We start from the raw sequence: 60,948 nt of genomic DNA on the forward strand, positions 1-60,948 counted from the left end.
GTCAGAGCTTATACAATATTGTGTTTACTCTGGCGGGTGTTTGCCTCAGGATTTATTTACATCCAACGCTACGTGACTATGAAATTCAGCTCTTGACAAGCAGATCATAAGCGAGAGGAAGATCCTCGCGGGAGTGTTATTAAGAAATGTAAAATAAATAATAAAGCGCAGAGAGCTGAGGGTTGATCTGTATGGATTTCCTGATTTAGTCTCCACTCACAGATGAAGGGGTTTAGTGCTGCAACTGTGGGTATCTTCCTGCTGAGGCTGCCTGGTATGCTTCACTGTGATAAACCTTTGTTTGCTCGCTGCCAAAGCAACACATACAGAAGAGAGAAAGAAAGAGTGAGGGAACGAGAGAGAGAAACTAATGAAAGAAAATCCAGGCGTTGAGATTGTAGGTGAGATCACACTTGGCTGCAAATAAGCTACGACTTGGTCCAAGCAGAGAGCGAAAGCGATAAAGGGAATAACATCCAGGTAAACATGCAGCAGCACAGGATTAAAAAAAAAAGGGGAGAGAAAGAAAAAACACACACACGCACACACACACACAAGTGCCTTGACTCCTGGGAGAGAGAAGCCATAATGAAATAAGCATCTGAAAGAGAGCAGGTGTTGGAGGCTTGACAGACTTCAGCTGCATAACAAGTAGTGCATTTACTCTCCCCTGCCTTTGTCAATCAAAACAACCAATCCTGTGAATAAATGCTGCCTTAGAAAAAAAAAAAGAGAGACCCCCAAGTGGAATCATGTCTGAATCAGCCTTTACATACTCTGACTCTCTCTTTCACAGACGCACGCACACACGCTCGCACGCATACACACAAACACACAAACACAGAGATGTGGTGGGTTCACCCATCACCGGTGTCAAAGTTGGGCTCAGGTAGAGGAAAAGTGCCTCTGGTTCTGAATTTCAAGCAGCAGGGCTGAGTGTCTGGGCTCTAGAAAAGCCAATAAGACATCAAGAATGCACCTGAGCTAAATCAATTTATTCTCAGCAGAAACACAAAGTAACACAACTCCCTTTTGTTTTCCCTCTCCTTCTTTGGATGGCTGTGCATGGCAGACAGAGAGGACAGCAGTTTCCACCAAGAGAGACACTCAGGAGAAAGCTCTACCTACAGCCCATTTCTACACACACACAGGCTTTGCAGCCACAGCCCGGGGATCAGCACCATGGACAGCGCTGCCCGGTTACAGTGTGTTGGCAGTAGGGGGCAGCAGGAGCTGGTCTGGAGTCTGCAGCAGCAGGATGACCAGGATCAGGCCAAAGAGCGGGATCTTAGCAGGATGCTGAGGTCGACAGTTCAGCTAATCCTGCTGCCCTGGGCAGAAAACGGAATAGGTTTATGTGTAAACTCTAAAATTGCAAGTGGAAACCCAAGAGGGACGGAGAGAAATCCCACTGAGCTGATGCAGCCTTTACACAGTCTGTCAGTCTCCGTTTAACATGGACCACGTCTGACGAGTGGGAGTGTACTGGTAGAGTCACCTTTGGTCTTTAAATCTCTCCACAAGAACATGAACACATGCTCAGGGAGAATTAAAGGTGAATTTTCCTACAATTGGAGTGGACGGTAACAAAATATTTTCACTTCTACTTGAGTGTCTGTACTTTACTGCTTTTAGCAATGTATAACTTTGACATTTAAAGACAAATGTCATACTTTTGATTCAACTACATCAAAATTAATTTTATTTTATTTTGAAAACTTTGATTAAGAACCAATCACAGCCAGCTAATAAATAGAGTTTTATGTTAACAGGCCAGTGCAAATGTGGAAATACAATGTGCTGCACTTTTGTATTATACAGATTTTTTTGTGTAAATATATATTAAATACAACAGCACTTAAAATCAAATAAATATTTGACTGAAGTCATGCTTGACCTGCAGGATCTATACATCACAAATACATTACTCTCTTTCTTTCTACCATTAGTTTAGATTTTGTAAATGTTTTGTCAGCATTCTGCCTGTATGGTAGCCTTGACTGACATTAGATGTCAAATAAATGTGTTTCGGAAATACAAGGAAGTGAAAGTATTAAGTACAACACGAGCAGAAATAATCAGACAGACAACAAACTCCTACTTATGTGAAGCACTGAAGTAAAAGTACTTACCTTCAACCAGCGATGAGGCCTTCTTTAATTCTGCCGTCTGTCAGGAGCTAAAAACTGGAAGAATCTCTGCCCAGGGGCCCATCATCTCATAATCTGTCTGCACATGGTGTATTCAAAGAGTAGTTTGAATTTCTTAAAAATTTCAACGGGTGAGCGCTGGTTGACAAAGAGCGCTGCATTCAAAGTGTCTTGGAAAATAACAAATCACATGAAAAGAGAGGATGTGACAGCATTTTGCGACATAAAAATTGCTATTTGTGTGGATATGTTAAAGTTGATCTTCAAATATGACTGGTATGTAAAACATGAGAGCAGGGTTTTGAAAGCTGTTGTCAGGAATAAGAACATCAGGGCTGCAGAAAAGGATCTTCATTGTTCATCTGTCCACATCTTTCTCACTTGATTTCCATCTTGTCAAAAAAATGGAGGGTATGGTTGAACATGGTGACGTCTCTAAATTCCAGTTATGAGTTCAAGGTGTTTTCACTTCACCATTACACAGGACAATGCTGGAACCAGAACATCTGTACCACTTACTGTCAGGCTGGCTGTTTTCCTTGAGGAACTGGTCGGTGTCACAGAGATACTCTGAGTAAAAACGTGTTGTGTGTTTTGACAGGGTTGGAATGACCCATTTTATTGTGGGCAGTTGAGATACATGGGTGTAAATATCAACAAAGGAAGTTAATGGTTGACGTCTGTACATTACATTCTAACAAAGAAAGTGATGGTCTCACAGTCAATTCAATGAACGCTCCAGATACTTTAACCGAGACAGGCTGCGAGTACCTTTATATTACTCATTCATCTGTGTAAAGACAGTTCATAGAAAATATAAAGCAACTCATGACTAAAAGTTTAATTGGTTAACACTTTAAATCACACCTCTATCTATGTCTACGTAATTTTAATACAGCCATACAATACAAGTATACAAGGTTATTTTGTGGTTAGAGAAAAATACAACCAAAGAGGGTATGGAAATGCAAACATACAGCTGTTTTTAAACTTCTCATACATGTGAAACAGGTCACACAAGGCTGAGGCCTTTAGTAGGTACGATCTCATAATGCAAGAGGAAAAACAAAATTATCATTTTACTAAACATAGCCCGAGTCAAGTGTACAATATGCACACTTGAGGAAAATAAAAGCTATGCGAGAAAATAAAAATACTAATACATTGCTGCTTCTCTGCTCACTGTGGTAAAAATAAGTCTCTGATGTGTCCATGGGTTCCATCTTCTGGCAGCTGAGCGCCACTGGAGAAACAAAGGGACCGTGTTGGCCGGGGCTTTGGGGAATAGTCACTTGTTTTCTTCATCCAATATGACAGCAGAAGAAAGGGGACGCAGGAAAAACTAGCTGAATTTCAGTGTTTTTAAAGTCTTTTTATCTGTCAGATTTTTTCATATAAATCAGTAAGTCTCAAGCCTTTCATTCCGTCTTCAAAAGAGGTTTCACGTGTGCCGCTAGAATGCTCTTTCTCTTCTGTGTGTGTGGCTCGACGCTGGTGGACGGGATCTCATTGGTTGTTTTTGGCTTTGGCGTGTGTGAGAATGTGAGACTTAAGGTTGGTTGACTGGGCGAACTTCTTATTGCAGCCGTCGAATGGGCAGACGTAGGGCCGGTCTCCAGTGTGGATCCGCACGTGTGTGCGCAGGTTGAAGTCCAGAGAAAACCTTTTCCCGCAGCCTTCGAAGGTACACTGACAGAAACGAGAAGAGCAGCGAGTTAATTTCCGACTTCGTTAAACCTCTCCTCTAATCCGCCACAAACTACATTAGCTTTGTGCAGTTGTGGGTTACACTGAAAGCAGGTGTAGTTTTCAGCTCTGTGGCGAAGCCGGCCACTGATGCCATCAAAGTGGAGGCTGACATTAGCAGATCTGTCTTGCGCTGTATCTATTTTGGAAAGTTTACACTCCCGCGACGGCAGCCAACGCTACCCAAAATAACATCATGTCTGCCAAACACATCAGTTAGTGCTGATCCAAAAGCCTGTTTCTTCTCATGTTAAAAGTGAAAAGTGCTCCTGGGAAATTTTATCTACTGAACTAAGCAGCCAAAGGGGGGTTACATTTGAGCCCAATCACAGTCTGATCCAATGTTTTCATTATCCCGTCTCCAAGCTGAGGAATGACTAGTTCTGCACTAGTTTCAATAGTTTCTCCTTTGCCCATGTGGATATAAAACCACAGCACTGTCATTCCAAAATACAAGTCAGATAAAAAATGACAAACAGCCGAGGGCAGTGTTTTACAATGAGCTGGGCTACAGCTATCAAACTCACTTCAACAGCTAAAGTTGACAGTAGTCTATTAACAATGAGTTTGCCAGCCAGTTTATTTACCTCTGGCCTATTATTTTATTTTTTTAAATGACTGTGAGTTTTGATGATAAATCTGTTGATGATTTAGCTGTAGATTAGTACATCTAGTGTGGCAGAGCAGAAAGCTCGACAGCCATGACAACTGTAATTAAGGGGATTTTGGTCTCAGTGATATATTCCTGTCAAACACCAGCCAAAGTATTTCATCTTAACTGACACGCGTCAGGGATTACAGACCGCAAATTCAAATAATGAGACAATTCTGGGCTGTCGTCTCAAACTTTTTGAGTTCATGCACAGTGTTGAAATGTAACAGCCAGTGATTTGTCTTCCGTGGACAAAGTTTCACTGTAGATGTTTTTTTTTGCATTCGGTTCTTGGTGGGAGTTCGTGTTGAACCCTACAAGTGAGCAATTACTTATTATCCCATTCCCCTTAGCTCAAATTTGACTTCAAAGTGTGATGAGCTTATGTGCTTAAAATATAAAAATAGTGCAAGTGTAGCTGTGCGTAAGGGGAGTGGGACGTGAGTCCAGATGCCAACCTGGAAGGGTTTCTCCCCCGTGTGAACGAGTTGGTGACGTTTGAGTTTGGAGCTCTCGACGAAGGCCTTGCCGCACTCGGCGCAGACGTGCACGCGGGGCCCGTGAGTGTGGAGATGCTTCCTCATGGCTGAGTTATCCCTGAACATCTTTGTGCAGCCCTGGGGACCCAAGAAGTGCAGCACAAGAGTTAACAAACAGCAAAAGCAGAGCAAATAATGTAATGTTTGCAGCAGGCGTTGTGAACTCTCAAGTCGTTTACTGAAGGTTTTTTTTTTGTTTCTGTGTTTGAAAATCTAAATGTCAAGTGTCCTCATTATGTTGCATCACTCTAACCTTTAATCAGGTTTAAATCCTGAGGAAGTCGAGCTGCTTTAATTCTTCCCTCAAGTGGTAATGTACTGTTAACAGCTGCACACTCACACAGCCCACAGCTCATGGAGGAAAAAACCTTTTACATTACATTTAGATAAAGGCCGATTCTTACAGTGAGAACATGAAATCAATAGACTCAAGTGCTTTTGTTCCTGCTTAATAACCTCTTTTTAATTTTCAATTACACAGACAATTAACCCTATCAGGAAATCAACCAGGGACACGGTTCCTTTGGGGACAGTGTCATCAGACTCACTTTATGAGGGCAGGCTATCGTCCGGGGAGCATCGTCCTCTTTGACTTTTCTGGGCTTCATTCTGTTTTGGAAGAAGAAAAAAGAAAAAAAGGACATGGTTGGTGGGTTTAACAAACAAAAAAGACACATTGCTCAAGGCCATCCCTTCGACACAGCTGCACATTGCAACTGCTGCTCCAATATTAATGTTGGTTTACTTGGTTAATCAATAACTGGTGTCAGTGAGAGTCGCTGCTTAACATCTCACCACCGGACGATACGTTTACAGTTTACAGAGAAAAGATTCTACTTCTCATTCAACTGTCCTGAGCTTACACAGACATTAAATACTCCAACAATTAGTGGTTCAATGTGCAACGGTTCTAGCCAGTACTGCTGTCTTTAAGTCTCTCAAGTTTAATATTTAATGGTTTCAGTCAAAGATTTGAACAAATATCAGTCAGCTTTGCTTTTATAAGACCACTCATACCAGCATTTCCTGACGTAATTAGATGAAAAATCAATGATGAAAATGACTGAAAGTTGCTAAACCAGCATGTGTGGGCAGCAAAACATTTTGTGATTTAGTTATTCATATTTTTTGTTATGATGAATTACAATGGAACAATAGTTTGCCTGAGAGAAATCTGGCAATGCAATATCTGATTACTGAGCCATGTTTGTGTGTGTCTATTTCCATCTGGTTTTATTTACAGCACAACTTCTCTTTTTTTTCAGGAACAAGAGTGTTTACATCTGGGAACAGGTGATGCAGGGGCACAAACACACACTCACCTGGCAAATTCTGCCAGCTGTTTGGGGTCTGACAGGTCGATCCCAGGGATACCACCAGGGGGCAACTTCTTCCCTGTCATGTACTCGGAGTAGTCTGGAGGGGAGTTCTCCCCAACGATTTGCTCTTCCACCACCGACTCATGGTCAATGTCTTTATTGTCATCTAGAAACACATTACAGAGACTGAACCGATAACAAAGTGGTATTTCCCTAGCTACAAGCCTGAGGGAGCTGAAAACATCTGCAGCTGCATCTCCTCCAGTTCTATTTAGAGGCACATTATTGTTGCATAATTACTTTAGAGTAAAATGAAGACAAAGATGACCTGATTTCCACACGTCAACTTCCAAATATTTCATTGTATAACTAACAATGGTGCAGATTTACTATGCACTTGATGTTTATATTTATTCACCAAATCTGGTGCAAATCAAACCTGGTTAAATGTCACCTGTATCCTGTTTCATATTTAATATGATGCATTCTAAAGCGCTTTGAATTACCTTAGTGCATGAGCAGGTGCTACATAAATAAACTCAAATGAGATAACAACTTAAGTGCAATGCATGAAAATGACATTTAAAAAAAACTTAAATATGTCTACAACACATATATTACTTAATTTGGTTTTACTTTTGCACTAATAATAAATTCGTGTATTGAGATGACCCCCATACTGTACCACCCAGCAGAGAGCACTAAAAATAGCTACAGATCGTTACTGTGTCCTCTCAAATCCAAAAATGAACTGGTGTATCACCAGTAAGGAGGCTAACCAGCTTCTCCCACTGAGGTTGTGAAATAAAAGCAACCTGAAAACACATAAGCTCTGCGTTTCCTTAATAAACCCTCTTATAGTAATGATGGATTACCCCCCTGGGCAACAGTCCTGTGTGTGTACACAGTCAGCGGCTGCACACTGTACAGGGGCAGCTAGCGTACTGCGGACTCAGTGCTGCCTGGTTAACTACCACCAACAGCAGCCGCTGCAGCTAACTGCTAAACCGTCCACTGGCTTGAAACACAACCCGCCTAAAAATATTTCACGCAAATTAAACTTCCACTCACTCCACACGGTTTATCCAGTGCTACATAAGCTGCGGTTACGGCGGTGAGTGCGCCACCGACTGCGCTGCGGCCTGCACATATCCTGAAACCCAACTGTCTGTCTCTCTCCCCCGAGCACCGCCGCCATCTCTGCCTGGCCGCGACTATCGCCATTTTTTCGGGGCCGCCGCCATACTTACTATTCTCGGGGAATATGGCGGCGCCCAGCAACACCTAAAACATGGCCTCCCTTCAAAACAAAAACATCTCGATGTGATAGAGTGGGGTTTTGCATCGAAAACTTGCACTATTTGTCGCTTTTCACGGCGGTGCGACGGAACACTCCAGGAACTAGTCTGGTGCAGTAGGACAACGCCCTGGCAACGAGGCCTCATGCAACGGCTAACAACGGAGCTGACAGACAGACACTGCTGGGCTAGCGTTACTTACCCGATGCCCACATTGTAACAGAAAACTCCCCCTCCAGTGTCTTTATTTGCACCTGCTTCTGTTCCCATTTTCTTCCGCCAGCCTCCGCACCGCTTAAGTAGCTCTTTTTGCCCGCTTTCTTCCCTCCGGTGCCGCCTCCCCGTTTCACCCGACCCACTGAGCTCTTCCCAGCCACAGTCACCAAAGTCTGCTCAATGTACTCGTCCTCCACCCCCGGAGCCGGTACCGGGATGAGGATCTGGTCCTCGAACCCGCCGCCGCCGTCCGTGTGCAGGTCCGAGTCATCCCCGCCGACCACCTCCTCTCGGGTCTGGACCAGGATCACCTCCTGGTGGTGGTGGATCGAGCTGGGGTCGTCCGTGACCAGCGGCTGTAGCGCGATCATGGGCTGCCCGTCGTCGTCGTCGTCATCCCCGCCGACCACCGTGGTCTCGATAGTCTCCACCGGTATCGTTTCCACCTCTATCTCGTGGAGCTCCACGATCTCGGCCGGCATCTCCGAGCCGTCTGTCTCAATGTACAGCGTATCTCCGGATGCCATGTTGAATTCCGCCAGCTTGCCTCTCTCATTCACGCCGTGTTGTGCTCCTGTTGGGACCCGACAAACAGACTCACACACCCCCTGCTCAGCTCCTGCCTCTGTCTGTTCTCCCTCTTCTTCGATAACAACTCTTCGCTCCGGCCCACGCCAGTTCTCGTCGCCACTATGGTCTCTCATACGGAAGCATCGCGAGATTTGGGCAAACCTGGCTATCACAGTGTTTGTAGTGGCATTTTAGGGCTATGCTTTGGGATTGGGATGAAACTTTACAAATATGAAATTTAGTTGTTTTAGTCTTAAAAACACGTATCTGGGATTTAACGGGTAGGATAGTATGATAACAGAACAGTGTGTTGTCTATTTGGAATTAGAGTGTGAGAAAAAACACAATTTGTAAAAAAAATAAAAAAAATAAAAACAATAATTAAACAATAATTTTGTCCATAATACTCCACAATAGGCTACAGCAATCACATCTGACCAGTGTCCAAAATGACTTTACTGAAAAGGCTAAAACTGCTCGAAAACCAAAGTCTTGGAAAATGAAAAGGCAAAGTTTTGACACTCTTGCTATTATTTTAATTGTATTAATGTATATTGATCTTAATGATTGATTTTACTGGTCGTGATCAGTTGTTTGTCCACTGTATACCTACTTGAAATCTACTATAACAGTTTTCACCAAAGATATTTTTCCAGCTTTTACTATGAGTAATGTGTCATATGACTTCAACATGTGACATATTAAAGGAAACGGCAGACATGAAGTTTTCACCAAAGGCGCCTAAATACCCACGGCCATGTCCTGTCATGAGGGACATTACACATGAGGGATCTATTGACTGTGAAAACTGTAGCATACGAAACTGATCTCACACTCACTAATCCTCTTGAAGACCCCTCATGCCCTGAATGCACATTATACTCCCCCAAAGCCCATTAACTAAATTTGTTTTTTCCACATTTTATTTCTTGTTTGCTGGAGTGTAGTAGCCTACTCATTTTGTCTTCATTTAGCTGAGTCTTACACTGGTAGAAATGCTGCTGTACACACCAGCTAGTGATGTATGGGTTCTTTCATTGCAGACTGATGGCACCTGCCATGACATCACTGATAAGGGTTTGACAGCAGTCTTCTTCTGCTGTCCTATATTCTCTAAACTGTGCAATTGTCACAGTAGTTTCACTGTTCATCAAAACACATTTCAGTCAACATTTCTATCTATCTATCTATCTATCTATCTATCTATCTATCTATCTATCTATCTATCTATCTATCTATCTATCTATCTATCTATCTATCTATCTATCTATCTATTCCCTGCACACATCACATTCTCAGTTTTCATATCAAACCGTAAAACTCATTTTGGTTTGTTTTCAGGAACATACCTCACACCTGCGCCTGAATCTATTAGGTATTATGAGCATTTAATAAAGTATTTGCAGAAAGAATTTGACCTAATGGATATTCAGTAAATAAACTAATACATAGATAGAAACTGTAATATACAAATGGGTTTTTGGCATTCTCCTCCAACAAATATTCTTTCTACAGCATCCGCGCTGTGCGCTACACTGTGATAACACAATAAGGTTGCACACTGCACAGAGACAACTCACATGTTTCACACTTCTCTGTGTACAGGCTGTAATTCATGGCACCTTCTCAATAAAAACAGGCTTTTGTGCTTAAAAAAATGTAACTGAAAAGAGAAATTGCATTGAGACAAAAGCACCAGACAGTCATCATAATAGCACCAAGCAAACACAAAAGGAAGGAAATGGCCTCATTTATCCAAGACATTGTTCACAGTTTTATTTGAATTCATTTTAAACTTAGTGCGTTTCTTTTTCTTTTTGTCAAACCAGGAAGCACTTTGTCATAAAAGAAGAGAATAAAATGAACAATACTTCACCATATCCTTGCAGCCAATAAACATTTTATTAACAACATGATCACAAATACTCTGGTGTATTATTTAATTTTTTTTTCTTTTTTCGTTTATACGATTGCAATATCCAAAGAAGTTTATTCCACCCTTGGTTTCAGGTCTGAGCCTGTTTTTTTCTGCCATGGTTCCACACATAGCTGTGTTGGCGAAAAGGATAAAAAACCTTTAAAAAAAAAAAAAAGATCCATGTCAAATGATGAGAAAAAAATGTGGATGTGCTCGCATGTGTATCTAAAAGGAAACCAAACAAAAACAACCAATATAAAATACAAAAGTCTGACATAAAATAATGTGCAATAATAATTACCAACATTATCCTTACTATCATATTCTCATTATCATTTCCTCATTATTACCATTGTACTCACTACACTACTACTATTCATATTAACATTACATTGACAATCATAAAAATGATAGTAATAATAATGAAAACGATAGTAATGATAAAAAAAACAAAAAAACGTTTAAAACAAACATGTGAACAAATAAATTCATAACAATTTCATCCGTTTTCCTTCAGGCTGAGGACAGAGGGGCAAACTGGGCGAACAAAGGGGAAACAGGAAATGTTAAGAAATCAGAGTAATCAGTGCGAGAGAGAGTGTGCCCCATTCACATCTTAGTCTCCAAACAAACAAATCAAATGTTACACAGACATGTCTTAGGTGTTAGATCAACGTCGCTTCAACACCACAGCTGAACAGGATGAGTAGATGTCACAGTTTGGGCCTCCGGTCCTGACCTCTCCTCCTCCTCCTCCTCCTCCTCCTCCTCCTCAGGGCCACAGCAGCTGCTGCAGGGGCGATGGTTCGAAAAGGTGGTTCATGTCGAGGAGTGGCTCTGAGAGATTATGTCGTGCTAACTCGACTGAGTTCATGTCTAATGGCTGTAAGGAGAGAAGACATAGGAACAGATTTATTACACAGGTTCAACTGGAACAAACACAGATCAATAGTTTAGTCAAAAATAGTCAAAAGAATAGTAAAGTTTAACATATTTCAACTCGTCATTTAATGATCATACAAATAATCCAAGCAAGGGATTCATATTGTTGTTATCTTAATGAGTAAATACACCAAGTAACAACTGACAGGTGCACTTGAATCAATTATCAGTATTCTATCATGTTAAATTCAATCAAATCAATAAAATAAGTGCTACATTTTAATAATATTTAAAGCTACAGTAATAATTATTTTGTCATCTATTATCATTTATTGTTATGATATTCTTTCAATATATGTGTTACGGCCTATAATATTTTCCAGATCATGTAAAAGACCCCCCCCCCCAAAATGACAGAAACTACAAGGACAAATTCTGTCATAAACTGTGTTCATCTGATAATGATATGCTAATAATATCTGTTTGTTGTTCATATCTGTGAATGTTAATGTATCATCTATGTAAACATGCTTTTGTTGCTTGTCTCTGTCTTTTAGGTTTGAAATGATGAAATGACAACTTTGACTTCTCTGGGATTCTAGTGCAGCCTAGTGGTCACAACTCCACATAGCTACCCAACACTCACCGTGCTGCTGGATGGAAATCTAATTAAACATTCATTAGTGTAAATTAGGAGAGAGAATGCATTCCTAAATGTTGACTGATTACACCACTTTAGTGTTTCAGAAGACAATTAAACATACCATCGATGATTTCATCCTTCACTTTGTGCAATTCACGGAACACCTCTTCCAAGATTTCCTGGTGGAGCGAAAACAAATAAATAACATATGTGTTCGGAACGCATCACACATTTCTTCATTCACTGTGGAAAAATACAGTTTCTTCCAATCCAAATTAGATTAGAGAGATAATTAATTTGGATAAAAAACAGAAGAAGGTTAAATGCACAAAAGCCTCATCCAAATTTCCACTGATGGATTTTTCCTTTTTTATTATTTATTTATTTTTTTACCTGCTTCATTCTATCGAGGTCTAATGAGTCTGTGTCGCTGCCGCTCCCAACAGGTCGTACCCTGCATGATAAAAACATTCTCCATCAGATTCACTGCTGTGGTTCTGCTTCACAGACACATCCAAGCAGCTGTGGTGCCACCGGCTCTCACCTTGAAACCATTGACCTGTCTGCAGAGTTAGCTCGGTCCCACGGCTTCTTTGCACCGTCTAGAGGAGCACAGTTAGACGTATTTACTGACAAACTCACTGGGACTGACTGTGTTTACATACACACTTATTTACATCAGAGGTGGTTTGTGTTTGTGACTCCGCTGCTGGTAGAGAAATTGGTGTCTAGATTTAAACACCAATGTGGAGGACTCACTGAACAACCTTCATCTTTAATGATACTTTCATTACACTGTACCAGCCCTGCATTATCATCCCTGTACTGCAACAATTAAACTCAAATAATACACAATGCACATTTAGTACAGTAGGCTACAGTGCAGAAAACAGTACTGGCTGCTGTTGAACATAAAAATATATTCTCTTCTATTGTAACTTTTCTGTGTCTGTATATAGATTTTTTTAATTTTTATTTTTAAATGTTTTAATAGAAGATGTCCACACCACCTACAGTTTATTACACAAAACACTTTACATATACTGTCCTTAGTTTCCCCACCTGTTGCGTTCTGTCCACCCCGGGTGCTGGGTGACGGAGAATTTGGGTCGTCCTGAGGAGAGACACAGGAATCAATAAGCATCAAAAATCGTTACTGATATTATCATCTTCACCATGAAAACTGTCCTTTGAGGCCTGTTTTCATTACTTTTAATACAATTCAAATTGAGATGCAACAAAATAGCCATAATCATTATGTTACTCATCCGACATCATTAAGATCTCTACCACAATCATCTTCCTTATCACTGCTGTGAATGAGTCAATAAGCACAGGACTCATTAACTGCAAAAACTGTCACTGTTTTCCATTCACTCACATTTTGGCTGTCGTCTGGCTTCTCTGACGCTGCTTTCCTTCTGAGGGAAAGAAGAAGCCACGAGTCAGAACAAGGCGTTTACTCTAAATCCATCAGTAGCGGTGACAATAAAATGGATTATCACAAATGAATTCTGGATTTCACATTGATTCAATGACCAATGGTTGTCTAAATGTGGCTGCAGGGTAATGATTTAAACTGATTTTGTGGTTTTCTCATCTCTCTGCTCTGACCTTCGTGCCAACAGAGCGTTCATCTCCTCCATCAGTCCTCCTCCGCTCCCCCCACTTGTCCGGTTGGCATCGTTTTTGGCGCTCGAAGAGCTGCTGTCCTCGGGCTGCAGAGAGGAGAGTCCACAGCTATTTGTTACTCTCTGATACGTACAAATAGAAAACTTCTCAAGTATGTCAGTCAGGTCTGGTAGAAATAATCCACTTATATCCTGAGTGACTTGGGGCGTTTTCATCAAAACATCAAAGCCACACAGAGATAAATCGCTGCCTCACTCTTTGAACGCGGCGCAGTTTGGCTCCAGCGATCATAGCGGCGAGTCCCGTCTGTGCGGGGGGCTCATCCCCGTGACTCCCTCCACCCATGGGTAGCGGCGGCGGGAGAGGAGGCTGGGGTGCCCCCGCTGAAGGTGGTGGAGGTCCTGGCGGCGGTGGAGGGGGAGGAGGGCCGCCCATGTTCATCGGGGGAGGTACTACTGGTGGGGCCACAGAGAGCACAGCAGGGTGGCCTTGGAAAGGAGAACCTGGAGGGAAAAAGGTTTATATGCAGGAGGATTTGGTGTCAGATGCACTTAGATGATGACTGTCAAGGAGAAAACGGTCTCTCTATATCAACTTCATTTGACCTGCACCCTTCTTGAGTACCTGAGTTGGAGGACCGTCGCTCCCGCTCCATGTGCGCCTGCATCTGCTGCTGCTCCATCATCTGCCTAAAGGGACAGGAAGGAAACACAGCTGCTCACTTAATAATATCACAAATGCCACAGTTTATCTGTGATCCTGTCATTTTATTGGCCTGAATGAACTGTTCTCACAGAGGCAGCTGGAGAAAAGTCTTCACTATGGGAAACTTCAAAACATCAGCAGGCAAAAAGTGTGGTCATTTCAAAAGATTTCAACCCAGTAATCAACAGAGCCACTGTGCACCAGCCGTGACAAAGACAATGTTTGGAAAAATGTTAAAAATCTTGTGGTCAGTCAGGCTATGGGCAATTTTAGACACATTTAGGCAAGAGACAAAATAGGAAGACAACAAGGAAATCAGCATTTCAATGTCTATGTTACATTATCTGAGGCTTGAACTCACAACCTCCAACACTAACAACCAGCTCCCAACTCATGGAGCTAGTTGGCTAGAGATCAGACCTGGTTTTGGCTTCACAAATGGACTAAGCCAGTCACCAGGGTGACAGCAGATGTCAAAGCAGATTTCAAAAATTATCAAAATGTCAAGAATTCTGTTATCAAGACAACAATCTGATAATACATAAATTGCATCTAGACAGCATGGAAATATTGGTGATTTGTTTTTAATGGTAAGTGTTTTGCTTCATAAGAGAAAATCTGATGATTAGAAATGCCACTCTTACATTGATTGCAGTTGTTCACATGAGAGGAAAATTCAAAATTCAGCTTTTGAGATTGAGATGAACATTCTGATATTTGCCCAACTTCATCAACCGCGACTCAAAAATATTGTAAATTCTTTCAGGAAGATTGAAAATGTATTTAGCAAGAATTGGCTGGTAGATGTTTACAGTCAAACATTTCCATGCACCTGTAGGCTCAATTTATCAAAAAGGAGGGTGGTAATTTTTTGGAGGACAATCTGAAGATGCAGTGCAGAAAATTTGGTGTCAAGTGAGCAAACATTGATTGTGGGAGGAGAAAGGTTAAATAAGTTTTACACAAATTTGGCTTGGGACTGGACCTTTGTGCAAAGTTTGGTGATTTTTCATGTATGGGAAGAAGACGAAGAAGAAGTGTTTCGTATATTTTCTCTTCCCGCTGAAAGAAATGTGTAATTCTTTGAAACTTTGCTAAAGTTGCTGCTTTTTAATGATGACTTCAGTTTCCATGGCATCATCATTTTGAGCTCCATTGCATCTGCATTGTGGCAGGTGGGACGAGTTTCTCTCTTTGAGTCACCGTACCGCGGCAGCTTTGATTTGTGTAGTTTGTAGATTTCACAAGAGAGTCGACACAACGTTTGCTGCCTTTTGCTGCCACAGCACGAAATAAACGACTTTCTCCTCCTCCTCTGTCCGAGCACGCTCTCTCCCCTTCATCTCCGTCCATCCCCTCTCTCCCTCCACCCTCGCTGCTCCCATCGACCCGTCCTGGTCCTCCCTCGTGTCTCTGTCTTTTGATGTGAGAACCATATGTATGTCACGGCTCAGGAGAGAGAGAGAGAGAGAGAGAGAAAGAGGAGGCAGCTCATGGGGAGGAAGTGGAATTTTCCAGCTGTGTGTTGAAGTGCTGAGCCAGCAACCTCCCCGACGTGACAGCAGCGCACGCAGCAGGAGCAGAGCTGCTGAGCAACACCGCCTCACTGCTGCTGGAGAGAGCTCAGTCAAATTAATTTGCCTCCGCTGACACACACACACACACACACGCGCGCGTGTACACACGAACCCGAAAACCCACACACATAAGCAGACAATCTCCCCTCACAATCACAGCTGTAATCCTTTGTGCCAGAGGTACAGTTTAGCAGACATGGGATCAGATAGAGCTGTAACTCCCATTATATTTGTTCTCTTAATCCCTGGCATTTGGTATTTGGATGAAGCAAAGCTGCACTGAAATTTAAAAACAGTTTAAAAACAGCAACAAAGACCTAGTTGTGCGTGAGTTTGTCTCTGAGGAAGGAAAAGGAACAGTGGCCACAGTGGAAGAAATGCAGGCCACTTTTAGTAAGCCACGGAAATTTCCTCGAGCTCCATTTTTAAATACCACTCATTCATTTTTTGGGGGGGGATTTGTCAGTCTGCCGCTATGATTCAGAAAAAAAAAAAACACATTCTTGCGCTTGAGCTGATTTTAAAGCTCGCTGTGTTTCACTGACCCGTGGGACGGAGGGTGCTCATGGGAGGAGAGGGATGAAAAAGAAATCATAGTAAAGTCAGTGAGGGCAGATGTTTGCTGATGTTAGGTATTACAGTTCATATTCACCGTGTTTGACAGGTTGTCAGACACATGGAAGAGCACTCTCTGCCCTAATCCTCACCACACTACTCGTTCACACCGAGTTCACCTGAAGTTCATCCACTGGTTTGGAAATACTTCAGTTAAAATGTCCTGAACAAGCCATCACACCTGAGCTGCAAAGCAAACTGGCTCAGCAGTCAACCTTTTGGAAGCAGACAGTAAATGTCACTAGTGGGAAGCTCTAAATATAGCAGGCATTTCCTTTATCTTTTTATAAAACTCAGTCTTTGGAGTGTCACTCTGAGCGTGCTCCAGGAAAAGCTGCTGTCTCCACCTGCTTCTTGTTATGGGTGATGGGATCCTGCAGGACGCACGACTTTCTGCCGCAGTGGGAACAAAGCCAAACAGAGCAAAAAGGACAACGAGTGGTAGTGCCGGTCCATATCTCCTGGATGTGTTAAATTAGCAGCCGTTTCCTAACAGCGCTGTGTTTACAGCTTGTTTCTGCTGCCGTGGAGCAGGAGGAAGTTAATACAGGTTTAATGATGCAGAGAGATACTTAAGTTAGACTCCAGTTCTTTAAAGGCTTTAAAAGAAAAAAAGAAAACAAAACAGTAGAGCAGTATGTTCTCAGATAACAGACTTTACCTCGCTCTCTGAGCTTCTATCTCGTCTGAAGTGGGTCCATTCTGGACTTGGCGCTGGACAGCTGGACCTAGAGATACGGATGAAAGCAGAGAAACGACACAGAGATAAAGTGAAGCTGGCCTCAGTAAATCCATTACAAGCTTTGAAATGTTAATTGAAATTAGTGCCAGTCAAGACAATTAACCAGCAAATGACGGGGAATTAAACAGCGGTTGATCATTATGTCCTCCTTCTACTGTAATGAGTGATGTGGAATGAAAAGCATATTAATCCCTCACTCTAGGTAAATGAACATAAACTCATTCATCCACTGTCACTGTCACAGGAGAAGCAGAGTATAATTCAGTGCTGCACTCTGCTCCTCTGTTTATCCCCTGTTACCCACAATGCTCTGCTACAGAGACGTGATGCTCCATGTTGATTCTCAACACTATGTGAAAACAAGATACCCATCTCACACAAATGCACAAGCTGTGTCGTGTGTATCTGTCTCCTCTGATGTGTTAAATTCACCTAAATGACAAACTGAGCACAAACAAACACACACACAAACAGAAATGGGCCAGAGGCTCATGAGTGTAACTGAGTGATAAAACCACTTTCTGACACTCAGCTTGTGGGAAAGTAAAAACAGAGCAGGTGAATGAGTCTGTTTGAGCTTCTCTCAGCAAGCAGACACAACTGGAAACAGAGCAAATTCTCTCAGCTGCACATGTAAAATCCACACACTGAAGTGACTGTAACATCTCTTTGTGGGGTCGAAGGTCACAGGCAGAAAGGTTTGTGTGTGTTTTTTCAGCATGCCTTTCAGACAGAGTTTGATGTTTCTGAAAATACACAAATAACCCAGACAGCATCGTCCTTCCTGGTTCCACCAAAACCAGTGAGGACAGTTTTGTGTGAAAAAGACATGAAGTCAGTTTATTGATGCAGAGAAATCACAGGAGAGGAGGCTCATGATAAAAGGGATGTGTCTGTCTCTAGTGTCTCGTCCTCCCGCTTATGCTCTGATACAATGCATTTGCGATGTAATCTGTTTAACATCACATGTGACATTCAGATGGAGAGCCTGATAGGGGACGTAATTAATTAAAGACACGACGAGGACAAGAGAACGCCAGCTCAGGGAGTTCAATCAAATCTGAGTGAATCAACGATTGTTTTCACATCACTGAACACACCTGGGACAATATCCATCTTCACTGTTCCTCCTCAGACAGACTTTACAAGGAAGGTTCAGAATTTACACTCACATTTGTGTCTTGGCATCGGCCTTTTTTGGGAACTGAAAAATGTGATGAAGTCCTAAATCTTCCTTAGGCCATGGGAACAAAGACTTTTATTTTCTTAATGGAGTTGTTGTCAAAGAGTGTAAAATGTCTGCCCTCCTCTCTGATGAAACATTCCCTTACATTACAGTTTTACAGCTCCACACACTCAGGTCCCGTTCAGGGTCAATAGTCGCTGCTGATACGCTGCCCCCGTCTCTAATGGAGGTGACCCTCCAGCCAACTGATGCTGCTAATGGCCGCCATTGATCAAGTAACAGAGAGCCAAAAATAACACAGAAGATCTGACTCATGCCTACTATCAGACTCTTACACACACATTCACAGTAGCATGATGTTTCACCACACGCATGCAGACAAATTACAACTTTGGTTCAATATTAACTGGCCAAATATTGATTATTTAATTGTTTACAGGCCTGTTTGTTTCGCCAATAGCACTTTAAGTGTAGGAATGAGATCGGACAAAGTTGCATGTTCATGTTTACTATAATGGTTACTGATCTTTTTGTTTCAAAGGAGATAGTACTCATTAATGGTAGTTTTCTATACAAAACTTAATTATTATTATGTATTTTACTTTTTTCCCCCTAATTTTTCAACTGTAGCAGTTTTTTACATGTCACAATTAATATATAATAATAAAGAATTCAGTGTATGAAATGCGTTATATAATAATAAACACTATATTTGTCAGCCTGTCCTAATAGGGACCTGGTACCTACAAAACAGACCTTCAATCCCACAGAGTCTGTCTGTCTGTACTAATTTGTAACTACGTCAAAATTTAAAAGTAACAGTGTATTTTTATTGGCAGAGACCAATAACTGTTTGATGTCACAGGATGTGAGAGGGATTTTGACTCAGAAATGTCCCTTTAATCACAGTTTAAATCAATATGAAGCATTATAGACTGTGGAGTGACTGTCAGCCATTAAAGAAGAGAGGTGTAATTTAAATTTAAAATATGTCCATGTAAACTCAAGTTGGTTCAGTAACTTTGAAAAATGACTGCCCGAAAAGGACAGTGGACAGACCACAGTGCTGTAAGAAGTGTGTGGAGTAAAATTAAGTCACACACATGGTAGGAATAGCCACAGCAACTCTTACACACACCGAAACAAATGTAAAATAATAATACGGTAGTCATGCAGAGAGGTCCAGACACACACACACAAACTACCTACATGACATGCTGAAGAAGAGGTAGCGGCCGTAGCAGACACAGAGACACTGACAGACCCACTCCCTGCTGAACATCTCTCACCTTCGGTCCCCCTTCCTCTCCCTCCTCTTCCTCCCATCCATCACCTCCCACTCTACCTGCCCTCTCCCCTCCTCCCCTCCTCCCCTCCTCCCCTCCTCCACCCAGCCATAGTATCAACTGTCATCTTCATGTAATCTAAACCTGGAGGCAGCAGCAGCGCAGCGAGCAGCTCCGCTTAATGTTTCAGAAGGTCGGGTTTGTCTGGAGGCGGAGCAGCCTCGTGCCTCTCACACACACTAATATCACGGCAGCATGAGACACATGTATCACACTGAGCCTCGGACATGTGGACCGTCCAGTCAACTGTCGTATTAAAACAACTGACGGACAGACAAGGTCACGAACTCTCATCTTTATCAAATTTTTATCAAAAGGTTTTTCTTGATTTTACTGAATAGTGTATTTATTTGATTTACATTTTTATGTTGTTTTGTTATTGTTTTATACCTTTAATTTCTCAACTGTAAAGCGCAGTGTAAAACGCTACATGAATAAAGTTTATTATCATTATTATCAATTTAAGCATTGATTATTCTTATTCTGAATGAATCAAGAGATTTTTATTTGTACTCCTCCAGGCTCTAAGTCATCATAACAACATCCCCACATTTCCATGACAACAATGCTATGCTGCAATTGACAGTGACATGATCGAAAACTCCAGAACGGCTACTAAATGGACATATTTGTGTCAAATATTGACGTTTGTATGTGAATACTATAATAATCATTATTACAGTTGAGTAAAAGATCAGTTGTTACTGAAACACAAAATACAGGTCTTTCAATATCTTACTCAGCATCATCAGCTGCCAGTATGCCACCAATTTTCCCATTACTTAATACGAATTAATATGAAATAGAAAACACAGATTAATGCTGGATATGAGGCACCTTTTCTATATCAACATGATTTAAAAAAACAACAACAACCTGGAAACCAAATGTTTTTGTCTCTGTCTTCTGATCAGACATGAATCTGCTTAGTGTTTCAACAGTGGAGCAAAATGTACGAGGTCACCACCACCACATTAATAGCCCATTATTTCTACCACAATCTCAGGATCACCACACGCGTACAAATTACAACTTTGGTTCAATATAAGTGGCCAAATATTGATTATTTAATTGTTTACAGGCCTATTTGTTTCACCAATAGCACTTTAAGTGTAGGAATGAGATCGGACAAAGTTGCATTTATGTTCACTATAATGGTTACTGGGCTTCAAAGGAAATACTCATATTACGTAATGGTAGTTTTCTATACAAAACTTAATAAGTTATGTGTCTTTTACTTTTTTTTTCTTTTTCTTTTTTTTTTAACTGTAGCAGTTTTGTCCACATGTAACAGTTAATATATAATAATAAAGAATTCAGTGTATGAAATGCGTTATATAATAATAAACACAATGTTTGACAGCTGATTTTAGTCCTAATAGGGATCTGTTACCTACAAAGCATCCCACAGAGCATATAAAGTGTATAATGTATGTTGTCTGTCTGTCTGTAACTAATTTGTAACTAAGTCAAAATGTAAAAATAATAGTGTATTTTTATTAGCGGAGACCAATAAAACTGTTTGATGTCTATTACTATGGACACGGATGTCAATCTCAGGCTCACACTGAGGACAGAGGTCGGGTTGTGACCTCCTCACCACTAGAGGGTGTTGTCACACTTGCTTGTTAGAGAGCAGGGAGACACACATCCTGATCTTTGCTTTACACAGGTGTCAAAACAAACAACACACAACACACAACACGGCTCTGCTGAAACTTCAGTCTTTGCCATGTGGAGGAATGAAAATACCAAAACAACACATCCAACCATCTCAATCACATACACAGACACACACGTTGAAGCTGTGAAAGCTGCTCTGCCTGTGTGTTCTTCTGTGGGTGTGTGTCACTGTGTAAATACTGCTATGTGCACATATTGTATCTGTTCTTGCAGCTGGAGTCACGAGCCGCCGACACGGAGGCGATCAGTCTGTCAAGTGTGTGTATCCCTCTCTTGTGTGTTTGTGCACTTGTGTTTGGCTGCTGTCACTCGAGCCTCTTTGTTCCCCGTCCCGTGTTATTAGGCAGATGAAAAGATCTGCTCTCTAGCGCGGCACCCGGGGGAGATCTTCTCAATGACTCATTCTAATTAAGAGGCTGGAGGGGGACTGCAGGGGGAGACACACTGCTGCTGCTGCTGCTGCTGAAGTAATGGCTGGCAAGCCTGGATACTCACTCTGTCTCAGACTCTATCACCCCAATTTAGATTTACTCTGTCTCTCTCTTTTGGAAACACAGATATGCACACACACACACCCAGCTAGAGAGGATAAAACTGCAGTATCATCATTCGTAGTTACACACTAAATTTTCAAGTTCAGCAGTAGATTAAAGAATCTTAGATGTGATTGGTTGCAACTGTGATAACAAATATCACTCTTTTGCAGAGCTGTAGGTGAGCGTCTCTATTAGTCATTATTTTGTGAGCGTGCTGTGTCAGGACTTATACTCCAAAGTGCCCAGTAGAGGGGACGAGGTGTCAAGATGAAGCTGATCTATAGTGTAAGACTCTGAGTCTAGTTGATCAGAGATGACAGAGAGGTGGCAGGAAAAGAAGGAGTCAAATCCAACACAGATTCTAAAAAAAAAAAACCTTTTCAATTTGTATTCAAAACGCAGGATTTAGATTTTACAGATTTATGGTCTCAAAAAAGAAGAAGTGATTTCCCACTCAAAATCAGTCAGCTTGTCCTTTACATGCTCAGTTTGAACACCTGCACACTACAAGAAAATACACCGTCTGTGTATGATTAGCTGCAACTCTTCCTAGCTACGTTACTGAAATAGGTCATCGTGTTCAAACAGGTATTTAGCAGGCAGCTGGAGCTGCTCCTCTACCTCTCATCAGTTTCACTGGTGATTCTGGAGTGTGTTGGGGCCCGAGGCAAAAAACATTATGTAATACATAATCTGACAAGGATGGAAAATGTAGAAAATCTTGTGTTTTTTAAAATCCAAATGCTCATACAAACATAAAGAAGAAAAGCATGAATGAATAACTAATAACTTCAGTGCTTTCATATTGTACATAACCTACATTAGAGGGCCCTTTTTTTCAAATTTATTTTTCTTTACATTTAAAGAGTATCTATGCAGGATTTTTACCTTAACTATTTTTACCTTAATCAAAGAGCTTTGGAGTAATTGTGATGGTTTAATAAATGACATGTTACAGGGAGAATGGAGGCTCTGCCTTCCACGTAGAGTCTCTTGACTGAAAAATAACTTGCAAGACACAAACAGTCCCATAACCTGTAATCTCTTGTTTACGACAGATTAAATTACACAAATATACACGTTGTAACATCATATAAGATATATAATGTTATCTACAGCTCTATTAATTGATTTCTCTCTGGCATCAATGTGCACAAATGCACATGACCAAGAGGAGGGTTAACAAAGCTGTGGAAAAGTGAGCGGACTGGAGCTCTTTAAGGAAACTCTACCACCTCAGTTGTTTTACAGCTAAAGAAAAGACTTGATCAGTGAGAGATGATACAAAATACATTTATTTCGTTCTGACATGAGGGAGCTGGGAAACTCTTGGCTACACTTGGCTACACTATGCGACAAGATGTCTGACAGAGCACCAGCCGTCTAAATGATCACACATCCATCAGTGTCCTGCTGCACTCCAAGTTTTTACTGCATTATTGATTAGCACCATATTAATATTTGGCTACATTTATCACTCACCACCATCTTTTATAGTCATTTGTTGCCATCTCAGAGAAATTTCTACCAGTTCTCCTGTCTCTAATATGACCTTGATGAGAATGATGATGACAAGCACTTAATCTGCTACATGAAGCCTCACAAACTGTGCGTGCCGTGTTTAGTGAAGTCTGCTTTTTGAGTTGACAGGAGCAGATCTGATACTCCACCAGGGAGTTATGATGGAGCTACGGGTCAGGAAGGTAATGAGGAGCAACAAGTGTGTGAGTGTGTCTCCTAAAATAAGGAAATTGTCCATAATTGGCTTCCTGTGTAGTTTCCCATATGTGTTGATTTGTGCAGGAAATATGTGAGAAGCCCTGAGGGAGGACGTACCTCCATCCTGAGCGCTGAGGACGTTGAGAGCGAAGAGCATAGCGTTGGAGAAGGTGGTGGCCTCCTCCTTGCTGGCGAAGTTGAGGCCATAGACCTGCCGGGCGTCCCGCCACTGGTGGAAGGTCGGCGTGGCCTGGTTGTACTTGAGACCCTTCACTATGGAGTAGTTGATAACCACCTATGAGGGAGGAAGATAAACATCCATTCTTCGATGAATAGGAAACATGATCAATATTCTCTGATTTTCTTAAAGCAGAAGTAAATGATCCGGTCATTTTGGCTAACTTCTTGTCAGCCGATGGAGTTAGCAGTCCCCGCCCTCGTCCCTACGTCACCACATTCACGCGCATCCCTTGGTTGCACACACAGAGAGGACCGCCCCTTTATGCTGTTCTCTCTCCTCATTGGATAAAGGTTGTAGGATACAAGGAAAGTTTTCTCCTCGGCTTACAGCAGAGCAGAGTGACTGACAGACCCGTGTTTCAGACCAAACACTCTATAGAAGTGATTGCTGTCGGAAGATATAACTATTTAAGACTTATATTAACACAAACATTCCGCTTACTACTGCTTTAAAATGTCACAGAATTAATCACACTGTGTTTATAAAAATTTAAAGATTTAGGTTTTCATAAGTTCCACTGTAAAAATGAAAAACAAAGCATTTCTATAGCAGCAGTCATGGACAGAACACTTGTTAAAAAACCTCTGATACAACAAGAACTATTATATGTATAAAACACTGTTGTGAAAAATACACTGTTACTCATACACGGACAACCTTTTGACCAACCTTTTGAATTACTGATATCCTATAGAAACATTTATGATGTGTATATGTGTATTTTCTTCTTTTTTTTTTTATTCTTTCTGGGACTTTGGAAGTGAATGACTTCATGGATTTTCTTTTGGTGAAGATGTTGTAATGCTTTTCATTTTCTCTGTTGGATTTAATGTGGACCCCAGGAAGAATAGTCTTCATCTCAATGAAGACAATGAAGACAATAAAGACAATGAAGACTTTTCCAAAGATCCAAAATAAACAATAACCAATTAACAATAGATATAAAATAGATACTTTCTTTTATACTTTATGAGGATAATGTGTATACTATGTGTCCAAAAGTCACAATAACTTATCATTTTTTTCTCAGGTAATTGGTAGGTCATTTGTATCTAGAGTGGAGACAGTAGTAAATAAAATACAAATACAATACAATATAAATAGTTACTGAATGCAAATACATTAAATAAATGTTGCATAAATATTCCAGACAATAAACAGTGTCTGCAATGGGATTTGGTTCCATGAGGATATGCAAACAGACACTCCATTGATTTGAGGGTTTAATGTTGTTCTTGTATTTTCAATCATCTTTATTGTCGTCAGTTTAATTCTGTGTTTGATTGTTATTGTGTCTGACGAACCCAATTTCCCTGTGTCTCATCTCTACACACACAAACACACATGATTGAGATGCCGCTTTAGGAGACTGACAGACGGCAAGAAAAATCCAGTCACAGCGGAGAAGGATTAGTGCTACTAAAGACCTTTAATGAAACACACACACACACACACACACACACACACACACACACACACACACACACACACACACACACACACACACACACACACACACACACACACACACACACACACACACACACACACACAGTACACACACACACACAGGCTTGTTTCTCTATCCCTGTGGACAACACTCATTGACATAACAGATTTCCCAGCCCCTTATCTTAACCTTAGCCGTCCAAACTAAATGCCTAACTCCAACTCTAACGCTCACCAGAACTTAATCATGACCCAAAAGAATCAAGTCTTTATACTTAACAAAGCATAATGACATGATGAAAGTTCACAGTCTGCGCAACTTTTTGGTGTGATGCCAAGAACCACACAGAGTCTTTTAACAGCAGCCAGCAGCTGTACAAGTAACTGTTCTACAACCACCATGTTTTCTTCTATGCAGCGATTTGTGACATCACATCTTCACTTTTTCTGACACCAGAGCACATGTGTGTGTACAGTAACTGTGTATATCACCTCTACCTGCTGGTCCTGCAGTTTGACGCCCACCACTCTGAACGTGTTGTTGGCAGTGTTGTGGTAGATGTTGATGCGGCTGAATCCCTGCTGTCCAGGCTTGATGGGCACCCACTTCTTACTGGTGTCATCGTAGACCATGACCGAGGCCCGAGCCTGGCAGATACTCTGCTCACTGGGGGTGAAACACAGAGGCAGAGAGAGCACAGAGACAGTGGGAGTTAATCGCGGATATACTGACATACTGCATAATGCAACAATTTAAAATGTAGCGTGTTTCTAAAGTTACGGACTGACCAGTCTGACAGACGCTATAATCCAGGACTGTATGAAAAGGAAAGTGCATCTGTGCCTCTAATAGAATTATCTGATAGTGACTTTAGCTTCAAAATGTCCTTTAATAATAAAACAGGATGTTAATTATTTGTTTATTTAAGGATGTAAGTGACATAATTGCAGTGAACAGGGCAACAACTCAGTCTTCTAATCCTATGTTACACTAATAATCTAATCCAAATGTAATCAAGAGCTTGTTCAGCATCTGTTTATGTTCTTAATGAGAGGCGATCGCAATGCAGTGTGTGTGTGTATGACCTCCAGTGTTGGGTCTGCCTGCTTGCCAGTCTGACTTAATAATCACAGCCCATGTGCACGAGAGCGTGCACACACATACACACAGTAAACAGCATTGCCCATTACATTAGGAGGAGTTGTTTCGTGACCTTTACCGTGTGTTTTCCAGACAAAAAACACATTCAGACTCTGCAGAGTGAAGGGGGGAGAAAAATCAAGGAACAAGTACACAAGGGATGAGGAGGAAAAACACAGGGGAGGAAAAGAGAAACAGTTTTGACTTGCAAATGAGAATAACAAGAAGAGTCCCATCTGTGTCTTTGCCTCTTTGCCAAGCTAAAATTAGTGGATCAAACCCTGAGGCCAAATGAAAGAGCTGCGTCAGAGAAGGAGAGAAAAGAGAGCAAGAGGGAAAATTCCTGGCTTTTTTAGATGCAGCATAACATACGGTGAGCAAGAGATGGTAGTGCTTCAAACTGATATTTGAAGGATACTGTTAAAAATAATAGTTTGACATTTTGATGATAGGGACGCACAGTGATGGACCTGCTGAGATGCAATAATGCATAACTTTTTTTTAAAAGTCATATATTGAATGACAATGACCTCCCAGCCAGGTTCACTGTGTCCTCTGGAAACATTTGTAACGTGTGCTGCTTATGAGCAAATGTTTATGATGTGTGTATTACCTAAAGAAGAATTTAATTGCATGTTTCATTGTGTTGCTGTTGTCAAATTCAACTCGCTGTGTTTTGTCTATTTGTATGTTTTCTTAAGCTGAGCACTCAGAGCCACAATGTTACTCTCAGGTCTTGTGACAAGTAGTAATTGATTTCTAAGCCATGGAATTTGGTCCAAACGTTCATGTTTCCTTCATTATTTCATTCATTTATTTTTTTCACACAAGTCATGAATAGAAGTATAATGGATCAACATGTGACAATGCAATAAGCTCCACAAGCTTGTGAGAGAGCCTCAGTCACAGAGGGATCAGTTGTAATAATTCCCATTAACCCTTAACTTTATTAATCCATTCAAATGTTAGCATGCTGACAAGCCAAAAGAACACAGTAAACACCATGACTGCTAAAAAAAAAAAAAAAGAAAAAAAAAATCAGCATATTGTTGTGATTGTGAGTAGGCATGCTGATGTTAGTGCTCAGCTGAAACCACCATTCTAAATATAGTAGAGCTACTGGCTGCACACCTGTCATCTTGTTCTTTATGTTTTGTACAGAAAAGCAAACACATTGGTGTTAAGTAAATAGGCTATTGTAACTGAATTATAACAGGGCAGCCTTTTCTGCCAGCTTCCATTTTTTTCCCTATCTGCTAAGCTAGGCTAATCGCTCTCAGGCTCCAGATACAGACATGTCAGTTTAACCAATCTATTTATTTAACTCCTGCCAAGAAAGCGATTAAGCCAATTTTTCCAAAATGACATATTGTTCTAAGAGGCTGGGAGATTTTAATACACTGATATTAAGATATTTTGTCATTCTGCTGGCAGAAAAATGACCTCATCCTGGGATAGAAATGACCTAAACATGCCTTGGTGAGGGAGAGAATGAGGAACATACAAGGCATGTGACTGTGCCTTACACACAGCACCGAATAGCAACATATTCATCCCTTCTGAACATAAGTAGCTATTATCAAAAAAGGAGCAGCAGGCTAACATGAGGATAAAGAAAATAACATTAGCTTGTCTAGGAAAGCAGCGGGAACTTGTAGGAGCAGGATCCATTTAAATAACACAACAAATGCATTTTTAAGCCAAAGGAATTATAACTTTTTTTCAGGTCATGTCGGACACGTTATCCTCCATTACTGGATTTGACGTTGTGCACACATTTGAAATCAGCTCAGCAGCACCAGCAGGGCAACTGTGTTTAATTTATTTTCTTTAACTTGTCAACTCTGTTAATTTTTAAAAAGGAATTCTTGGCAACTCGCTGAAAATGGCATCGAAGGCCCAGAAGCATGAATAAATGAGGTTCTTGTGCTAAAAGAGACTTGGGCAGGAAAAACGGAGGAGACAGGGAGAAGGAGATGAAGAGGTGGGGACGGAGAGAGAGAGAAGCTGTGAAGGAGCTGAGGCGACAAGAAAACAAGTTTTCTGATTGACAGTTATAGGACACACACAATAAAACACTCTTACATGCATTACATGCACGTGTACACAAATGCAGGAACCTATACTGGTGCAGATTGGCCCATGCTGCACTCGTTGAAAAATTAACAATTGCTCTGCAGTGCATGAATAAATCAGATGCCTCTGAATATACCTTGACAGCACACACTCATGCACAGGACATATGCAAGCACAGGACACACACACAGACGCACCCACACACACATTTTAAATGCCATCCTCCTTGGTCTGCTCATGACCAGCCGGTGCCACAGTAAATTCAAGATGACAGGGGCAGAGACAGAGAAATCTCTTCTGAGAGCTGCTCAGGAATCCTCTCCTCCACTCACTTCCAGAGAAATAAATGGTCCAATCACAGAGCAGGATGACTGATGCAGGGAACTCATGTACAAGTGTTTGCCCCTGCCCCTCTATTCTGACTGGACTCTGACACATCACAGCATAACCTTACAGACAATAATGACCGCACCCATAAGAACGACTGTATGCACGAGAAATGAGTGGTGGGTGCAGTTCTTCTCTCCAGTGCAGAAAACAATATTGTCTCAAACTATCAAACTCACTAGAGTGTCCTGTACAGCCTGAAAAATAACATTATATACTGTCGCTATCAGTGGGTTTCACATTTGCTTTCCAGCATTAAACATGTTGAGTTAATAGGTTAGTGTGTCTGTCTAAAGTCAGATTAATGAGGATTTGTAATGATAAACATATGAATTATTCATCCACTCTGCTGAATGTTCTGCAGGGTTAAAAAAAATAATTATCGGATCCTTTAAAAATACACACACACAAAGCAACATGGGCTCATTAAGTTGTTGTCTTCTGGGTCAGAGATCATCTCAGGGTTAATGGGATGCTGTTTCATCCAAACTCCTCCATCATTTTCTGTGTTTTTTCACTCATGCACAAAATCAAAACAAAATCTTTTACATATCCCCAAAGTCTGCACGGCGCACGTCGGAGCAGTCATCTCTTCATTACACCTCCTTCATCGCTCATAAGGATGAGTGAGTCTGCTCACACCTGGACCAGTCACATTCACTCAGGATAATCAGCTGTGTCAAAGCGTTCAGTTCCCCTCTCTATTTCTGGTGCCAAACTTCCTGTCTGCATGCACTAAATTTACCCTGCTGGCTTCAACTCCTCTGATCTGGGATGAACGGCGCAACCACAACAAGCCGTTACCAGACAGGGATGCACACAGGTGGAGATAAAACTCAAGCGCAAAGAGGAGATAGAAGTGTGGTTTGAAATATACACATAAGAAAACCCCTGAAGCATGGAGCATAATTAGCACTTTGATCCTCTCCTTTGCTGATGAATTGCCAAAAACAGAGAAATGTGGAATTTAAATTTAGCACAATAAACTGTTTGGTAATGGCATTTTGCAAAACAGTACAGCTGAATATAATAATAATAATACTAATAATCATTATTCTCCACGATGAGACCATTTAAAGGCTCAGAAAACCTTTGCAGGTGTTTGGAGTTAATCAGCTGATTGTGACGACATTGGGTTACAATAGTGAACTTTTTCACTATATTCTGATTCTTTGAGATATTGAATTTGGGGTTTTTATCAAATGTAAGCCATAATCATTACAATTAAAAGAAATAAAGACATGAAATATTTCAGTCTGTGTGTAATGAATCTATATAATATATTATTTTCACTATTTGAATTGAACTATTGAAATAAATAAACTTTTCCATGATGAACCTGTATGGTCACATTCCTTTATTCTATTGCTGTTGTGTCAACTGGTTCTGCAATCACAAGTTTTTTTTTTTAATGATGTCTATTAGATTTTCATTGGAAATGTGAGTGGATGGACTTTGACTTGTGTGTGTTTCTCTGAATAAACTCCAGCCAGAAGGTCAGTTCAGTATCAGTCAGTGCGAGCCTTTGTTAAGTGAGTGTTACATAGAAAAGTGCCTGAGCATCGCTCTGTTGTCTCTCTGTGTGTGGACACACTCCTGTCAGTGTGTGTGGCTGTGAGTCTCCTCACATGTCAATCCTTTAACTGTGTTACACACTCTCGGACTAATCTGTGCTGTCAGAGGGTCTCATGTACGTCTCAGTCTCCGTCCACGCGGCAGCAGGCTGCAGCTCCTACACCACCCTGCAGATATCACAACATCAAAGCTATTGTGCTGCTCCACTTTCCGGGGCCTCCATGCTCAAGGCAGCGGTGCGCTAACAACAAAGAAGACTGCCTGAAATAGAAACACACGCACACACACATTGCCGTATGCAAATCTCTTGGTATATTCACTGTATAGAGTCATATCTGAACGGAAAGGTCACCAAAACATAGGTGACCCATGATCACAAGCAATTAGCTTGAAAAAGCTGACCAGTTGATGCTACGGTGGAGAAAAAGATTTTGCACAGGGAACATCAGTTCTACTGCAACTGGTCTTACAGTAAAGTCTGTGAATTCACCTTTAACTGTAAAACCTGAAAGTCAAAGTTGTGTTTCTGCAAAACCCTGTTGAAATTAGATCATGCAGCCAGGACCATACACTGGCATTTCACTAACAATCAAACTGTGTTATGCATTTTAGTTGGACGGACTTCATCTTCATGAAGGACAAAGGAGACACACTGGTGCCTGTGACGGATCTGTTGACACAGTGAACCCACTGAAACCAGCAGTGTTTGGCTTGTTATCTCTTGCCAGCGTTCATCATCATGATGAAACAGAAACATAAACAGGAACTTAAACTGTCAACACAAACGGAAAATAATCTTTGGTTTGACAGTGCTGCAGTAAGTAAAGACAACATAAGCACATAAGCACAAAAAACTGAGACAAAATGATGCAGAGACATACAAGTAAAATGTTTTTCGATTTCTACAGCAAATCCCTGAGGAAATGTGGAACTCACTTAAAGAAAGTGAAGATCACCTACAGTTTTTCACATTTCTGTTTTATTTGAGGCAGTAGAGAGATGCAGTTATGGAGTGTGGTTATAAAGCAGACAATGTAATTGTTCCCTAACAGGTTACAGAGAACTGAAGCAATCACAGAGAGACTTGTGTTAAATGATTTGCAGCTCAGAAGGCTGAACAAGGCTTAAATCACAAAGAGACATAAAAGATGCATAACATACTGCTATATACTCAACGTCAGCTTCTTCAGTTTATGATGACACACGCAATGTATTATCTTTTTCAAAACAAACTGACTGGATAATGTCCATATGGAAAAGTTCCAGTGGGCAGCAGTGACAAGGAGATCAAACGTCCTAAACTGATCTGATAGATTAGTTTGACCAGTGATGCTGCTGAATCCAGAACACGAGGTTAATGCACAACAAGCCTCCTGATGGCAACAGGCAAACAGCCTGAATCAAAGCTTCTGTCAGAAACGACACGCTGTCAGGACAAATATATTGTGACTTGACACAGCAATACAGTAATTACACCATGAGGCCAGTAGATAAAGGGCATTAGGCCATTATAGGCTTGTTATGGGCTTGAAAAGCATTCTTTTCAGCTGACAAACACATTTGAACATAACACCTCTTACACACACCTTCCACACGTGGAAGCATGCATGACAGAACTTGATGTGAAATGGTGCAAGTGCATCTCAGCTGACTGTCATGTTGCTCAGTCCTCTCTCATTCACCCTGCCACTCAAATACAAATAACATCTGTGTTTGCAAACACAAAATATGGGAGTTAGATACAAGGTGGAGAAACTGACTCATATACAAGACATTTCATTTGCAAACTAAATATTAGATTCTTCTCTGAGATTTGTTGCTTCTCATTTCCAAAAACAACAGTCTAGTCAGTACATGCAGTACACTTGCAGCACTGATCTTGAGGAAAACAATCAGCTTCATTATGCAGTAAGATTTGGTTTAAACAGTCCCAGTTAATATAGCTGAGTGCAGACTGAGTCTGACTCCTGTTAATTCCCATCCCTCCTTTCCACCTCAACAGCTTGAGGAGATTTTAGTCCATACTCTCCCTCCAGGTGAATGACAAGACAGAAAATCAATTTGGGACTTAACAATATTCTGCTGAGAGTTTTTTTTTTTTTTTTGTATCTGCGGTTCAGTAGTAATGAAAGAGGAGGACTGCGGATCACATAAAGTGTCTTTGTGTCCCGCCGCCAGCTGCTTAGAGGGAACAGCCAAATCCTAGGAGTTCTCTGGCAGAACAATCGTCATCACAAACTGTTTGTCTTTTTGTCAAACTGCTGTACAAAATGCTCTGTGTTCCTAGACAGGAGGAGATGATGGAGAATCCTCTGCCTGCAAACTGCTCAAAAACTTCTTGTATATGCACACAAGTAGGGCCTATGTCTGTATGTGTGTGAGTGAGTGTGTGCATTTCTGTGCATGTGAGCATCATCTGCACGAAACATCAAAGCTGCATAAAGCAGAAAAGAGCAGCTGACACCTTAAACATTTATAAGCTTGCCAGGGCAGAGCTACAGTACATTAGCAGTGAGACTGAGCCTGAGCTAAACTGCAGCTTTCATAGAAAATGGGATAAATTGAGCTAAATCGCAGCTGCAATCCAACCACAGGGGCCAGTTGGCGCGATGAGGAGCCACTTTGGTTAAATGACATAAATTTCAACTTCCATCTGAGTCTCTAAACACTCGTCTACTGTCAATCAGAACTTGAGGAAAGATACTTGATTGGTGAGAGAAAGAGTTTGTCCCAGTTGCTGCTGCAGTCAACTGTGTTTGCTCTGCAAAAAGTAGAGTACAGGGAGCGTGTCCTCCTGAAACTTTGTAAAATGATCAAAACAATTTGACATGCAAATGTATTCTCGCATGGAAAATTCAAGGACAAGGAGACTCATCTAGAAGCAGCACTTAGTAGCACGGCCTTAAAAAATAGTTTTAAAGAAAGCAAATAAGTTAGTATTTCCTAAGGTTTTTGTAGAAACCTTCAGGCAAAATCACTGTCTTGTATTATCATAAAAACTTTTACAAATGTGTTTTGGACAAATTTGTTTGATCTAGTTAAATGTAACATTAATGTATCTAACATCAGCTAATGAGCTAATAAGCCACCTAAACCAAAATGCTAAGGAGGAAATGAATAACACAGCAGAAGAAAACAGAGAGAAAGACAAACAGAAACAAACTTCCTCCAGCTCCACTCGTTCAGCGATCAGTCAGGCCTCATCATACACCAGATGACTAGCAAATATTTTGTTAAGATATGTGGATTTTGATGTGTCACTATTTGATATGACATTAAAAGTATGTATCTGAAATAAAAACTAATCATAATGTCTGTGTACAGTGGGTGAAAATATTATCATCTTCAGTAGAAGCTGTAAATTAAATTCTAGTTCGACCCTCTGTCCTTTGCATCCATTTATTTGTATAAGAGGGGAGTTGAAGTAGCATTACACTGTGTGTGTTGCATGTTTCTGTCCCATGGTATAAATCACAGAGTGTTTATGTGTGGAAGCGTGTTTATGCGTGTATCTGTGAAAAATGGTCTAGAAGAAAGTAAACTGCCAGGCTGGTTTGCAGGACAGTTACATAAGCAGCTTGCTCACTTGCGTATTTGAGGTTTTGGTGGTGAACGGGGAGGAGGTTGGGGAAAAAAAGATGAAGTGGGGAGACTAGAAAGAGAGAGAAGAGTCAGAGGAGAGGAAAAATGGGCCTGCACTGACAGCAGACTTTCAACAGCCTGCCGGCTCTAATACAAACAGTTATAAAACAACCCAAACTGCTCAGCTTGCAAAGGAAGCGTCTAAAAATAACCCTCCCTGGCTGAATTAGGTTACAAGTTTGTGTGGAAATCATCGTCACTCCGTTGTGTGCTTGCGTAAATGTCATAGTTAAGACAATTTTGTGACTCAACGGAGAGGATGGGGAAGCTGAACCGTGACTCAGTAATAGTATTATTGTTAAATATGACACTGCATATTAGAACCAAAATAGAGCAGCGGTTTTAAAACTTCATCTCTGTGGACCCAGAGTTTTAAATCATCTCTCTCTGGCCCAATTTTTGCAGGCCATTGTTGCAAGCTAATCTAGCAAACTGTGCACCGCTTTAGACCACTGGCACAGTTAGGGACATTTCCTGTCAATATATACTGCAGCCAGAAAATAGCAACATAGAGGAACATGCCAGTGTCTTTGAATGTTTCAGCCCATGAGTCACAGATTGCATGTATTTCTGGTTTAAGCTACGCTAGAGGCAAAGCAATGTGTCTGCCATGTTGGTCTAGGCTAAATATCCCAACTACAAAGATGAATTGCCATAAAATGTGGTTCAGGCATCCAAATCTAATGACTTTGGGAATCTCCATATTTTCTCCTAGTGCCACCACAAGAGTGAGATATCTACTCATTTTGATGATCCCCTCACATTTCCTGGAGCTCCACTGGCAGGTCAAATTTTACATTTATTCTGTGAATTATCTTGATTTATGATGGGTTGGAACAAAACCACCATGAGTGACTGGGGTATGAAGTAACATATTTTGGCAGCTATGGACAGATTTACATAAAATTCGATGCATTCAGGAATTCCCTCAAGGATAAATTCTGATGAGGCCCTTCAGAAGGCTCTTCCTCATCCCCCCAACATCCGAGGACATTGGGAGATGGAGAAAGCTGTGGCGTGCTTGATAAAATAAGGAAAACACTGTTATGTCACCATTACAAATAAAGACCTTGAATCCTTCTGCAGAAAATGTGTGTGTAATCCTGTATTCATTTCCACATTTTTTCTTGATACACCGCTATGTGATGTGAAGTCTGCTACGAGGGTAATTCACAACCATGCTAATCAGACAGTGTGTGTCTGAGCGTGTGTGTGCATGCACTTGAGTATACTCAACTTCTGTGTATTTGAATGCACGCCAGAGCCTGGAGACCCCGAAGAGAAGACACATGCACGCACACACACATACACACACCTAGACTCTTATGCCGACTGCTGAGACCACGCAAGAGCACGCTAATCTGTTGGCATGACAACTGGAGTGGAATATTTGCTTGGCCTAGAAATATGGCTGTGAAGAAAAGATGAATGAGCAGCGAGATATAAATAAAAAACAGCAACATTAGCCGACAGACAGTCTGCTCTTTAATTACAGACCCCACTGTCTCTGCAGCATCACTACACAATGTCCTGTCTCATCCTCTGATCGTCAAATCGCCGTCTCAACCATGCTTTTGTGTGGGTGTATGCATCCACATGAGTGTGTGAAAGTCAGTGTATGTAATGCTATGAAATATCATGCTAATGTCCTAACGGCTGTCGCATCGCCTCCAAGGCAGACACTACAGCTCTGCAGACCATAAAGGATATTTATAACTTCTTGCTGTATCTAATGTACATGTTGGCTTGCTTTGGGGGTTTTCACTTTCTTGCCACACTACACTACACTAATAACGCCTTAAACATCTCTGACAGTCCATAGAGGTCATAGGGGGAAAAAAAGTCACATTCTGGTCTCATAAAACACGTCTGAATTTATGGTTTAATTCCAGCTGAAAGCCTGTGGACGGAGTGCAAAGACGAGGTTTCTTTTACTGCTGCTCCACATGATCGCATAAAGCATTTAAGAGTTTCCTCAACTCTGAGCGCTAATGCCGGGACTCTGAAAAAGCAGCAGCGGTGGGGAAATCTTGCTGGGGAGGGCTGAATCCAGGGGTTTTAATGTGAGGTCAGGTGCTCCGAACTTTTATGTTTGCCCCAAAACCTGCATGCATTATTAAGAGAGACGGATGAGAAAATCTTGGCTGTTGAGTTAAAAACGGTGTGTTTGAACTGGAGGTTGGAAGGAGGATGTCATTTTTGATTGTGGTTTCAGGCTACATGTATTAAATCTAAAAACTCCTGAAGGCCTGCTGTCACATCAGTAAAACAGCTGGTGCAAAAGGTCTAGACGAGAGTTGGTGAGCCTACTTTGAACTGTTGTCTCTCATCCTCTCGACTTATCCCCCCCCATCACTAGTAGAGAGCGACAGGCAGAACAATAGAAATTAAAGAGAGGACTGTCTGTCTGGTCTGACCTCACTTGGCTCATATCAGAGAGGCAGAAGAGAGAGTGGAAAATAACTGGAAGCCTCAGTGGTGGAGGATTTAGACTTGGGATGGTCCTTTATGTCTCTGCAAAGACGGACAAATCCTCTGACATAACATAAGCATCGGCTGAGACAACACATGGTCCATGGATCCCTGATGAGTCGACTGCAGCATTAAACAAACACATTAATCCGTGGTGAACTGAGTGCAACCTGGCACACAACCTGAGGTTTTGATAAGGTGCAGGCAGATCACATCAATATCCTGCAAGTGTGTGAGAGGAATTTGACATTTTGGAAGACAGGCAGATGAGTTAGATGAGAGGATCTCCCCCACTCCTGTCTGTTCATTAAATATGAAGCTGTAGTCAGCACAGCAGCCGATTAGTTTAAAGACTGAAAAACAAGCAGTCGGCCTATTAATTAGGGAGCATGACATGTTCTGGTAGATAGATGGCTGTTTACCAGTTTCCTGTTTTTTATGATAAACTACCCTTACTCTTACACACTATTAACTTGGTTGCAGCAGTAAGCTTTTTCTACCAAAAATGTGAGCAAGTTTTACAATTTTATTTGTGGATTTTTTTAAAACCCACAAATAAAACCCAAGTGACCCCTTTCCACCACTAGTGCAGCCTTTCTGTTAGTCTGTTGTGCAGAGTGGTAAAACAGATCGGTAACATCTCATCCCTGTGTTGGGGCTTCTGTACAAGTGCCAGGGTTTCCATGTGAGATGTTTCGATTGGCAATTGTGTTTTTAAAACTTATGTAACCTACTCTCAGGGCAGCGGTGCTGGTTTAGCAGCATCCTGAGCAGCTGTTTACACAGGATGTTATAGAGCATAGAAGGGGTTGAATTGCTGTTGTTATGCTAAAGCTGATAAATACATGAATCGACTCGGTGTGGATGCCAATAACACACTTTTCCATTGACAACGAAAGCCCACTGTTAACTCGTCCTAGTGTTTGTTTGTTTTTTGACCCGTGAAACTCAAGAAAGCAAATAAGCATTTCCCAAGATGTTCCCAACTATTCCTTTAGAAACATATAAATGGTTTTAAATCCAGCAAGACAAGCCAGACATTCCTGTCTAGTTGGCTCTTTATGGGAATCTTGATCTTGGCTTAATGAGCATCCACAGGAATGTTTAATACTGAGTCTAGAGCCTCTGGCCATCCTCGTCTACCTCCAACAGGAGCTGAGTGCTACTGTAATCATATTAGAGGAATCAAACTTTGTTGACCTCCACTGGTGAGTGAGTGCGTGTGCATGTAGGGAGGTCGGTCATTCTGCCAGTCAGACCAGGAGACAGAATCAAATGGTTGGGCAAAGACACTCAGACCCCATGCTGAGCGGAGGAGGGAGAGAGAGTGAGGGACAGAAGACATAGGAGAGGAGAAAAAGAAATGAAGACAGAAGGAGCAGAGAGATACAGACGATATGTGAGTACAGTGAAGAGTGGGGGTGGGTTTTAAAAATGCATGCATCTCCATTTGGTAGACGGGGAAAAATTTTCCCAGCTGAGAGAAGACAGTAGGTGAGAGCATAGCTGGAGCATTAACACTCAGGAAACACATTTCTGGTCCATGGAGGAAGAAAGCGAAGAATGAAAGTTGTGGGGAGGAGAAAAAACGAGAAAGGAAGCTGCGTGGATGCCCCGAGGCTGCACTCTCTCTCCCCCATGGTGCCATTTAACTGCTGCTACTTACTGTGGAGCCTCACACACAAACACACACAACGCAGACATGTTTACATGTGATCCATTTTTACAGTTGAGCGTTTGCTGAGGGCCATTAGGTTAAGTGTTCTCTATTGCAGGCCTCGTAGTCTGCATCACACACTCGCAAGCGTCTGTAATTGGCGGACTCGCATTCCTCCTCTGAAAAATACACGATGCGAACGCGAACATGCCGTCATCCTCTCCGTGCCACAGATCATCAGTCAGTGGATTGCATGACCCGGAATGTTTCACAAATTTCCAGTAGTGCTTTCTTGTGTTTGACATTCAAGTGCAGTGGACACCATCTCTAATCTGTCAGACCACACAGCACAGAGGGAATAAAACAGACATGTGGTCTCCTCCGGGAATCCTGAAAAACAGAAAGTCCCCCCGCCCCCCGCCCCATCAACCCAAGACATAATCCTCAAGCAATAACTTACATTACAGCGGCTCTTGGATTTAAGTCAAAGGCTTTCAAGGTGAATGAAGTGACTGAGCTGAAGGGAGAATCCAGTACAACTGAAATCCTTTTTTTTTTGTGGGGGGGGGGGGTCAGAAAATCCAAATATATCTTGATTTAATCTGACACTTGGAAAAGAGCAGCCATCCTCTATCCACATCTCTGCTTTCATGATGAATCATATCTGGTTGTTGGCATAAGCCATGTTGAGATATGTTGATGTAAAACGACCTGTTCTCCGAGCTGACCATGTTCTCCAGGCTGAACAACAGAGCAGGACGTTCACACAGGTGTCATTGATAAACATTAACCAGTACATTCCAGCTAGGTGAGCTACTTCCACTGTCCTGGCTGTTTGGACCCACTCGTTGTCATGACTGAGCCGTCGTTAGCTTAATTTGTTTCACCTGTGCATCTCCTTCTCTGACAAATATACACAGTCACCGTCCTCCAAGGCATTCACCAAAAATATGATCTGACACCACTTTTGGCGGGGAAGTTGTTGGTGCTATTCTAACTGTGTCTGTCAGTGCTGTTACATATAAAATCTTCCAGTGCTTTTGCTGCGTTCATTACAACTCGGAGGTCGGAATTCCCAGCTCAGAAATTTCCGACTTCCGACATAATTGCGTTCACGCTGCAGGAACTCGGAAGAAAAAAAAAACATGGATACCTGAAGGAAGTTTGGCGTATTGTGGCTCATAGCTGAATACAGCAGTAAATTGTGTTTATTTTGGAGGAGAGGAGACGCTGCAGATGAGTGCACATATAATGTTACAGCCTTGATAACAGTTAAACGTTATTTCCCTCATATAAGAGGACCACAATTTCACACCATACAACAATCACAGCTTAATATAAACATATTTCATATAGGCTACTGCAATAATACACAAAAATATGCATTCAAACCTCAACAAATAACTTAAAATGTCTAAATTCTAACCGTTTAAGACGAGGGCTGCCATGTTTTGATGTTTTCGTGACGTCAAGTCGGAAAGTCGGAGCTCTGATATGATACCCGAGTCTCCGACCTGTAATTTCCGAGTTTGACGCCGTTCAATTCATTTTTTACAACTCGGAGCTCATTTTTTTCCGACTTCCGAGTTGTCTTGAACGCAGCATTTGGTTGAGGTTAGATTGCTAGGTTAAACTAAAAAAAAAAAACATTAGGTTTGAGAAAACTCACAGTGATGATTAAATAAAACCAAATACGGCTGCCAATAGGAAATGGAAAACAAAGCGCTTGCTTCAATTTAATACTACACTGACCCAAAAATCTACCCTGACCTCTAAGTACTGTACTGTGATTTTGCAGCTCCAAAACAGTGTGATAATACTGCCTTGGTAACTGTATTGGTAACGGAGGTCCTGTAAAAGAAATACTACTGTAAGAGAAAGACATTTTGCATATGATGCGCATCAGCAGTGACAAGTTAAAAATGTTCATGTTCTGAAATATTTGCAACATTGTATCTGTTGTTGCTACACTGTACACACAATTCATATTCACAGCGTCACGTCTTTCCTTATACGTCATCACTCAGGGTGGGTAAACAACTGTATAACTGCCCTGGCTGCAAGCCATACAAACGTCAAGAGTCTGATAAACTGCTTTCCTTTAATTGCTTCCCGGTTGATACAGATTTAAGGAAGGCATGGGTTGTTAACCTCTGAAGGGACATCAGGCCATATTTCAAAGTAAAACAACATTTGGGTTTAACTGATTTGAATTAATTAGCTGCAACTGCTAACATTAACTGTAACGTTATGTGACGGCGTTGAATCTTCCCACCCCAAGGGCCGACGTAAGCAAAGATGGCGGCGCTGTGAATGTTGACTTGCATACGTGTTCATTAGCTTAATGGCATCATTTTTGCTTGTAAATTAATAACTTTTTTGACAATTGCCCAATGTTGAAATGACCAAAATCTCACTTGTCTGTTGTTATGTGAGATCCAGTGGTAGACCACACCTGAAGGTAGCTAGTAATGGTAGCCTAGCCTATATTATTGCAAATGTTAGCATTGGTTAAAAATGGCTCAAAACAACAAGAGATGTGTGTTTTTATTATTTGGCAACAGGATTTTGTAATCGTTTTTCTCTCTGTTTGAGATAGACTCTAGCATTTGAATAATTTTAGGAATTTTTATAGTTTTAGATTTTGCCAGTAAAAACAAGACACATGCCCAACAAATCAGGCTGCTACATTCACTAACAAGCAGCTAAAAAACGACACAGACCATTAAAGTGAAATTATGACCTGCTTTAAAAACTTTTTGACACAGTCTCAAACACAACACTAGACTGAGCTGGTTGTGGAGGCGCTGAAGCAACAGGCCTGTTTCTCTTCCTGTCTGTTTGTTCTTATGGATCTCTGTGCATACATGTACTGTATGTGAATGTGTGCACTCGTGTGTTGGCCTGAGCTGGTTGTCATGGTTATCTGGCTATACTGTGGCTGAGTGAGTCTACCTCGGTCACCATGGAGCCTAGGCTCTCTCCAATATCTCAGCATCCCTCACAAAGGTTTTTCCAAGGCGTGTGCCACGCCAAAAACATGCTCAAACACATTCTCTCTTTTTATTTTCCACACAATCACAATTTTCTCCTCCAATTCCACATCCATCCATCTCACTGTTCCCTCCTCACATTTACAATTCACTCTCTTCTCCTTTTGCTTAGCTTTGCTTTTCTCACCATCCCCCCTCTCTCCCCTGATCTCGTATTTTCTCTCCCTCTCATCGCATTTCCCTCCTCTCCTTCTCTGTCTCTCTTGGTTTTCTCCCATCTCTCCTCCCCTCCCTCCCTCTTACTCCAGCTGTAATAAACCTTATTAATAATATGGATTATGCTGCTGTGTAGCTGTATCCATTTCCTGTTCACAGTGTGCTGAACTAACTTTTAGGAAAAATATGAAAAGTCATTAGTGCGTGCGTAAACGGATAAAGCTGCTGGTTTGTTTGTGTGTAATAAAGTCTCTCTCTCGCCTGTTGTTCGTTTTGATTGCATAAAATCTGATTTGTGGAAATTCAATATTGCTTAAGGGTTTGAATTGGTTTTGTAGAAACACATCACACTTTAAACCTCTTTAATCTTTATGAATGCATGCAGGATTTGTGTGTATGTGCGTGTCGCCCTTACGCGTCTCTCTAGCTCTAGCAAAGATGTGGGGAGGTGTGAGGCTCGGTCGGAAATGTGTGAGACTGTAGTTTTTTGCTTTTTTTCCCATTAAAGCTGCAGTCGACACACGCACATCAAAAGCTGATATTTGCTGACATTTCCTGATGTTTTGCTGATGCTGTAATTTCACAGATAGCCACGGAGGTAAAGCTGCAGTGGATCGAACCTCTTTAATTGTTTATTAGCCTTTAAACACAGTGGAAATAAAGCTTCTGGCCAAAAACGTAAAGACTAATCTGAGTTAAAGAGAGCAGCCATGACACGTATGGGATCACATTAGAGTTTAAAAAGGTGGTAAATTAAGTCATGCCCCTGGGTGGCTCGAATGAAGTAACCAACATAGCAGGTCTGTGTCTCTTTTCTCAGGTTTTGCATCACGGATAATTGAAAAATTAGTTGTATTAGTTAGTTAGTTGCCCTCTTTCCGTCGTTGATGTTGCCCTGCTGTGAACCGACTCAGACTCCCGTGGAGCCATCGGGGAGCTCGGCCAGGCCGTGATAGTGACACGCTGTAGCCCCATAAAGTCGCTCCAGCCCGGAGCAGCGGCCAAACTGAAAGCTGCTTAGTGTGGCAAAACTCTGGCTGAGTCCTTTAAAGCTGCACTAATCAGAGCTGTTAGAGGAGGAATCGGCAAATGTATCGCACACCAGATTACAAGGAAATCACACAGCTGTGGACGGATGCATGGCGATGGATGCAAGACATATGGAAGAAATAATAACATTCATGTGAGAAGACAAAACATTTTCTTGCGCGGATGTCACACAGCATCAGGTTCGACTTCTTTACACGCCTGAATGCAACAGCTCCATTCTGCACAATTACACCTCAACAAGACAAAGAGCAGGGAAGCTGTTGCATGTCTGAGCATGCGTCTTAGAGCGCTCTGCAACCATGACGGCAGGCGTCGGCTGTGGATTCAACAAGACGTCCTGGGCACTTTTTTGATTGGAGAGGAAGAGTGGCAGAAAAAAGAAAGCGAGCGAGACGCAAACACAGAGAACAAAAGAGCCACAGAGGCGGCCAACAAGAGGGCTACAGCGGCCACAGGGCCCTGGATGGCAAATATCACACAACCGCGGCACTGTTACCCCCTCCGTCCAAACTTGGCAAGGTCCTTCTTCGGCCATCAATGCCCTCTGATTCTCCCAGGAGCCTAACACTTTTTTTCTGCACAGCTAGCTCTACACATTAGCATGCAGCCCCATCCCCCTGCAAGGGCAACCAGCCGCTCACAGCAGCACTCATCATACACAGAAACGTTTCATATGCAGCAGCAGCTGGGGATCTGTTGGGCAATCATGATGCTCTAGCTACAGTACATTCTGGGTGGATCTCAAAGGCACCTGACAGTGACAAAAGCAAATGGAGACACAAGAGCTGGATGGCTCCATCATTCAGGGGTGAGTGATGGATGTCTTATCCATTAGTGGATCCAATATAAACACCTTTCCCCACCCTTGGAGTCTTACCTGACTTTGAACTCAGTGAGCTGTGGCTGCGCCCCTGGTTCAGCACAGTAGATCTGGGGGAAGTAAAATCGGTGCGACTGGAGGTTGATGTCCATGGTGTCCACACAACGCGGCGGACGCACAGGTCAGCCCTTGCCCCTCCACTCAAAATCAAATGGAACAAATGTCCGCGTTTGTTGCGTTAGTTGCTTTCTTCTTCTCCTTTGTCTTCCTCTCCGTCGGGCCGATGATCTCACCAAAGGTCGGAGTTCAACATCCGAAGCATCCCATCGGCACCTTCTCCCCAAACGGTCGCAGGGCTTGCAGAGCGTTACCGCCAGGAAGGCATCCCCCTCCTCTTCATCTCCTCCGTGCACTGAACATTCAATCACCTCTGCTGCCCGGCACCAAACAGGCACACTAACCTATTTCCCCACTAGCAGCCACTGTGCAGTCAGCAGCTGTGAGCACAGGAACAAAGATGACTCCAGTAAAAGATGCTGCCTCCTAAAGAATCAGGAGAAATGACAATAATCCTGGTTTTTCAAGCACCAATTCATCCTTTAGGTAGAAGAGGAGTGAAATTAGTTGAAAATTGCAAAAAAGAAATTGAACTGTGGGGGAAAGAGAGGCTTAAAAAATGAGAGAGTATCCCTCAGCCACACACACAGAGGAGACTGAATGTGAGATACAAGTCCTTTGGTTTTTACGCTTCAGAGGCAGAGGAAGGGGGGAAAGAGAGAGAGATGGAGATAGAGAGAGATTCCCGTTGCTGTGAGGCGTTGCCCTCGCACTGCCTCTCCTCTCTGTGTCTCATTGGATTACCTCCTCCCTCTCCATCCCCCTCTCTTCCCTCCTCCTCCCTGCATCCCTCCCTCCCCTCCCCTCCCCTCCCAGCTGTGACAAGAGCGCTGGGCCGCCAGCCCCGGAGGCTGCTGGTGCTGCCCCTCCTCCTCCTCCTCCATCCTCCCTGCTCACTCCTCAACCCCCCCTGCTCTCCTCACCGGGCTGCGGGATTGGCTGAGGCGGGAATGCGTAAGCCCCACATGGAGAGAGGGAGGAGAGGCGAGGAGGAGGAGCAACAGATTTTTAATTCATCTGATGGTTCCCGTCTTTTCTCACATATGATTTGAGGTGGCATGCCAGGCTGGGGTGGAGCTCCGGATGCCACACACACACACACACACACACACACACACACACACACACACACACACACACACACACACAGACTAGCACATACACACACTGATCTGACAGCTTATACTGGATGTTCATTAACAGGAAGGGACGCAGGTGGAGGAGAGAAGGCAACACAGCCTTCTGTTGATACTTGGTAATGTGGTTCAATTGCCTGTGAACATGATGAATATAAACCACACATGTACTGTATCTCTAAAGATGCATTTGCATGGCTGTAAAACTGAATTAAATCAAATGCATCAGTGTGACATGAGTCTGCCGACAAAAAGCAACCAAAATCTGAGTGTGTAACGCCAACATTTGCCCCCTCTGATATTTCCCTGCTCCATTTATGCAGATGCATGTAGATTAAATATGATATAAGCAGTAGTGTGTGGCCATAACACTAATCTTCTGTCTAGGTTCCACATCACAGCAGTCTGCCAGAGCCAGTAACCAATAAATCCTTCCCATATTTACTGTACATCCTCCAACATCCCAGGAAAATATCCCACCCGTGGCCTCTTTCTAGTACACTTCGCCCCGCTCACAACACCCACATCTGCCCTGCTGCGTTTTGCCAGCAGGCAATTTGATTGATTGGACTAACTATAGAAGTGTTGGGTGACATGGTTTGCCCTGTAATCGGTGTGGACGGCAGGGGACATGGCGATTTGACAGCAGTTCAGGGCGGTTTACTTGCCTGCCGACAACAACGTTTAGTCACAAGTATTATTTTGTGCCAATAAAATTTTATCCTTGTTCGTCTCACATCCGTGCAAAATTAGTTCTCATATTTGTCAGACCCCGTAAAAACATATTTACTTCAAGTTGGTAATGGCTGCTTGCATTAAGTTGCATCATGTCGTCTCCTCACAGGAAAACGGCTTCAGTTCAGCTCCACACACACACGTCTGCACAGATCCAGAGTCACACCCACTATATTCAGTTTGCCCTAACAGAGGTCTGGACGTTAAACAAAGAATGATAAGAGGTAGTTGAGCTCAAAAATCACTGAAGCATGCATTTCCCATAATGCAACTCAAAAGCACATTAGAAATCTGTCACCTGCTAAACCTATGTCATTTTAGCTCCATGCCCCAGTTTGTAAAAAGGTAGTAAAACAGATCAAAATTTCACTCATTATCTACTCACCCTCATGTCGACTAAGGGCTGGGAGAAGTTTCAGAGTCCTCCGTGCCTTCTCTGAGTTACAGCGGGGCTCCGTGCTGCACTGCATATCCATATGATGGTTGAGAACGGAGCTCACTTTTCTTTGTCCAAAAAGACACACCAAAAAACATCCAAATACCTCCATAGTGCTCGTCCGTAATGTCCCTCTTGTATTGAAGCCCCAACATGAGAAATTGTTCTGAAAAAAATTGAATAAGTGTATTGTGCTTGTTTGTAGCAGAAGCTCCCAGTGTTGCTCTGCCGGAATCTCGTGCGATTTGTGGAGCCGTGAACTGGGTGTCAATGCAAATCGCGCGAGATTTGGATGGACCAGGAAGAGCAATGCTGGGAGCTTCCGCTACAAACAAGCTTAAAACATAGACCTAATTTTTGTCGGAACAATTTCTCATGTTGGGGCTTCAATACAAGAAGGACATTACAGACGAGCACTATGGAGGTATTTGGATGTTTTTTGATGTGTCTTTTTGGACGAAGAAAAGTGAGCTCCGTTCGCAACCGTCATATGGACATGCAGTGCTGCACGGAGCCCCACTGTAACTCAGAGAAGGCACAGAGGACTCTGAAACTTCTCCCAGCCCTTAGTCCACATGAGGGTGAGTAGATAATGAGTGAAATTTGAATTTTGGGTGAACTATCCCTTTAATGACATCACCAGTGCGTTTTTTTTTCTATAAGCTCTTCCATGTTATATAGCTATATAGGTTAAACCTCTGTTATGAGTGGATCTCATCATGATGAATACACTGAACTTCAAATAAAACATTATTGTGCCTCTGTTCTTTAGCTTTGTAAAATCAGATTTCTGTTGTGACTTCATGAACCACTGGTCTGGTTATCTTCCCTACACCACTCCACTCACAGTAAAATCCTAAACCGTTGCCTCCGACACTCATTTCAGCTGCTGAGACCAAAAGACTGAAAGGTCAGACCATTACTCGGGAAATGTTGCATAATCGCGTCGCGTAATACCTGTAATTACAAATTTAGTCTCCAACTAAGACCCAAACTTTTTTTTTTCTAAATACAAGCCAAAACAAATCTGCCAAAGCGGTGAAATGATTAAATCACGCATGCTTGTGTGTGAATCAGGTCTTTTCAGAAAGTAAAATCTGTGGCATGTGTGTCATTTCCTCTGCCAGAATCTGTCTTTGGGAAAATTCCCCAGAGAAACCTCAACATAAACAATTCTCTCTCAAAGAGAAAAAAGCTCATCTGGGTTCGTACATGAGCTATTACAGTGGCCAGAGAGTGTCAACACAGATTGTTTGCAGGACAGTGAAATTAATTAGGCTAATGGCTTTCCTCATGAAACTGCTCACTTTGAAACAGCAGTGGCAAACTGGACGATTTTTATGTTGTAGCAAATGCATGAATGGTCTCTAAGGCAGCAAAAGGCAGTGAAGGACTTACCATCATATTGTAGTTGTCACAATGGACAACGTGAGAGTGTGAGTCTGTCAACTGAGCAGAGGAGAAACTGTGTCAGTGAGAAACAGTGAGAGAGAGTGACAGATCAGAGGTCAGAGAGAGGGGAGAGAAGAAGAATGATTGTACGGTGAACTGATAAAGAAGTGGGATAGAGGAAACGACAGATGGACAGACAGGTAGAGAGAGTTAAATGCCTCTGAGTGGGATGGAGATAAGCTGGATGAGAGAGAGAGTGAGAGAGCGGAAGAGAAAGCGAGAGAGTCAGGGTGAGGACAAGAACATGGGGGATGGAAAAAGATGGAGAGAGAAAAGAAGAGAAGCAGAACAGGAAGGTGAATGGATGAAAGGACATTCAACCTCCACTTACACTTAGAGTGCACCCAACCCCCATCGCTTTCTCTCTCTGTCACAGGTCAGACAGACAGAGAGAGAGAGAGGATGCCAAAGTATCAACCTGGCTATTAGCATATACAGCAGGGGGTATGGCCTTCTGTCGGACACACAGCATGACTGAGTGAAGGTGTGTGTGTGTATGTGTGCACATATGTAACTGCAGGCTGTGATGCTGCTGGGAGGGTTTTCAGTTTCAGCTCCTATAGTCCAATTCAAACACAGGACTGGCTGGAAGCTGCTGAAGCGTCACTGTTAATAAACGTTTTTTTTTTTTGTTAACAGCACCATCCAGTCCACTGCAGTTCATACTTCACTTTACATGTGATGCAACATCCAAGGCAGAGATCTCTGCAGATCTCTGAGCAAGGAAGAAAAGGAGATTCTGTCAGAGGATGTTAAGCTACAGCTCAGGACATGTACTACATGTGCTGTAATAGAAACCACAGCATGCTTCAATGAGCATTAATTAAAGTGTGGACGGTACATTTACTTAAGACCGTTCTCACTTTTGTTCTCATGAGTTTATTTTTTATTTCTTGTGCAGCCTTATGTAACACGTCCAGCATCATGTTCCAGATTTACTCAGTACATTTTGAATAAGGCTTTAATAATACTTTAATTTCCATTTAGCAAAGAGTTAGAGCTTCTGAAAATATCACTGTCTAAATGGTTGGTATTTGCCTCTTTATTCCACTTCACTGTTTTTGAAACACGAGGGCACCTCTTTGTGTATTTAACTCTGCTTTGAGTGTGTGGTTGTACAGTTGTGCGAGGATGTGCAGTTATCCAACATCTGGCATCTCTGTGATGTAAGCTTTGTGAGAGAGCATAAAATTCAGCATGAAACATCTGCATCTGCTCCACAGTGACGGCTGAATTTAACAAAACACTATGCTGACGTATAGAGACGTGTTTCTGTCACCACACACACAATGTTAAGGCGCTTCCCTCGATAGCAACACACTGACCCTAACCCAACATAGAAAACCCAATACACACAGCACCCATTTTCTTTAAAGGGATAGTTCAACATTTTGGCAAGATGGCCCATTGCCATAATCCCTATAGTCTTAGCAGTAGGTTCGTTACCTTTAATTGTCGGTGCAAGCTATTTTTAGAACGGCGGAGCAGAGCCGCAAGATGCTCAGAGCTACGCTACAGAGGCAAATGGGATTTCTTGGTTTTCCTCATCAAACTCATCAAATACACAATCCAACAACTCCAAAACACTCTGGTGGACAAGTTGTGACCTGCACATTCACCACGCTATGAGATAATAATGGAATGTTACAAGACGGAGTTGTTTTAGAGGTAAATTCAATGCTAAACTGCTGATGCGCATTCCCATCTGGGGCAGTTTTTCATCACGCAGTCTCTGCATTTGCCTCAAAAAACAACTCCGTCTTGTAACGTTCCGTTATTATCTCATAGCATGGTGAATGCGCAGGTCACAACTTGTCCACCCACGAGAGCGTTTTGGAGTTGTTGGATTCTGTGTTTAATGAGTTTGATGAAGGAAACCAAGAAATCCCATTAGCCTCCGTAGCGTAGTTCTGAGCAGCTCGCGGCTCTGTTCCGCTGTTCTTAAAATAGCTTGCACCGACAATTAAAGATAACGAACCTACTCCTGAATATATAGGGATTATGGCGATCGGCCGATTTGCCAAAATGTTGAACTATCCCTTTAAAGATTGTCTTAAGAAATTAAAAGTTGATATTTACACAGTTTAACTGCTGCTTTCTTTTCCACCATGCAGATCATTCTGCTCTCGCTTCTTGTTCCTGAACCCCAGTTGATTTCAACACTTGTTGATTTTAGTAATGTCTCTAATTTACTCGATTATTTCAGCCTCATGACATCATGATGTTTTACTGGTAGTGACACAAATGACCCTGTGACCCTGAAGTCATGATGATGCTGATCATGGAGCCACAAAGCAATTGAGCATGGAACGCTGTTCGGTCCTGGATGTCTATTTTGTTATCCGTGATAATTTTGAATGTCGGCACATTTAAATTGGGATGATACTATTAAATCCGTTTCTGATTCTGAGAGCCAAGAGAAAAAAACTTTCCCAACTCAATTTACCTATAAAATGTGGTTAGAACACAATTTGATGACAACATTAACATCTGCATTTTTTTGTGATTTCCACCATCATTCAAAATTGCCATTTGACTGTCAAAAATACTAAACGTTGTATGTAAAAGACCTAATGTAACCTAAACCTACATGACTGCAACAAATGCAAACACACTTTCCTGTCCAAACCCCTGAAGAAGTTCAAACGCGACACAGACACACAGCGAGTTGAGACATCCTTAGACTAAACTGACATATAGTTACATTATTTTCTGCTGTCTTTAGACTAATTTGGTCGTGGACGTCAAAAAAGACACTTTGGACCAAACAAAGTTCAACTGGTTTGCAGAAGATACAAACAGCCATGTTCTTCACACAGTTCACACAGTGTGGGTGTAAACGTGGTCAAATCAAAGCTGAGTCCCGGCACTTTGACCTCATTGTCAATCATCTAATCCAGTAAAGACTGAACCACAAAAATGTGTCACTGTCCAGACACATGCAGATTACACTGTATGTTTTCATTGCTATCCACTCACATGTAGTTCTGTATAATCCAATCTGACTCCCCACTAGCTTCATCCCCACAAACACCCACAATCCACCTGTATGCAGTCACGCTATACGCGGTAAAGTGAGGCGGGGAGAGAAAAGGGATTAACCAGGTGTGAGAGGTGTGACAGAGAGGACTTTAAAGATGTCTGACGTCTCCCGTCCCCTCCGTTAACTCACACTAGCTCAACCTCTCGGGCCCGGGGATTCAATTTCAGCTGCAAACAAATGCGAGCGTGCGCACACGGGCGGCACACACACACCGTCTGACTCACATGAGCCGATCGTTTTAATTACGCCACACACCAATGGGAGCTGGAAGGAGATGCAGAGGGGGATGGGAGAGAGAGAGAGAGAGAGCGGGGGAAAGGAAGAGGGAGCGACTTCCCTCTCATTCACAAAGATTTGATTACCTCTCTGTCTGTTAAACACACACACACACACACACACACACACACGCCTGTGTAGATCAGCCTCATCACTGGGCCTCCTGATGCCTCCTTGTGCATAATTATGACTCATAGGCCACACTGTTGTCGCCCAGAATGCACTCTGTTATTATTACACAGATTCTCAGCAGAGACGAGACATGTGACCTCACACCTGACACTGGATGGATCATAGCGTGCAGCATCCTTCTCCATTTTGTGTTGCGTGTGTCCCACAGCCGTCTGACAAACGTGGTTTTCCTATTACTCACAGATGTGATGCGGCTGCAGCATCGTGCTACAATGTGTGAGCTACAACACAAATATACTGTATATCAGTATATAAGTCACAGGAGGTCCATTAAATTTCTCTGGGAGCAGAGAAACTGCCTCAGCTGAACTTCCAGATCTGTTTACTCTGGTTTTTTCTGCCCCATTAACAAACTCTCTCTCAGGGAACTCGGTTTACAGCTGGCAAGTGTAAAATGAATGTAACTCTGATGACAGGCAATAAAGGCAGAGAGACTCACCCCATGTTTATAAACGACAAAACTGAAGCCTCGCCCCCCCCCCCCCCCCCCCCCCCCCCCCCCCCGCTGCCTGGTTTATGTTCAGTGGGACCTGTTTTCCAGTCGGTGGATGATGGGTGTACAGTACGAAGCACAGGGCAGCACATCTGGCCAGAGGTTCATGTCAGCCAACCAACCTTAGGTGCTATAACTTATATAATTAACTTTTATCAACCTGCCCCAGGGACAACAGATGAAAATTAGCCACTGTGGCTAACTCTGGCACATTTACATTGTTGGTAGAACTGACATGTTGATTGATGTCCCTGTTCAATAAATAAATAAATGGGGGGAAAAATTAAATAAGGTGCATTAATATGAATATTTAGGTAACACTTTATTTTAAGGGGTACTTGTTCCTGTGTATCTACCTAATTAATTACAGTGTAATTACCTATGTAACCGTATGTAATAACATGTACTTACACTGTAAATACATAGTGTATTTTGGTGTACTTACAGGTCCTTGTTACACTTGTAATAAGAAATGCCAAAGTGGCCTCTCTCTTTGCACAAGCATTCTATTACAAGTGTAACAAGGACCTGTAAGTACACCAAAATACACTATGTATTTACAATGTAAGTACATGTTATTACATACGGTTACATAGGTAATTACACTGTAATTAATTAGGTAGATACACAGGAACAAGGACCCCTTAAAATAAAGTGTTACCAATATTTATTAGCAAATACTGTAAGAGAATGCTCATATAAACACTTGACATTAGGCCTGTACATATTCTCATTTGTCCAGGTCATAGTATCTCAAAGGAGTTTAAATTGAAAGCAACTGGACTTAGTTATTTGTCTAGGAAGACGTTTCACCTCTCATCCAAGAGGCTTCATCAGTTCATGTACGCATCTGACCAGGCTGGGACTGGTCCAACTAACTGGTGTGGAGACCCAGGTATTTAACCTCGTGTGTGGGCGTTCACAAGGCTGATGATGGGACTCCACACCAGACAGTTGGACCAGTCCCAGCCTGGTCAGATGCGTACATGAACTGATGAAGCCTCTTGGAAGAGAGGTGAAACGTCTTCCCAGACAAATAACTAAGTCCAGTTGCTTTCAATTTAAACTCCTTTGAGATACTTGACATTTTTATTTCTAAAAGGTATTTTACAGGCTATTTGCAAATAGAACAGACTTTTTTTGTAATACTAATGTTTGATTAAGTACAACACCCTTAAACATGATACACTTAAAAACTACAAGACACTGATAATGACTACAAGCCAGAGATCAGTAATCAATAATGGTATAGCCAATATTGGTCAACACACTACTTTAGTAGTAAAGTATTACCTTGTACATTAGAGGGGAACTACTGTATGTAAGTCTGGTCTCTGTTTTTCTAACCCTCCTCCCGGTAATGTGCATTACTTTTCAATGAAGCTGGTGAGAAGGCGATCAATGGAGCAGTGGATAACGTAATTTATCATATAGGAGTTACAATGTGTATATGTGTGTAGTCTTATCTGTCATAAACAAGAGATTACAGGTTACAGGGTGTGTTTTTGTCGCCGCAGAGACAAGAGCTGGGACACCGGGTCGGAGGCTCTGATCTTACAAGGTTGGTTTTCAGCCAAGAGACGCTAGGTGGAAGACAGAGAGCCTCCAAGTCATTTATTTAACCATCACAATAATTCTGAAATTATTCTGAAAAGGCAACAATCTTGCATAGTTCCTCTCTAATAATAGAACCATATTTTAAACTGATCTGTTTGAATCTGTATCAACTGATGTTGGCACACCCACATGTTGAAACCATTTCAAGCGAACACCTCAGGAGACACACACACAGCAACAATGTCACCTCATAACTCTGTTCTGATGCCAGGCTCCTCTAATCACTGCACTGTGTTCACCAGGTATTATTGAGCTTTTGTTCTTTCAAGGTTCAAGATTCAAGGTTCATTTATTGTCATTCTAAAACATGCTTTCACATGAAGAAAATGAAATTTGTACTCAAGTGACGGTAAAAAAAAGTGGATATCTAAGTGTCAGACCAGGTGCTGAGTTAAGCCAACACAGTGTCAGTGAAAAAGAGGTCTGATGATAATCATGTGTAGTTGGGTTCAACCCCTTTTCACATACGCAGTCACAAAAAAATAATAATTGTTATAGCAGCTGTAACTATTCACCAGATGGTGAAAGTTATTTTTAGGAACACAAACATCTTAAAAAGCAGAGCTGTGTTCATCGAGTGGAGGGAACGCGAGATGACTGTATCCTCACCTCAGACTTTCCAACATCTCTGGAACATGTAAAAATACCTAAACTTTACGGAGGTAACTTTATAGCAGGGAGTAATCAAGAGCACACACCTGTGCAGCTTCAAAGCACACAGCTGCGCTCTCAGAACAATGCACAGAGGGAAATCTGAGCTCTGCCCCTACTCAGGACTGTGTGCTAAAGCAGGACATAAACCATGACTTTTCATGATTTATTCCACGTCACGGCACCAGATGCACTGAATACTGCTTTACAGTGTCTGTGCATTGTAGGAAAAACACATCATGCTGTCACACCAGCCTCCTCTCTTCTTAAACACAGCGATCATCTGTTCACTTTCACATTTACCGAGTTAAACTGAGTCCAACTCTGTGTGTTCACGTTTGTCCTGCGTGAACGCGGGCGCACGGTTACTACTAATGTCTGCGATCATATGGGTCACGCATATACCACCAACCGCTCCTGTCAATACACATAAGGCAACAGTGATGATGGTGGATCAATAGAGGCCACACATCACTCCCAGAGCATAATGAAACCCTCCAGTCCACATAAATGGAGGAGGTGGGCCGAAGGCAGAACCACACATCAATCCTGCTGTCAGACGTCAGCCACAAGTTAATGTACAGAGAAATCATTGAGTTGCACACATGTCTCTTTATATGGTAAATGTGTAAATTGACTTGTTCTTATATAGACCAGAGCGGCATCTTTATGCAAATCAGAGTGACTGAGGCATCCTGGGTAATTTAGGGACAGCGCCCGGGATCCCTCCATTGAAAAGTTCAGCCTAACTGGCTTAACAAACTAACTAACAAAAAGTTGGCTATTAACAGGCTATTTACAGACAACACTTAACCAAAACCTACCTGGTGATTCAACCAAATACATGTAGATGTCCGGGTAAGACATTTCTGGCCACTGTGTGGGGTCATTGATCATTGTTGGAGGCTAAATGAGCATACCGGTAGATTAATTAATTGTAATTTTTCAAGATAGCGTGAACGGTCAGTTTCAAGGAAGGTGTCAAAATAATTATGAGACATAGTGCTACAAAAGAAACAAAAAACATTTAAATTGATTGTTAGTTAGTCTACGCTCCATCAAAACACAAAAAGCTACTGAGTGCAATTTAAAAATCCCGGCGCTGCCCCTAAATTACCCAGGATGCCTCAGTCATTCTCATTTGCAGAGATGCCGCTCTGGTCTATAGCGCTTTTCTAGTCTCTTAGTACTTTACACTGTTGGTCACATGCACTTATTCACACACACATTCATACTGGGCATTTTTGTACACACTGTGCATGGTGTCTAATCATTCACACACATTCACACACTGAGGATACTTTGGCTCAGTGTGGGTTCAGTGTCTTGCACTAAATCACAGTTCGACCTGCGGACTGGAGGAAGCCAGGAATCGAACCACCAACCTGGTGTTTGACGAGTGACGACCTGCTCTACCTAACAGCTGCACTAGAACTCACTGAAGGACAACCTGAAGCACAAATAACTGCTGTTATTTATTGGCTTAAACACCAATTTATTAGTATGGATGATTCCTGTGTAGTCAGTGCTGTGATGGAGGCCCAATACAAAGCTTTATTCAATAACCCCCAGCCTTTTAAAACAGGATTATTGAGTAACAAGAGCCTTATGTAATGAACTTAGTGTAGTCATTTGACTTAAGATGCGCATAAAGAGAAAATGGTCTGTGGTCAGTAAAGCTGATTTACAGTATTAAGGGCAGAGATTCAGTGTGAGTAGACAGCTTCTCGCAATAATTGTCTCTGCTAAGTATCTGGTCTTTTTTTCTTTTTTAATTAATTGACACATTTTTTAGTTTAAAGAATTAATTAATTATGGTTAGAGTTAGGGTTAAGTAGTGGAAACGCCTTCAGTTTCTCTACATTCAAGATGTGATCCTCAGTTTGCTTGTTTTACATGACCAACGGTTTAAAGCAATCAATAATGCTCACAATGAAAATGAAATCCTGTGGTTGGTTAGCAGGTCTAACGTTTACCATGTTAATTTATGGTGTAAGGTTATTAGCATTAGCTGATTAGGACAAAAAAAGCACTGTGAATTGGAAACTTGGTCATAAAAAACTTTACCATTTAAGCTGCGACCTGATGGTGGCACACCTATGTTATTTCAGATGATCTCGATGGGAAATCATATTCACTGACAATTGACCCAACAGTTGTTCGCACATTTCACTTAAAACAACAAACGTCAACTTTAAAAAGGCAGTCATGGAACAGTCAGCAGCACTGATTCTCTTGGGGACCGTAAACATCATTACCAAATTTAATTAACAGCAATCACCAAATAGGTTTTGAAATATTTCACCAGCTGGCTTACATTCCCACCACTGGCCATTTTGTCCAGTGATCTAATAGTCGACTAGTTTTAAATCTTCTGTGAACTCAACTGTTCTCAGGTCTGTGTCTGTGTTTGCAATTGAGTATAAGCAGTCAAGAGGCCATGGTAGAGTCTGCATTAAGCACATGAAGCAACAAAAAGTGCATCACCATAAATCCGAGTCAGTTGAGTGAACCAGTGGTGGAGAGGGACGGATGGAGAAGGAAAAGTGGGGGAGATAAAAATGTCCAGCCTGCAGAGGAGGTATAGGACAAACAGGCTCCATCAAGACGGGGATCAGACCCTCAAAACAAATCCCTGACAAGAATCACCAACCCCAGCTTTACTGGCCCAGGACTTCCCCCCAGAGGTCGACATCACCCTCCACAGCTGGAGATAATTGAAACTGATACAGCTAATCTAGATGAATGGGAAACAGATACAGTAACAGTGTAAAGGGCTTTGACTCTCTCTGAGATCGAAAAACAGGAAAACCCAAATAGGATTAGATATCACGATCTATCAAGCATGAGCGTTTGAACATTGACTTCCTGTTCAAATAACAGAGCAGACTCTTCTCTAAAGCCAGGGCATATGAGAAATAAATTAAACCTTTAAAACACAATATTCTTTCAATAAAACAGCTATTAGAGTTTATATGATGAGTTTACGTTAATATAAACTTTGCTCATATTAAATAAACCCATCAATGACTTGGTCCTTTTAAAAACACTTCTGAACCACAGTTTCCTGGACTCTTTGTCCTTATGCTGCAGTGTATCTGACTGTATCTGACCTTGACTGATGTATACTTGAACAGCAGCTCCCAGCTCATTAGATCACAGCACAAAACAACTGTTTGTGTCCCATTAACATGCAGGACTGCAGCAAACCAGATCAGCTGTTTGACACACTCAGCAGAACCAACATTACTTAGCTCTGTGTTTCACATTGTGAGTCAAACAAACTCTGAGGCCGATGCAAAAATCCACCACACTCAGTGGTGTCCAGCTGAACTGCAGCAGACTGTATGAGGTGCCGGCTTGTTGTGGTGGTGAGTCAGTCTATGTTGCCACCTACAGAGCAGCTCCATAAAGCACAGAGTCACTCATCGTAAATCACTGCTCTGCATGTAAGCAGCTGTCAGACAAAACCTAAAATAGCAAGTGTATCAGCAGACGGCTCGTCAAAACACAGGCCTTCTTCTTGTTTTATAGATATATACAGTATACATAATATATTTGGAAGCAGAGACAGGTTAAGGACCTGTCTCTTAACTGAATACTGAGACTGAGCAGTTCTTGGCCCAGAGACAAAATATACGAAATACTCCAGTGTGCAAGCGTCTGTTGTTGGAAAGGATATCACTTTCATTAAAAAACAGAGTAACTCAATCATCTGAGAAATACAAAAAGCATCATGGGCTGAGATGAAACAGCTCCAAGGGCAATAAATCTCTGGAAGAACATTTTACTGTCTGATTATGAAGCATAATGGAGAGTGACCTTGTGGTTTGATTGATGCACACAGGCACAAGTTTTCTTTTTAAAACTATTTCTGATCTCATATAAGCAACTTCAGTGAAAAGAAATCACTGACACTTTGTCTGATTCACCATCTTCCAATCAGCAGACTTCACTATAAACATGCATGAGTCTAAAGAGCCTTATGCAAGAGCATGTCAAGTCACATAAGAGTGTGTTTGGTAGCATCAGTGTGAAACAGAGCTGAGAGGACAGTGGAGGTGGAGGCAGCGTGGAGATCAGCAGGGAGACTGCATGGGGGAGGTTTGCATGTGAAAACAGACACTGACCCTGCTGGTGAAATCCCCTTCTGACCTTGGGCCACATTCACTCACACATTCTCTCACACACACATTTTCAGTGCCAGCAGCAATTAGACTGAGCCCAGGATTCCTCCTGCTCATGGTGAACCTGTGCCAAACGCTGCTGCTGCTCTGCCCCTACCCCTGCCCCACCCACCCTGTGTTGGCAGCAGACCGGCAGCTGATTGGCTGTCAGGCTGGGGCCCTGGCAGTAACAGCTCACCTGATAGGCTCCCCACACTCAGCCAGTAAACCCAGTGCTTGCATCCCTGACACAGCTGTGTCTGGATGCTGTTCTAAATACTCGCAGGTGATTGGTCCGCAGCTTGGAAGGTGTGTGCGAGCGTGCGTGCTGGCGCGTGCGGGTTGCAGCTTCACGAGCCTGCACTCTCAGAGGTGTGTTTGAGTGGAATAAAGGCATGTGGCTGCTTTGTCAACCCAGCGATCATCACATCTCTGTCGCAATGAGGTCTCCTGACGCTCATGCCAATTAGTCGAAGCATCGTCTGGTTTCCATGACAACACGTCCTTCTCTCTGCAGACAACCTCCACGTGACACATCAGAGAGGAGCTGGAGTCAGAGATGTTAGATGGTTTCATATCAAAGGCTGCTGGCTCTGCGTCGTTTCTGTGGACAAGCTGCTCTGAGACCAGCCTCTCTTAAAGGTCTAGTGTATATTCTGTCGGCCAACAGGTGACCTGCCGGTCAATGAGCGCGCGTGCTCCTCTGATACACCTTTTGTGCTGCGGTAACATGTCCATCACAGGCCTCTGAGTCAAACTGCGCAAATCAAACCTACAGAACATGTGTTAACGAGAGCTGCTGCTGCTCCACTGGCTGTTCACCTTATATATCGCGTAATAATGCGCAGTAGAATCACAGCAGTCTGCGCTTTTTGTGCAGCCAGAGAGCAACGCATGCTTCTGCTTACCTCATCTTCCTCTCGTGTCCGCCTGAATGAGATGAATAATGTTGTCTGTCTGCTCTCTGCTGTGCCCTTCACTTCAGTTCAGAGTATAAAAAGGATCCAGATCCAGATCCAGATCCAGCAGCAGCCGCAGCAGCAGCTCTGGGTACTGGAGTAAAAAAAAACAGCGATGCTGCCAGTGAAGCCTGCAGCCTGCAGCCGGCTGGATGGGCAGATGTTGAGGGTGGAAAAGGCGACAGGGTGTGGGGAAAATGCTACACGGATGTCCACAGTTTTCAGGTCCGTCTTTTACAAAATATCTAGTTGCGGTCCGGTATTTGTCAGGCGGCCGGTGGTTCGGCTGAGGCCATTTCAGAGGGCGGCATGCCGCTGTCCGAGGGACGAGAAGCCGGGCGGAGTGTCTGACAGCGGCTTCTGAGGTGCCATCTTTCCTCCCTTCAACCACTGGGAGGCTGAGGGAGAGAGAGAGAGAGAGAGGTAGGGGTGGGGGTGCGGTGTATGTGTGTGTGTGGAGGGGGCAAGGCTGCTGAAATATTCAAGTCTGGGTGGTTTTGCTGCACGGTAGCGCCCTCGGTCTGGTGATGCAGCTACCGTGCAGGCAGGTGTGGAAAACAAACGCACACCGCCGTCTGTGGAGAGAAAAAAAAGTAATCTGAAAAAATCTTTTATGTTGCCTGAAAAAAAAGAAAAAATCACACACACACTGTTATAAAATAATCAGAATGATGAATTATTTTTATTCACTGCACAAAAATGAAGAGTTTCACTGGACTCTCACTGATGTGATTGGATAAAATACCATGATTACTACAAATACTTTAAGCCTTTAAGACCCCGAGACAGAACACTTATTGTGCCTGCTTGTGTTAGATAGATAGATAGATAGATAGATAGATAGATAGATAGATAGATAGATAGATAGATAGATAGATAGATAGATAGATAGACAGACAAATAGATAATGTCTTAAAGGTCCAGTGTGTAAAATGAGGGGAAAACTGTGACAGCTAGCATTCCGATTCTATTATTTATCTATTAAATAATTATATTGTTTATTTATTAACGTGAAACTCTTGAAACGTGCTCTCTGGTTGGCTGGATTTTCCATTCTGTACAAACATGGCGGCGCAAGATGGCGACACTCTCTAAGCAAGACCCTTGCTAGAAGAAGAATTATAAACCAAACAGATTTTATTTTATAGCGATTATACACTTATAGAAATATAGTCATTGGTAATATATTCAGATTTTGCCAATAAACCTTGACTAACGTTACACACTGGACCTTTAAAGTGCATGGTTTTTCAGTATGGTGTACTGTAGCCTATGGTGTGGAGCAGAAGACAGAGTTATCTCCTAATGTGTGGAATAAATTGAACATGTGATTCAGACAAATATTCTAGGTCATAATGAGTGTAATGTTTCTATAATGCTCCATAGTGAACTGAGTCTTCTGTGACATCCCATCCTGTGTTGTGTTCCTCTCTGACTGATGACTGAGCCTGTGCAACATTACTACATGCTGTTGTACACAATAAGGTAAGTTGTAAAAAGTCACAGAGGTGCACCATATGGAGTATAAAGTGACAGAGTGTATGTGGCACACACACCTGTCAGCAGCAGGCCTGACCAGCCATAACATCTGTCTGTGTGTGTGTGTGTGTGTGTGACAGCAGCTGCTGTTTCCTCACGTAGAGGACAGACTCAGTTCAAACTCCTCTGAGGAAACCAGTTAGGCTCTCGCCGCCTTGGCAGCCAAGTCCATGGATTACAGATGTAGTTACAGATGTGTGTGTTTGCATTCCAACTCTAGACTAACACAATGGAGATGGAATAACCTCTTTATCATCTCAGAAGAGGCAAAAGTTTTGTGAAATTGTTATTTCATAAACTTGTCACAGCTGGTCCACTGGCTCCTACATAAACCAATCAGGATCAACACGTGAATTTAATTATAGGCCTGTTTATTTATTTTTTTTCTTCTTCTTTTTTGTGCTTTAAAAACCAGTATTATATCAGCATTAATCTTTATTCACACCTCTCTGCATGGTCTATCATTTTGTTTCAGGTTTCTTGTTTTTTGTTTTGTTTTGTTTTTTTGGCAAGAAATGAAATACTGGTTACGAGCCAGAAAATACATCACAATCTAAAAAGTGTCACCTGCACATGACTCCTGTGGACTGCATCACACTGATTCAGTCTTCAGTTGAATCCCCATGATCTCATCATCATGAAAGTCTAATGTGTTTTTCTTGCACAGTAGTATGGGTTGCTGCACCAGGACAAACCACCACCAAGAACTGATTTAATGTAATAATATATATCACAATTTGTTT

The 60,948-nt window shown here is 42.1% G+C and overlaps 2 protein-coding genes across 6 annotated transcripts; both read right to left on the reverse strand.

Moving 5' to 3' along the window:
* Nucleotides 1-2,976: 2,976 nt before the first annotated feature.
* Nucleotides 2,977-8,629, reverse strand: yy1b (YY1 transcription factor b). Of its 2 annotated transcripts, none has more exons than XM_085771186.1 (5): nucleotides 7,907-8,629; nucleotides 6,410-6,560; nucleotides 5,636-5,696; nucleotides 5,007-5,165; nucleotides 2,977-3,839 (listed from the first exon to the last, which is right to left on the reverse strand). In XM_085771186.1, the coding sequence occupies exons 1-5, from the start codon at nucleotides 8,622-8,624 to the stop codon at nucleotides 3,657-3,659; spliced, it is 1,272 nt and encodes a 423-aa protein (XP_085627312.1). In that variant the 5' UTR covers nucleotides 8,625-8,629; the 3' UTR covers nucleotides 2,977-3,656. The 2 variants fall into 2 exon arrangements, with proteins under 2 accessions (XP_085627312.1, XP_085627313.1); XM_085771187.1 differs by having other exon boundaries at nucleotides 6,410-6,572; nucleotides 7,907-8,586.
* A 1,611-nt stretch (nucleotides 8,630-10,240) lies between these two features.
* evlb (Enah/Vasp-like b) lies at nucleotides 10,241-59,067 on the reverse strand. 4 transcript variants are annotated; one of them, XM_085771190.1, is made up of 13 exons: nucleotides 58,616-59,067; nucleotides 25,863-26,031; nucleotides 23,792-23,969; nucleotides 17,124-17,190; nucleotides 14,190-14,254; nucleotides 13,821-14,068; nucleotides 13,548-13,651; nucleotides 13,315-13,354; nucleotides 12,996-13,047; nucleotides 12,478-12,535; nucleotides 12,327-12,387; nucleotides 12,055-12,112; nucleotides 10,241-11,291 (listed from the first exon to the last, which is right to left on the reverse strand). In XM_085771190.1, the coding sequence occupies exons 1-13, from the start codon at nucleotides 58,618-58,620 to the stop codon at nucleotides 11,254-11,256; spliced, it is 1,143 nt and encodes a 380-aa protein (XP_085627316.1). In that variant the 5' UTR covers nucleotides 58,621-59,067; the 3' UTR covers nucleotides 10,241-11,253. The 4 variants fall into 4 exon arrangements, with proteins under 4 accessions (XP_085627316.1, XP_085627314.1, XP_085627317.1 ...); XM_085771188.1 differs by lacking the exon at nucleotides 58,616-59,067 and adding an exon at nucleotides 43,451-44,224; XM_085771191.1 differs by having other exon boundaries at nucleotides 10,371-11,291; nucleotides 13,315-13,351; nucleotides 58,616-59,058.
* Nucleotides 59,068-60,948: the final 1,881 nt, after the last annotated feature.

This window comes from Trachurus japonicus, chromosome 24 (assembly GCF_045865225.1).
Source record: "Trachurus japonicus isolate A0001 chromosome 24, Traja_1.0".
Lineage (NCBI taxonomy): Eukaryota > Metazoa > Chordata > Actinopteri > Carangiformes > Carangidae > Trachurus > Trachurus japonicus.

Excerpts from the sequence above, each read along its gene's own strand:
- yy1b (XM_085771186.1), bottom strand. The coding sequence starts at position 8,624 with ATGAGAGACCATAGTGGCGACGAGAACTGGCGTGGGCCGGAGCGAAGA. Across the intron at positions 5,697-6,409 it reads CAGCTGGCAGAATTTGCCAG|AATGAAGCCCAGAAAAGTCA; the intron begins GTGAGTGTGTGT and ends CTTCCAAAACAG. Across the intron at positions 5,166-5,635 it reads CGATAGCCTGCCCTCATAAA|GGCTGCACAAAGATGTTCAG; the intron begins GTGAGTCTGATG and ends TTGGGTCCCCAG.
- evlb (XM_085771188.1), bottom strand. The coding sequence starts at position 43,545 with ATGGACATCAACCTCCAGTCGCACCGATTTTACTTCCCCCAGATCTAC. Across the intron at positions 26,032-43,450 it reads CTCACTGAGTTCAAAGTCAG|TGAGCAGAGTATCTGCCAGG; the intron begins GTAAGACTCCAA and ends TTTCACCCCCAG. Across the intron at positions 14,255-17,123 it reads ATAGAAGCTCAGAGAGCGAG|GCAGATGATGGAGCAGCAGC; the intron begins GTAAAGTCTGTT and ends CTGTCCCTTTAG.